Consider the following 72,089-nt stretch of genomic DNA (forward strand, 5'->3'; position numbering starts at 1 on the left):
AGATCTTTAAAATCAAACATCCAATATTACAAAGATCCACCCATTTCTGAATAGAATCCAAATCGGGTATGTCCAAAATAGTGCCAAAAACTTCACAACTTCACAAATTATTAATAAGTCTGAAAATGGACATTTTTACAGAAATTTCAGCAGCATAACAGCCTAAAAAATGACATTTCCAAATCTATATAGCCTTTACACAATAGTTTACAAATGTAGGACAAAAACTATGCTCATTGGGCTCCCGAAATTAACACAAAAATGCCTAGAAACACCACACAAACACTAATAATCTATCTCAGAAGTTTAATCACATCCCAATACATATGTTCAGCTCTATTTTAACATCTTAAAGTCTGAAATATAGAAGCAACCCAAACTGATATGAAATACTCAACTAAAAACACCAAACTCATACAAAAAACACATCTGAAAACTCACAAATCTGCACTGTTTAGCACAAAGGAAAACTCTATATGAGCATGCACATGGAATGGCTTCAAACTCCCATCATTATCCTTCCTAGAAATCTACAAAATCTTGTTCTTTGGTCTCCTTCTCCACAAGTTTGGCAGCCTATGAAGAACAACAAAGAAATGAGCAAAAAATCAAATTCTGGAATGAGCCCAAAATGCCTCCAAACCCCTTAAAAGAGGTAATAACCCTAACTCACATCCAAGAGGGGTTAATAAAATATAATTTAATAATAATTTTTATGTATTAGTCCATTGGTTTCCAAATATTGGCCCCTTTTGCCGAAACTTCACCTTTTTTGAAGCCTGTCCGCCTTAGCCAAGTTTATTATTTTTTAATTATTTGAAAAGGGGACATGACAAGTCCTCCCCTCCCAAATATTGCTTGTCCTCAAGCAATAAAGGTTGGAATTCTCAAGAATATGTGCTCCTTCCCAAGTTGCATCCTCTAGTGGTAATCCTTTTCATTTGACCAAATGCTCTATGGCGCTCCTGTTTCTCAATCTTTTCTCTCTTGTATCCAAAATCTCTTCTGGTATCAAAATTAATTTCCCTTCATCATCAAGAGGTGGTAATTCTATAGATACTATGGTTTTCTGGCCTAGAACCTTCTTTAGGCAAGATACATGAAAAATATTATGTATTTTGCTGTTTGGTGGGAGCTCCAATTCATAAGCTACCTCTCCTACCTTCTTGATGATTTTATAAGGCCCATAGAACCTTGGCTTGAGTTTCCCTACCCCACTCCTCTTCAAGGTGCTTTGCTTATATGGCTGCAACCTAAAAAATACCAAATCTCCCACCTGAAAAGATCTTTGAATCCTTTTCCTGTCATCATATATCTTTTGTTGGTTCTGTGCATGTTGTAGATTATCCTTGAGGGACCTTATTATGTCTTGGCTTTGCTTGATGAAATCACTTGCTGTGGGTACTCTGCTATCAGAAAGTATTAGATCAACAAAGGAAAGGGCATCATAACCATAAAGAGCATGAAAAGGAGGCATACCAATAGACATGTGATGAGATGTATTGTAACAATACTCCCCTAGGTGTAACCATTTCACCCAAGCATGTTGTTGATTTGAAACACAGTTCCTCAAATATCCATCTATCCATTTATTAACTATCTCTGTTTGTCCATGTGTTTGAGGGTAATAGCTAGTACTGGGAGTGAGTTCAATTCCTGCCAAATGAAAGAGCTCCTTCCAAAAAGAGCTGAGGAATCTACTGTCTCGGTCACTAACAATGTTTCTAGGCAAACCATGTAATCTAAAAATTTCTTTGAAGAACAATTCGGCCACTTGTGATGCCTTGAAATCAGATGTGATAGGAAAGAAATGTGCATACTTAGTTAGTCTATCTGCCACCACATATATGCAATGCTTACCTTGAACCTTGGGCAACCCAGTGATGAAGTCCATGGAAATACTTTCCCATTTTTGTTCGGGAATAGGAAGTGGCTGCAACAACCCTGCAGGAAAATTTTGCTCACTCTTGCTTTGTTGGCATACCATACATTCCTTAGTGTGTTTAAGGACATCCTCCTTCATACCCTTCCATGAAAACCGCTCTCAAATTTTCCTGTATGTCTTGAAGTATCCCTAATGACCAGCCAAAGGTGTTTCATGAAAGGCCCTCAATATCCTCTCATTAGTTTTTGACCCTGGCACTAAGAAGATCCTATTCTTGTAATAAATCAATTCATCAACAACCTTGTACCTGTTATCATCCACTAACTTATCAAAAATCTTGGTGGCAAAGGAATCTTTAGCATACTCTAAAATTATGGAGACTTTCCAATCAGCAGAGATAGATGATAAGGAACACAAAGTGGGCTTTCTTGAGAGAGCATCAGCAACCACATTATTCTTTCCTTTCGTGTATTCAATATCAAAATCATAAGCTTGCAATTTGCTTACCCATTTTTGTTGATGATCATTCAAATACCTTTGGTTCAAGAAGAACCTGAGGCTATTATGGTCTGTCTTTATAATGAATCTCCCACATACCAAATATTGTCTAAACTTATGAAGTGCATGCATGATTGCCAACATTTCCTTATCATAGATGGAGTAACCTTTCTCTAATTGATTTAATTTTCTACTCTCAAATGATATTGGATGTCCCCTTTGAGTTATGACAGCCCCTATACCTTCTCTAGAAGCATCACATTCAACAACAAAAGGTAAAGAGAAATCTGGAATTGCAAGCATAGGGCATGAACTCATTACCTCCTTAAGCTTATCAAATGTTTTTTGTGCCTTTTCTATCCAAACAAAAGATCCTTTCTTTGTCAAATTAGTCAAGGGGGCAGCAAGATGAGAAAATATCTTGGCAAATCTCCTATAGTAGCTACACAATCCGAAGAAACCTCTCAACTGTGTAAGATTAGTGGGTGGAGCCCAATCCAAAATTGCCTAGATTTTTTGTTGATCAAGCTGTACTCCTTTAGAACTTATAATATGTCCCAAATATAGGATCTCTATCAAACCAAACTCACATTTACATAGCTTGGCATAGAAGGATTGCTGCTCCAAGATTCCCAAAACAGTGTCTATGTGCTTTAGATGCTCTTCCCATGTTTTACTATAAATCAAGATATCATCAAAAAATACCAAAACAAATTTTTGAAGATGTTGGCTGAATACCTTATTCATACAAGATTGGAATGTTGTAGGTGCATTAGTGAGGCCAAATGGCATAACAAGAAATTCAAAGTGCCCATAGTGACATCTGAAAGCAGTCTTTTCCACATCTTCACTCCTCATTCGAATTTGATGGTACCTTGATCTTAAGTCAATTTTTGAGAAGTCTACAGCACCATGTCACTCATCAATGAGTTCATCTATGCGTGGTATGGGATACCTATTTTTTATAGTCTTCTTGTTTAAAGCCCTGTAGTCTATACACATTCTCATTGTACCATCCTTTTTCTTGACAAGTACCACAAATGATGCAAATGGACTAGAGCTAGGCCTTATGAATCCCATGTTCAGGAGTTCTTTAATAGTTTTTTCAATTTCTTCCTTATAACCTCTTGGATGGCGGTAGGGGGTTGTTATAACTGGTTTGGCACCCTGTTCTAACTCTATAACATGCTCAAAACCTCTATCTGGTGGTAATCCTGGAGGAAAATTATTGAAAACTATACTATGCTTATCAAGAATATTTTGAATTTCAAAATGGAAATTACTTTGATTCTTTGGAGAGCTTGTTGGATGGATTATGACTCTTGCTGCCCATGTTACTTGTCCTCTTCGAAAAGTCCTCTCCATCCTCTTTGCAGAGACCGCCTTAGGTGCTCCATTCGATAAACCTCTCAATATGACTTCTTTCCCATTGGAATGAAATTTAAACTCCATAATTTGATGGTTCATGTAATAGCCTCCAATAGAGTGCAACCATTGAACACGCAATACAAGATCTGTCTCCCCAATACCAACCACATAGAAGTTATCACATAACTCATAATCTCCTAAAGTTATCTTGAGTTGTTTCACCTGTGTGTAAGGCATAGTGAATCCATCAGCTACCATAACATTGAATCCCTCAAAATCTTCTACTTTAAGCCCTCTTTTCATGACAAATCCCTCATCAATAAAATTGTGAGTTGCCCCACTATCAAGAAGAACTATCAACCTTTGCCCTGCTAGTACCCCTCGAATTCGAAAGGGATGGTATCTTGGGACTCCCGATAATGCTGCTAAAGTGCCATCCTTGCTGATTTCTTTTTCTTTCTCTTCTTCTATCTCCTCCTTAGTATCATGAAATTCCTCATGCTCATCTAAATCAGATTCTGAAACAACTTCAATATAGTGCACTTGACCTTTTCCCAAACATCTATGTCCTGGAACCCATGGTTCTCTACAAGTAAAACAAAGCTTTTTTCCTTCGTAATTCACTCCTAGTCTCTTCATCTACCTTCTTTTTTGCCACATTTATCACATCTTTTGGTGGTAGTGTTGTAAAAGTCTTTTTCTGAAAATTTCCCTTATGTTGCCAAAGATTTGGGGGTTTTTGATTAGTGATTGATTTCATAGGCATGCAAGTTTCAAGTTGCAAGCTTCTTTTGATAGCTTCCTGTAAGGTTGAGGGTGAGAAAGCCTTAACCAAACCCTTAACAGAATCTTCTAAACCATCAAGAAAAAGATAAAAAATCCTCTTTTCACTCATATCAGGTACCATAACAGCCACTTTTTATAAACTCTTCTATATACTCATTAACTGATTTGGTTTGCTTCAACTTTGACAATTCTTTAAAGTACTCTTTGTCATCCTTGAGGTCAAATCTATCTATCACTCTTTGACTAAAATCATCAAATGTAGTTACCTGATCATGACCTTGAGTATTCATTCCATGATACCACCAATCATAGGTTGCATCTTCCAAATGTAGACTTACAAATTGAACAACATCACTCTCCTTCATGGGGTTAAGTGTGAAGAAAGTCTGTAATTTTTGTAGCCATGCTCTAGCTAAAATTTTATTTGTTCCATCAAAAGTAGGTGCTGTAAACTTGCTTATTTTATTTTTGAGCTCTCTTCCACTTATGTCATGCTCCCTCCTATTCTCTTTCTTGGGCATCAAAGTTTTCATCATATCCACATATTCTCTAAAAGGAACCGAACTACGAAAGTCATCATCTAAGCCATTATAAGTAGCTGTTAATGCAATCAAGTTACCTGTAACTCTTCCACAGGATTAATGGTTGGATTTGGTACTACTGGCTCATCTGCAGGCAAGAAAATAGTTTTGGTTGATTTAGATAGTGTGGATTTCAGATTTCTTGGCTCCTCTAAAGTGCTCCCTTTCTCATTAATAGATGCAACTCCTTGTAGTTTTTCTGTCAATATTCACAAAGCCTCTCTAGTTTCTGCCAAACTATCCGCTGTTTTCTTTTGAATATTTTTGATCTCTTGGCAGAATTTCTTTGCCATCTCATCTAGATCATCCATACTTTTCCCTTCCTTGGATTTTGTACTTTTACTTTCAACTGGAGGTTTGATCAAAATTTCTTTATTCTTTTCTCGCTGCAAATATCTTTTTTCTCTTTCACTTAGTTGCATGTGACCATAAATTTTGACATGCAACTGATTAGAAGCAACATGCAACCATAAAATATGACATGCAAGATTTGCGTAGTTGTCAAAACTAACATGCAAGATCTGGGTAGTTGTCAAAATTGACATGCAAGATCTGGGTAGTTGTTAAAACTGACATGCAAACTTCTACAAACCCCCAGGTTGGAAAGATCATGGATCTGATACCACTGAAATTTCCTTTTACTGATTTTGTATGATATTTCAAGCCTAAAATCAGATCTTTCAAATCAAACATCCAATATTACAAAGATCCACCCATTTCTGAATAAAACCCAAATCGGGTATGTCCAAAATAATGCCAAAAATTTTACAATTTCACAAATTATTAATAAGTCTGAAAATGGAAAGTTTTATATAAATTTAAGCAGCATAACAGCCTACAAAATGACATTTTTAGATCTATATAGCCTTTACACAACAGCTCACAAATGTAGGACAAAAACTATGCTCATTGGGCTCCCGAAATTAACACAAAAATGCTCAGAAACACCACAAAAAAATTAATAATCTATCTCAGAAGTTTAATCATGTCCCAATACATATTTTCAGCTCTATTTTAACATCTTAAAGTCTGAAATGCAATAGCAACCCAAACTGATATGAAATACTCAACTGAAAACACCAAACTCATACAAAAAACACATCTGAAAACCCACAAGTTTGCACTGTTTAGCACAAAGGAAAAATCTGTATGAGCATGCACATGGAATGGCTTCAAACTCCCATCCTTAGCCTTCCTATAAACCTACAAAATTCCATTCTTGAGTCTCCTTCTCCACAGGTTTGGTAGCCTTTGAAGAACAACAACGAAATGAGCAAAAAATCAAGTTCTGGAATGAGCCCAAAATGCCTCCAAACCCCTTAAAAGAGGGAATAACCCTTACTCACATCCAAGAGGGGTTAATAAAATATAATTTAATAATAATTTTTATTTATTAGTCCATTGGTTTCCAAAGATTAGCCCCTTTTGCCGAAACTTCACCTTTTTTTAAGCTTGCCTGCCTTAGCAAAGTTTATTATTTTTTAATTATTTGAAAAGGGGACATGAAATTTTTTGTTTAAGTAAATAAATCCATACTTCTCTAGTTGCATCATCAATAAATGTAACATGATAATGAGAGCCACCAAGGGAAGATACTTGAGCTGGTCCCCATACATCTATATTCGCAAGCTCTAGTCTCTCACTTTTCTTTTCCTTCCCAGTCTTTAGAAAAATCACTCTCTTTTGTTTTCCATACACACATCTTTTAAAAAAATCCATATTAACACATTTAAGACTTGTTAAAACTTGTTTTGAATGAAGTACTTTTGTACCTTTCTCACTTATGTGCCCAAGTCTCTTGTACCATAGCATTGTATCAAAATATATAGCAACTATATGTTCTCCTTGTTCAACTTCAACCACTGTTCTTGAACATTCATTTTTCTCTAAACCAGTTAAAGTATAAGGGACAATATGACATGTATGAAGATAAAAACTGCCTACTTTCACACCTTTTGAAACCTTCCAATTTTTGTCATTAAAAGTAACTACACAACCCTCATCACCGAGTTTCTCTACTAAAATTAGGTTCCTACTCAGTCTTGGAATGTGTCTTACCTCATGTAGTAGCCAATGATTCCCATTCTACAACTTAATCTTAACTTTTCCTTTTCCAACAATTTGACAGGGTTCAGTATCCCCCAAATAAACAAGCCCAAAATCCCCTTCGATATAATCAATAAAATAACCTCTATGAGGTGTAACATGAAATGAAGCACCAGAATATAAAACCCATGAATCTTTAGCACTTTATAAAGACATGCAAAGCATCCTCTTCAGATTTTTTACATACCACATTTGCCTCCTTATTCCCTTTTGGTTTATCTCCTTCATTTTTCTTTTGAGTCTAAAAATCTTTCTTTTTATGCCCTAGTTTCCCATAGTACCAACAATTGATTGGTACTCTCGATTGAGACCTATTTCCCTTTGACTTTTCTCTTGATTTTTCATGATTTCTAGAATTATTTCCTCTCTCAGTAATTCTACCTTTTCTTTATGTGTTTAAAGCACTTTTTGATGTTGATCCACCTGAGGTTTTCATATGTGTTTCCTCACTCAAAATATCATCAATAACATTATCATATTTTATGTTATTAGATCTAGAAACAAAATTACTCATAGCCATTACCAAGCCATTCTAGTGTTTAGGAGAAGAAAACAAAATCAAAAGTGCACTAATTTCTTCATCAAAATTAATACCCACAGAAGATAACTAACTAGTAATAGTATTAAACTCATTTAAATGATCTGCAACAGATCCACCTTCTACCATCTTCATATTAAATAAATGTTTCATGAGAAATACCTTATTTGAAGTAGAGGGTTTTTCATACAATTTTTCTAGGGTTTCCATCAACTCTTCTATCATCTTAGTAGAAGTTGAGAAAAACAACTCTACAATTCACCAAGAACACCCACATGCAAAATAACCTATTGCTAAAAAGAAACCAAAGAGGGAAAAAATGAAGCTTGGGAATCTCAACAGAGTGAGAGAAAAATGTATTTAAAGATGTTTAAAAATAATTACAAGAGTTCAACCTTAAAGATGAATGAAACCCTAAAGCCTAAGAAATCTAGGTAGGCGAGTTGACATTGTCATCAAAGAGGAGATGAATGTCCTCTATAGAATCCTCAACAAATGCACCTGGAGGCTCGATAAATGGAGTTGGATGGTTAGGTAGAGTTGAAGAAGAATCCTACTAAAGAGAAAAGACCGCAATTAGATGTGGTGTGGTAGTCAAAACAATGATCTCAAGAACAATACAAAGTTTCAAGTGTCCTAACTACACCACATGATGCTCTCATGAAAGAGAAGAGCTATGCTTGGACAATGGAGATGATGGACCAAACTGTGAGAAGGTGTAGAGACAAGTGGTATGATCAATTGTCCCCTTAGTAATAAGGCATCCTATTGTACTATCCCAAATGAAGAGTAAGCCTATAGTGAACTCAACCTCCTATTGTACTATCCCAAATGAAGACTCAATCTATAGTAAACTCAATTATCTTCCCTGATCCACTACATGTAATCTGATAAATTGAGAGAAGGTTTTCAGATAGAGATAGAATATGCAATACATCATTGAATGTGCCATCCTAAAAGCCAACTAAACCTTTCCTAAAGATTGTTAGGGTAGTTTTATTCCCCATGAGAATATGAGGAATGTGAGAAGCCTCAATAGTGGTGTAGACCCCTTGGTGAGAAGCACCTGAATCCAGTATCCAAGGGACCTAGGAAGGGGATGCAATGGATGCCTGTAATGCATGACCAAATTCAAAATTTGGTCTAGATGCTGAAGATATGGAAGAAGATTGAAAAGTAGACCCCTATGGGGTAGAAGAGGATGGAGAGGAAATAATGCTCGCTAGTTTCTCATAGCCATTAAATCTCTTTTGAAAATAATGTGACTCATCATGAGGTCCCTTTTGAAAATAGAAACATGTAGGAATCTTAGTCTTCTATTTCTCTTTCTTAGAAGAAGATGATTGGCTAGAAGAGTGCTGAGAATAGGAATATGATATCTACTTTAGCTTTTGCTTCTATGTACCCTGAAGTGACTTGGCATGTAGTGCCTGTGACTGTGAACCTGTAAGTAAATCCATCAGAGTGAGCTTGGACTACTCACGAGTTAACCTATCACAAAATGCCTTAAAAGAGGGCATAACATGTCATGCACCTAGTATATCCATAGTGCAGTAGAAGGTAGAAGTGAAAATCTAATGAGGATCTTGAAACTTTGAGAGTATCAAAAAGATACACTCATTGTCTGACTTTGTCTTTCTAGCAACCTATAAAATAGGTTGAAGAGACTTGAACTTCATCAAGAAGTCCTCAATGCTGGTGAATGATTTAGGTACCAAGAAGGTGAACTCTACATCTATCTGTAGAACCCTAAACTGATTCATTGTGCCAAACAAGGTTGAAAACTTGTCCCACATAGCCGTGGGTATAGTCAAACCATCAAGGTGAAATAGTAACCTATCTAAAATATTCAATGCAATAAGGCCCATTGCTCATCCATCTTATTTCACTACATAAGAACCTCATAAGGCCTTTGTAGAACTAGTAGAGCCGCATTGAGGCATGACCACAACCCTTTTTCCATAAGGAATCTAGTCATCTGTCCTTTCCAAGTATGGTAGTTGTCAGGTTTAAGGTAGGTGACAAAAGAGTCCACCATTAAAAGTAGATAGAAGTAGAAGGGTCATTTCTAAATTAAATTATAGAAAGGAAAATGCACCCCCCCAACAATGTATAAATTTATCCCTCATATACCAAATAAACAACTAAGGAAAGCACAAAAAACTAGAGGAAAACTTGGATGCCAGATGCAAAGAGGTAGGAAATTGAAGCCTCTACTTCAATCCCAAAAATAGGAGAGAAAATAAAACTCGCATCATCATCTCCATCTTGAAAATAGCTTTTTGATGATATTTCATTTTTTGAAAACAAACACCATATGCAAAAGATACGATCAAAAAGCTAACTACTCCAACAAATAAGCCCTCTAGAAAAATACAGAGACAGGAAAAAATTTGACGGTAGTATGACTATCGAGTGGCTGTGTGCTAAAAAAAAATGGTCGCCAAAAAAAAAATTTAGTCATCAAAAATCCTTGCTAGAAAAATGACCTTGCCGAAAAAAATATTCTAGCGATAGAATGGTGATGTCGCCATCAGGTTGCTGCCATTAGCACCTATGGTGGTGACAGGCCGATGCAATTGAGTAGTACAAGAGCAACAATGATGACAACTGAGTGGTTGTACTGTGGTGATGGCTGGACGATGGCACATTGGTGGGGGTGGGGCGCAGGCTAAATGCAAGCAGTGTGTACATAACGCGATCTACCTCTGCTGGAGAACACATATTTAATGCTTTTTTTTTATATTTTTTATTTTTCTTGCTTTATTTTGAGTCATACAGCTTGGGAGGGGGAAAAAATTTTCCCAGAGGCTATTGTGGCCAAAAATGACAAATTTTATATAGATTTTGACTATACTAGGCCTTCTGAGTGTAATGGTGGCATCCATTTTTTCTCAAAGTGCACCGAATCAAAGGTGCCTCCTCTAGATTGAAGAAAAACAACCACAAAAGCTTGTTTTTTCATCTTTGAATCATGGTTTCATGATCTCTAGACTAGATAGTAGTAGGTAAGCTCTTTTACCATATAGAAGTTAAGAAAACCAACTTCATAGTTCGCCAAGAACACCTGCATATAAAATAACCTATTGTTGAAAAGAGACCAAAGTGAAAAAAAATGAAGCTTGGGAATCTCTGCAGAGTGAGAGAAAAATGTATTCTAAGATGTTAAACAATAATTACAAGAGTTCAACCTCAGAGGTGAACGAAACCCTAAAGCCTAAGAAAGCTAGGTTGCACATTAATAATTAATAAAAGAATTAATTATTAATGCACCTAAGAGAAAGCTTAAGCACTAAAGAGTAATAACTTAACTAATTAAACCAAAATGATTTAAGTTGTAAGAAAACAAAATATTACTCTAATGGTCTTCACTTTTGTAATGTTAAATGTCACTGATGGTGCTAGGAATAATCAAATGCTTCCAAGTGCCTTTATGTCTAAAATCTTTCAATCCTCATTTGTCATAGTTCCCTAGTTCTTAGTTTTTCCTTCCAATGGCTTCCATATATCCTTTTGATAAAGATAGTACTCCATTTGCATCTTCCATAACTAAAAGTTCTACCCATTAAACTTGTCAACCCTCAGTTTACCCTTCTTTGCTATTGCTCCCACTCAACTGTAAGACTTTCCTATAGAGGATAACTGAAAAAAAAACAACATCACTTTGATACCACTTGTTAGAATAAAACCATGGATAGAAATAAGAATTACATGCAAATATAAACAATATCAAAAAATGATAGATCACACAAAAGAGAACACAAGACATCAAGATTTAACATGATTCACCCAAACCCTGGGCTATATCCACCAAACATCAAATCCAATATTATAATTATGATCTAGTGGTTACAACTTGATTACAATCCGTAAATCCTTATAGCTCAATACCACCACAAGAAGCAATTTTGCATTACACATACTAAAACAATCCCTAACCCTAAGCCCTTTTATACAAACTTATTTTTTTCGCTTTAGGATTAAAATTATTTACAAGATGTTGAACATAAATTGGTGAATAATAGCCAAAAAATAATTTCGGGGTGATGCTCTGAACACCAAAGAATTGATGAAGTATGTAAAATACTTCCTTGATTAGCCACTACAAACTAACACATTTTAAATCATCTCAATTACGTTTAAGGTCATGCACATTGCCCATTTCTATCATGGACAGTCCCTAAACCCTATTCATGCATTAAAACCACAGAGCATTAACATACATGAGTCCAATCATATGAGTGTACATAAATATGACATAATTGTTCCCCATAGAAGAAATAAGTTGTGATTAAATAGAGTACAAAATAACCTTAATGTGTGTATACACCAAAATCATAAACATATAAAATATGACAAAACACACAAGTTGCTAACTACTAGATTAAGAAATCAAGAACAACTAATCTAGCTTTTTATTGAGGAATTATTGGTTTTTTTTTAATATATAATTATTATTATTTTAAATACAAAGAAAAGAAATCAAAAGAAAATATTTATAGGTTATAGAGGTTTTTGAGTTAGTCTTATCTTGTAAAAGTATTTCTTATATTAGGGGTGCCAAAGGGCTAAACTATAGTTTCTCTAGGTTTCTTATGTAGAAATTCTAAGGATTATATAGCTTAACCAAATAAAAATACAACAAAAGCTTGTGTACAAAAAGGAAATAAAAACATAAGTCCATAAAGGAAAACTTTTAAGAAGAGATTGCTCATTGAAAGCTTTCTTGTATTTACATTATTTTTCTTCACAAGGACCTCTAAGGTTTTGGTTTGGGTTTAAAATTTTGAAGAGAGATAAGGAGGTGAGTTAGCAACACATGAATTGTGAGTATGTAAATATTAATCATTAAGCTCTCTCTTTAGAATAGGAGTTGGGAAAATATTGAAAATTTTAAAATCTATTTATGTATTCTAGGTTATCTCCATCCCATCTTTATAAATAAAGCTATAGATGAAAGAGTTTGAAAGCAAAAGGAGTATAGTTTGAAGTAACTAAGGAATAATCAATGCAATTCAAATGGCCATTACTGGACTATGAATGCACTTGTTTCTTATAAGTGATGGGGACCATTTTGTTTTTTCAACTTATTGTTTACTATTTCCTTTTAACAAATTACAATTTTTTAATTTGATATTTTTTATCTACAATCTTTTATACCTTTCAAAATATTATTAATTATAAAACATTTCTCTCATAAATATATGAAAATTAAATGATAAATTTAAATAAAAATAATATGAAAAAAATAATTATTAAATTACCATTCTAGTAAAATTCTAATTTTATAAAATCATAGATAATAATACAAACTTAAATATTGAGCTTAAAGAATTGTTAAATAAAAAATAACATTAAATGACTTGTGGGAATAAAATTAGATGAGAAAGTAAACTTGATATTCTCAAAGAAAGAACTATATCATAGGAAACACATTATAGTAATATAATTTATAAATTTTAATTATTTTGAAATAAAAAAAGTGATTTATTATTAGTCTATTGCTAAGTAGCTGGAATCCATTATATCTTTTATTGGAGATTAGCAAAACAAAACAAAAAAAGACAAGATGACTATCATGGCACCATAGTTGAGAGATGGAGCAGATGTGAACGATGGAGAAGTGTTTCTAACATTTAGATGGTTGTTTCTTCATTATTTTTGATGTTTAGAAATGTTGGCTTTGTGGGAGTTTGTAATTCGGTGATGTCACAAGTTTTTGAAAGCATTGAGTAGATAATAACCATTGAAAGAAATGTCTCTTCTTGTGTACAAAGCAAACCAACATGAATGCATCTAAAATATTCTTCCCTAGGACAATTCTCAACTATAGTTTTATCAATTATATCCACACCATTTCCTCAACTATAACATTTCCATGCCTGCATAATTGTCCTAAGATAGTGAGAAGCTTTAAATAATCCCTTTAAACATAAAATGAAAATTGACTATATGATCTATAAATAGATAATGGCATAGAAAATACCTATAGAATATAATATCTTACCAAATCTAAAAGGCTCTGGACTCCACTAGAAAGTTGAGAATTGGTGTTCTTTCTTCCACTTACAATTTCCAAAAGTACAACACCAAAGTTGTAAACATCTGCTTTGCTAGATAATTTTCCATGCATAGCGTACTTTGGTGCTCAATAACCATTGCATATGACCAAAAGGGAGACACTATGTTAGACCACCTTACAATAAAATTTACGAAAATAATTTAATTTATAATCAGAGGAATCAAACTAGAATGTGATTCACTGTGAAAAGATAAACACATGAGGTTAAAATCATTGTTTTGAGATTGAAAAAATAAAAATGATAATTGAAATTCTTACTACGTTCTAGCAACTCGTGTGCTAACATGACTCTTGTCTTCTGGAAATAATCTTGTTATTCCAAAATCCGCTATTTTGGGATTCATTTGTTCATCCAAAAAAATGTTTCTTTCTTTGAGATCCTGATGAATGATTTGTGGATAGGAAGCATCATGTAAGAACAAAATCCCACGACCTACTCCAACTATGATGTTGAAATGCTGCTACCAATTTAGCTCTCTGCTCCATTGTGAATCTAAAAATTCAATTCAATTTATCTTATCATTATGAATGACCATCCTTAAACATCACACACTAATGAGAAAATTAAGTTTGGAAAAAAAAGTCAACTTTGATTATTTAACACTTTTAGCCTTCGAATGAAGCTTAATGTGTGATGTTTAAGTCATTTGTTACAAAATGTAGAATAAAAATTTCTATGTAATTGTTTGAATTTGTGTTGTAAATAAAATGGAGTTACCCACCAAATAGTATTTTGTCTAGACTCTTGTTGATTAAGTATTCGTAAACAAGAAAAACTTTTTGATCCTTCTGTGTAACACCTAAGAAGATTCATAGGATTTTGATGTTGAATCTTGGCCAATAGCTTGACTTCATTTTCAAATTCTTGCTTCCCTTGTGGAGATTGTAAAGACAACTTCTTGACTGCTATCTCTCTTCCATCTAGCATGGTGCCCTAAGATTAACACATAGCCTATTAGCCAATTTCTATCACACAATTTGACTTAGTAAATATGGGCTATACAGATAATTGTCTTAGTATGAAGAGATTTCATTCTCAGATCATAAGCATATGCAAGAAGAATGAAGCATATCTACTTCAATTAATTATATAAAACCTAGTTGATATATAATTGAACCAAAAAAAAATTGGGAAGTTGAACCTTGTATACAATGCCAAATCCATCGTCTCCAAGCTTGTTATCCTCGTGAAAATCTCTAGTTGTAGCTCTTAATGTTTCCAAACTAAATTTTATTTGACTATCTTGACTAAAAGGCCAGCCTTCTCCGCCTATACATTGAAGTCCACATGTACATGAGATTAGAATAATTACAAAGAAAATGAAGGAAATTTTATCAAACTTGGAAGAGACAATTTTGTTATTGGAAATTTGTAAATAAATAAATAAATGGTATGGGTTTGATGATCCAAAGAGAAACCTCAAGTTTGAATATAAAAGTGATACATTGGCCTTAGAAAAGCTTGATAAGGTTCTTACTAAGAATGGTCATTTTTAAGCTAATTAAAAAAAAATGAGTCTAGTTGTCTCCAATTTGCAAAGAATAAGATCTTAGTTAAACACCTTTTGGTCGATCTCTACCATTAATTTCCTTTGAATTAGCCTTTAATTTTCTTTACACAATAAACAACAATCCCAACAATAACATGAGGGCTATCAAGCCACCAAGAGAACCTAAAACTATGGGCATCTTGTTTGAAGACTCTTCTACATGCGACATAAATCATGAAGCCGTTATTCTTAAACATCGTGTATTAACAATAAATCTAGAAAAATAAATTATTTAATAGTTCTGACTAGAAAGAAAAACAGAGCTCTGTTAGAGCAGAAGTCCCTGCCTATTGTGAAAAGCCTAAGAAAATAGTATAGCTAAAGACATGTATATTAGTTAGAGATATAAAATGTATATTTGATATTGGTTCTATATATTTTATATGTTTAATACATGATATTTTAAAAAAGATTAACATTTATGTATAATGAAATATATTTGAAATTATAATTATTTAAAAATATTAAATTAATTTTTATAAATTTATAAATATATTAAAATTAAGTTTATAACAAAATTATATTTATACTACATTAAGTTTATTTATTTTTGAAACAATGTAATATAATTAAGTTTATAATTTGTAATTTCTTAAATAATATTTTTAATAAATCTAAAAAATAATAAAAAGTGATTTAATTTGAAATAATTTATTGAAAATCTCTTTATATATAATTTAATATTTTGAAAAATAATAAAGTTAAGATTTTGAAAAATTATTAATCTTTAAAAAATAATAAGAACTATTATTTGTTTGTTACTTCTCTAAAACATTTTAGAATTTTAAAATACAGTTATGACATTTAAAAACTTTCCAATAGTTAAGAAAAAGTAGATTTAGTATTTTTTATAAATCATTTTTTTTAAAATAATAATAAAAATAAATTATTAAAATAAAATAAACATAATAAAAAATAAATAAATTAAGTCCCACTATATGTCTATATTTGTAATGTCTTTATTAATATTAGCTAAAATATTTTATTAATAAAATATTATCTACTATTTGTATTAATCTATTTATTTATTTCTTTAATTAAACTAAAAACAAAACAATTTTTTTTAATGTTAAATCCTTAACAATTTTTACTTATAAAACAAGAATGTCCTTGCATGTATCTTATAAGCTTGAAAGGCTTGAAAAGTAGGAAAAACTCTCAACTTATGTTCAAGAGCTCAGAATAATTATAATCAGATTATCCCACTGACATGTGCATTTAATTTGTTCCTATTTTTTAGTGTAGGTTTGCCAAACACATTAAATATACACATCTACATTTTCCTTGGATGACATTTTTCCATTTTTAAATTTCAATAATAATTGACCAAAACCCTGAAAAAATTCTTACAGACCAATAAAAAATTAAGAAAACCAACAACAAAATTAATTATTAAATAATTGCAACTTAAACCTTAGATTTCAGAATTAGTTTGATTCCCCCAAATTAATTGGAAATATTAGTTCCCTACATTATTTAAGGCAGGAACTAACAAACTATTTAACATTTCTAATTTAGAATCAAACCCCTAGTATATGATGTTTAAACCTTCCTAACTATAACCCATATCAATTAAAAACAAAATCCAAAAACAAGTCAGTACTTGATGAAGGCAACAATTTTGAAGATGGGGACATTGTTGGAGGCACGACATAGTTAGACGCATAACCAGGCAACTTCCAAACCAACCCACACCTCCACTACGATGCCCATTTTCACTCGTATTCAACAGAGATCTAATTCCTCTTCCCATACAACCTCTGCAATCCTCGCCATTAATATCTCTCCTACACTGAAGGAGCCCATAAATCTTAGTAATCTCAGAATACTCAGAAGTGAAGCCAGATGCAAACATAGTTGGCGACTCCTCCACTTTGGCAGACAAATTGGAGAAAAGCCGCTTAACAGCAGAGCTAAAAGCAGCAGGATTTGTGGCGTTGTCGCCATTTATACGGTACAACTCAGTGGTGTTATCAAGTTGTCCGATAAAATTAGAAGGAGCGTAGGTCAGATAACAATTGTCATTCCAAAGAATAAGTGTAGCGGCAGCATTGGCACACAACTGTCGAATGGTAGAATTGATGTCCAACGAACAAGTGGAGCATTTTTCAGTTATGACATCTCCCCTGCATTGAAGAAGGCCGTAAATCTGATTTGGGCGAGATGAGGCCGCGTGGCGAACAAGATTGTTAACTACTGTGTTTCTGTTTTGCTCCATATTACTTCCTTTTGTGTGAAGTTGGATCCAGTGCTGCAATATGTGTCCGCCGCCTTGCATGGAATAATGAGCAGAATAGAAATGAAGAAACAGAGGAGAACATTTTCGCTCATGATCTGTCTGTAAAGAGATATGCAATGGGTGCTGGTTAATCTCTAGATAGAATGTATGAAAAATAAATGTTGAAAATTTTCAACAAAAATCCATTTAGAGATGAACCTTTCAACTTCGTTATCTTGTAATAAGAGACTGGTTTTTTTTTTCTCTTGAAAAGTGTTTTAATGTCTTGGTTGGAACAAGTGGAACCGGATCTTGAATTTGATGGCATTATTGGCCCTTTTTCTATTTTTTAGGCTGTGTTTGATAAGCTTAAATTATATTGGACATTATGAATTGACAATTTTTTTTTAAAATAATGGATCAAGTCTTGTTGAGTGTGTGGCAACCACATTGACAACTTAATTCTTTTATAAAATTGTCAAAAGTAATTTTTGTTTTTTTAAACAAAAAATAAGAGATCCATGCACATATATAACAAATATATGAATTATAAAAATTCTGCTCTGCAACATTTTTGCTGGTGCTCTGCAACTTTTTCACTAGTTTCTCACTCTTTTGGTATTTTGAATTTGGATAAGTGGGAATGGCCCCCAAGGGCTGGGCCAGGTCCTGGAATCCTGCCCGAACCTACAACTTGTTCTAACCTCATCTGGCGTTGCCCAAGGGAATGTAGATGTTGATTGTCCTACTTGTTGGGTGCCGATGGAGCCAACGGTGGCCTCTATGGAGTGTTAGGAGGATAAAATGAATCCTACAATGGCTCAAGGATGGAAGGATGTGGTCCTTGGAGAGAAGACAACTCATGTCCCACTGGAAGCTCCCAAGCTGATTAGTGGAGATAAGGGAGTGAAAATTGTTGTCGCGGACAACTTAGTTGACAGTGTGTCTGCTAGCTTGAAACTTTGCTTGATTGGCAAGTTCATAGCCTTTCACCCACTGATTGAGATGGTTAGGAAGTGGGTAAGCTAGAGATGAAAGTTAAAGGGGAGTGTGACTATTTTGGTGATGTGGGAGGGTCTTTTCTGCTTTAAATTCATGGCTACTAAAGACATGATAATGGTGTTGGTGGGGTCTTGGTCCTATAGAAAGCATAGTCTAACGGTGGCCAAGTGGCACCCTATGCTGGACCTGGTGAAAGAACTAAATATGATGGCTCTGATTTGGGTTAGGCTTCTAGGACTCCTTCTAGAGTTTTGGGATGAGAGGATCTTGAAATCTATTGGGAACTCCTTTGGACATTTTTTTTGTGGTAGACACAGTTACCTTACAAAAGTCTAGGTTGGTGTTTGCAAGATTTAGTGTGAATGTTGTAGTGGGTGCTTCTTTACCTGAGTCCATTATTCTAAGCTCAAAGTGGGGTAAGAAGATACAACCCATTATTTATGAAAAAGTGGGGCTTTTCAACCAGAAATGCTTGTCATTTGTAAACTTGGTTATTGATTGCAATAAGAATAATAAGTCAGCTGAGGGGATATTAGTAGGGGAGGTTGTGCTTGTTTCTTTGGAAATAGGAGAGGAGGGAGTTGTATCTTTGGATAAAGGTGAAGGAGAGTTGGAAGGGAAATTGAAAATAGTTACTTTACCTAGGAAGGGGATAGAAGAGAAGGCAATAACCCATTAAGGAGAAGTGGAGATTAATATGACAAAAGAGAAGGAAACTACCCACCAAGGAGAGGGGGGATTAATATGACAAAGGCTTTTGAGAAGACCTGTGAACCGGATGGGCCTCCTAGGGGGTTAGAGGAAGGTGAAATTGAGAATTTCAATGGAGAGAGACCTTCCCCTTTCTACAAGGCATAGAGGATCTCCTTAGCACCCCTTCAAGAAACATGGTGATTGAGGAGGTATTTGAGGTTAAGGTGGATAAAAGTAAAGCTTCTAAGAGAGGAAAAGGGAAAGACTCAGAAGATGTGGAGGTAGCTAGAGTACTTTATTGGAGTGAAGATGTTCTCCCAATTTCTAACAGGGTGGAACTGCTAGCCACGTTGGAGGATGTGGAAGGGAAATGGAAAACCCAAAGAAGGCAGACAAGAGTATCAAAGAAATTTGAGGTGGAGATAGAGTTAAAGATGGATGTGGGGAAATCTGGGAAATAGAGTAGAAGAACAAAGTAGATGGCAAGGGAGGTGGCTAGTGGCAGGAAACCTACTTTGGAGTCCTTTACAAAAGGTAGAAAATGATCATTCTATCTTGGAATATGAGGGGGCTGAATAGCCCTCAAAAATAATTTTCCCTCAATCAACAACTGTCTAACCTGAAAATTGATATCCTTCTAATCCAAGAAGTTAAAATGACTATGTCTAACTTGGAATGTATTGCTAGTTATATTTGGCCAAGTGCTAATTTTTGTTATAGTGAAGTGGAGGGAGCGTCAAGAGGTGTGGCCACTTTCTAGAACCCAAGTGCTGGTAAAGGAAGTTAATACATTGTTCTAGAAACTATCTTATTACTGAACATAGGAAAGATGACAAGATCTGGAATATTGTTAATGTGTATGCCCCAAATTCAAGACAAGGAAGAAGCTATCTATGGGAGGAGTTGTTTGTCTTTCTCTCTCGTAACAAAAATACTTTTTGTATGGGAGATTTTAACTCCCCTCTATACCCCTTGAAGAAGGTTGGAGGAACAGTGGATTTTAATGACAATATGAAGGATTTGGCTAAATTCATTAATAAAAATGACTTAATGGATATGGATATGCATGGAGTGAAGTTCACTTGGTCGAACAATAGGAAGCGAGTTGACCTTATCCAAGTCAAACTAGATAGACTTTTAGTCCCGATTGGCTAGGAGGGTCTGATTTACTCCTCTCTCATGGGATTACCTAGGATGGTCTTGGATCATGCTCCCATCTTTTTTAATTGGAAAGAAGTGTCCCAAGGGGGCCAATAGGAAGGGAGTTGACCTTATCCAAGCTAAACTGGATAGACTTTTAGTCTCGACTCGCTAGGAGGATCTGACTTCCTCCTCTCTCACAGGATTACCTAGGACAGTCTTAGATCATGCTTGCATCTTTTTTAATTGGAAAGAAGTGTCCCAGTGGGGCCCAAGACCCTTTAGATATCAAATAATGTGGCAATCTCGTCCTAATTTTAGTACTCAAGTGGTAGAATGGTGGGGGATTAGTGTGGAAGGAACTGCTATGTACAAACTTTCTACTAAACTACAGAATGTTAGAAGGAATGTGCAACCTTGGTAGAAAAGATTTTTTGGGGATATCTTTAAGACTAAGTTGGAGGTGGAAAAGAAGTTAGAGGAGCTCCAGAAAGCAATAAGGGAAGGGTTGGCCTTTGGAGATATGATTTTGGAAGACGATAACTGTAGGAAGGTTCAGAAAGGTACGATGATCAGAGAGGAGACCTTCTAGAAGCAAAGAACAATGGTGTTGTGGCTCAAGTTGGAGGATAGGATTATTTCTTTTCTTCATAAGTTGAAATCCATCCATAAACAGAGAAACATGATTGACATTGTCAAAGATGATAATAAAATGAAGCTCACTAAGACTAAAGAAATAGGTAACTAGGCTATTGCTTACTTCAAGAACTCTTATAAAGAGGAGCACAGAAATATCAAGGAGGAGGATAGATGATGGTTGATTAATTCCATGCCCACAGTGATCTCGATGGAAGAGAACGAGGAACTAACACAGTTGGTTATTGAGGAGGAAGTTTGTAAAATTTTCTTCTCTATGAAAGCCTAAAAATCCTTGGGCCCTGATGGTTTCCCCCCTGCTTTCCTCCAACACTTTTGGGAAGAGGTTAAATTGGATCTACTCTAGGCTACTTGTGACTTTTTTAGAACTAGGAAGCTTCTCAAGCAACTCAAAAAAAAAATTATTGCCCTGATCCCTAAGGTCAAAGACCTAGGGGCCCTCTCTGATTCCAGGTTGATTAACCTCTGTAACACTACTTATAAGATCTTTTCTAAAATTATGACGAATAGGTTAAAACTATTGCTACAAAAATTCACAACGAAAACCCAAAATGGGTTTGTTTTGGGGACATCAAATCCTTAATGCGCCCATAACCATGCAGGAGGTGCTTCACTCTACGGAGAAGAGTGGTAATGCAGGTATGGCTTTGAAAATTGATATTCCTAAAGCTTATGATAGGATCAAGTGGACCTTCTTGTATGAAGTTATGGTTAAAATTGGTTTTAGTCAAAAGGTTATAAGGATTGTTAAATCAATGATAGAAAATGTTAATTACTCAGTGCTGGTGAATGGTTTTCCTTGGGGGAACTTTGGAGGGGAGAGGGGACTAAGATAGGGTGACCCTATCTCTCCCTAGTTGTTTATCATGGTGGCAGAAGTGCTGGGAAAGGTGTTCCTAAGAAAGATGGAAGGGGGGAGATCAAAGGTATTAAGCCTACCTCCATGCTTCCACCGGAGGTGATTCAACAGTTTGTGGATGACATCTTCCTAAGTGGGGAATCCTCTTTAGGTGAAGCTAGCACATGGAAATTTTTCCTAGAGGTTTATGTGGTCAATACAGGACAAAAAATTAATTTGGATAAAAGTAAGGTGTTCTTCTTCAACACTCCTCTTGATATTCATTGGAGGATCTTAAATATTTTGGGGTGTAATACTATTGTGCTCCCTAATACATATATAGGCCTTCCTTTGATGGTGAAAGATGTAAGTAACAACTTTTAAAATACCATCCTGGAAAAAATGGAAAAGAAGTTGATTGGGTGGAAAGGTAAAACCTTTTGCAGTGCGGGTAAGCTTCAGCTTCTAATTTCATCCCTTCAAGTCTTACCCATGTACTTCCTATCACTATTCAAAATTACTCAAAGTATGGGGGGAAAATTGGAGAAAATAAAATGAAACTTCCTTTGGTTTGGAGGAAGTGAGAAGAATAGGTTAAGCTTGGTAAGCTAGGACATAGTTTGTAAACCTAAGAGTAGATGGGGCTTGGGAGTTAGAAGGATCTCTAATTTGAATAATATGCTTCTCACTAACGTGTGGTGGAACCTGATGAAGGAGGAGGCCAATTGGTGTAAAAATTTTAAAGCCAAGTATCTGGGAAATTTGAAATTCTCTCACTGCACCTGGAGAAATGATCTTCGTATGGGATCTAAGATTTGGGGTAATATAGTGAGAAATAGAACTCTCTTGAAAAAAAGGTGTGAGATGGCTAGTGGGTGATGGAAATTAGATTAATTTTTGGGAGGATCTGTGGCTTACTGAAAAACCTCTAACAAGAACGTAGTATGGGCCCCTTCAGGATCACCTTTAGGAGTAGGTGGGGAATAAGGTTGTTGATTTTATTGGCCTAAGGAGGAAGTGGAAAAAGGTTGAATTGCAATAGAATGCTTTAGATGGTGGGTAGCTGATTGAAGAGCTAAATGGTTTGCTTGAAGGGTACAAAATCCTCGGAGTGGACCAAAGTGATACATTCTTTTGGAAGGCTACTTCAATAGGGGAGTTCTCTATTTGATTTGCTTACAAGTTAATGCTTAATAAAGCCTTAGAGCCTAATTACTGGGGGAATATATGGTTTAACCATTTTATCCCAAAGATTAAGATTTTCAAGTGGACCACCATTCATAGGAAAATACTCACTATTGATAATCTTATAAAAAGGGGATTCCAATAATCAAATAGATGCTATTTGTGCAAGAAAGTGGAGGATAATACTACCTACATGTTCCCTGATTGTAATTATGCTTCTAATGTTTGGGGGAGGCTATTATAGAAACTCGATGTAACTCGGGTGTTTCATAAGTGAATCAAGCAATTTGTTGAGTATTGACAAGGTCCTTTTACCCACCCCCTCCTTGTTATCATGTGGAAGGTAACACAACCCCCACCCCCACCCACCCAACCCCCCCCGTCCCCCCCCATCCCCCCCCACCATGTCTACTGAGGTATTTGGAAGGAGAGAAACAATAGGGCATTTAGGAATGAAGAGAGAAGTGAGGAGGTTGTTGTGGACAAGATTTGCAAACTTATGGTCAAGAATATGAAATGCAATAGGTGGAGGAAGACAAAATTCCCCCTAATCAGTTGGATATCAGGATTTCCAAGTGCTAGAATCTAGAGGAGGGGATAATGAGGACTAATAATTCCAATCTATTGGCAAGTTAAAAGACATGATGGAAACTCGAGAGAGAGAAGTGGGTTAAGCTCAACTTTGACGATGCTGCTAGAAAGGAGGGACTGGTGGGTGGATGTATAGTTAGAGATAGCAAGGGTAGGATGCTCTTGGCTTATACTAGACATCTAGGGAAAGTGTCCAACAATATTGTGGAAGCAATGGCAATTTTTTGGGGTCTAAAATTGGTGATTAGTGTTGGATGGTAAAATGTGGAGATTGAAGGTGTCTCAAAAATCATTATAGAGACTATAAAAGGCATCATGAAGGAAGGGTGGGCTATCAAATGTATTGTAGAAGACATTAGATACTTACTAATTATTTTAAACAGATTTGAAATGCATCATACTTTTTTGGGAGGGAAATGGAGTAGCTGATGGAATGGCAACTTTAGGCCTAAATGTGAAGGGACTACGATGTTGGAGGGAATTTAATGTCTTGCCAAACTTGGTAAGAGACTTAGTGAATAAAGAAATCAAGCATGATAGAATCTAGCTAGAGGATCCTTTTAAATTATAGTGACTTATTGCTGAGTAGGTGGATAGGATAGAGTCATTATGGACAAATGGCAAGGAGTGGCAAAAAAGGCACTTCTGATAATAAATTTGTATGGCTTGAAAAAGAAAGAATTTTGAAGTTTGAGATGAAATAATTTTTAATGATTTTTTTGTGCATGTCTTCATATGCTATGATGAGTAAAATTTTTAATTTTAAATGGTTTGGGAGTATTGGGAATGATGGAAAATATTGGAGAAGAGATAGAGGTAGTTGACACGTGACATGTATGTCTAGATGGGACACAACTATTATTAACAATAAAGGCCTTTATATTTTCTTAAGGGCCATTATTTTTGTGCCTAAGTGTGATTGCATTCTTAGTAATTATCTCTAGGTTTTAGAGAAGGAGAGAATTATAGGGAAAATTGCAGAGATAGGAGGAGATCTTTTGCAAATTGAGCCATCCATGATAGAGGAGAATGCTAGGAAGCCGATGGTGTGGTACATGCTGAAGGAGGGAGGATTCATCCCATTTATGGAGGCATTGAATGGGTATGATGAGAATTGTTCCCTACAATTTGTCAATTCTTGGGAGGATCGAAGAGTCACAATTAATGGCATCTCGTTTCATATCTTGAAGGAAGTTATCTCTCTAGTGATGGGACTTGCTATGAGAGGAAGGAAATGGAAAAAAGTTACAAGGGTGGTTGACAAAGCAAGTTTGCATCTCTTCTTCTTGGAAGGGGAGGAACCTATTCAACACAGAGGAGGGCTTATGCAGGGAGGAAGTGGATGTTTTTGATTCCTCAAGGTCTAGCTCAGGAGGTGGGAGTAAAGGGAGGAAAGAGATGATGCATGTTTCGGCCACCATTAGGTTGGGATGTGTGGACTTAACTTGAGACCAGTTCCATGAAACTATGGATAGAGTGCCCTCCCCTATTATGATATCCTCTTCTGTAAGGGTTTCTTCCAAAGCTAATGTTATACCTAACCCCTTGATTGTGTAGGATGTCACTAAGGTGCAGGTAGATTGCTACCATTGTGACAAGTAGGAGGTCATCGAGGAGGTCTAGAAGATGGTTGGCAATGAACTGTGGAAAAGAATCCATGCTTTGGAGGAAAGAATGTGTCCCTTGACTAAATTTTCTGTCAAGGTGACATATGTTGCTACTACCACACTACATCTGCTAAAAGACGAGGAGGGTGATTTGACTAATGAGGACTCCAGGATGCTATTTGACTTCCTTGTGGAAGATTGGGCTAAAATCCTCCTAGGGAAGAAGGATGACAAAAAGCCTTAGGGCTCTTTCCTCTTGGTTTTTTATTTAGTTTTTCTGTTAGTTGCTGAACTTTGCTAGGTTTAAGGCGGTAGTGCCTTTGTTTTCTTTATTTCTTAGTTTTATAAGTTCTAGTATAGGAAACAATTGTGTTATGGCTATTGATACTTTTTCAGTTGTGATTTTGAACAATATTTTTGAGTTAAAAGTGGTAGGGGCTAATTTTGGTTGGTGGTAATCTATTGGTGGTTCACCAGTTTGACTGATTAATGGGCCAGCCCCCTTGTTTTGGCTACTTTTTAATTCAAAAACAAATATACGATTTTTTTACTAAAATATTTCTCTTTTTTAATTAAACATTCGATTAATTTAGAATATTTTTATTATGCAATACATAAATTTAAAAATATTTAGAAATATTATTTATTTATATTTATATAATAATAATAAAATATTTATATTACAAAGAACTATTAAATTATTCTTATATTAGAAAATTTGACAATTAATATATGTCTTAAAACTAAAATAAAAGACATTAAAATGATCAATCTATATGTTTATAATAACAATGAAATAGTTAAATTACAAAGAACTATTAAATTATTTTCATATTAGAAAATTTGACAATTAATATTTGTCTTAAAACTAAAATCTACAATTCTATTGTTCCATAAAATTTATAATGTTGAAAAGAAATATATATAAAAATTAAGGCTCTTATTTTATAATTATTATGAGTAGCCCAAATAATAATATCACTGTTATTTCAAAGATAGGGAATTGATTATGAATGCATATTGTTAGTACTTTCCATAGGTTAAGTACTATTGTGATACTTTTTGAATTATATACTTTAACCATTGATTACAATTCTTAGTTTCTAAGTGTTCGAATTAATCATTTTTAAAATTTCTTTATCAAACTATTATAATTGATATTATAGATGCAAGATTTTTAACTTTACAATTTTTAGAAACTATTTTTCTACAACTTGATTGGATGAACTCATTTATCTCTTATATTGGCCCGATACATTTCAAAACTAATACTTTTTAAGAGTGGTTTTTTATTAAGCAAAATATGATTCATATTTGTTTAATAATTTTTTGATTGTAAGTACGTAGATTTAGGTTTTTATATTTTAATATTGTATTTTCTTATAATATAATTTGTTTTTGTTCAAAAATACTAAAAAATAATATTATTTATATTATATATTTTTGTAAGAAATATCATTTCATATTATTATTATGAAAATATTACTATTTTCATATTATAATTTATCTAGAATATATCAATAATTATATTTATTAATAAATTTTTTAACATACTGTAATAAACTTATTAAACTAAAATTAGATTTATATAAAATCTAAAGGCAAGTACTAAGCCACTATGTAGCACTTGTTAATAATTGGTACAATGGAAATGGTCTTTTGAAGTAATAGGTTTCGAATCCAATCCTCAAATTTAATGAAAATCACAACCTCTCACATTGTACTTCTAACAACTTTAATAAGTACCAAAAAAAAGTTTCAACAATATTATATCTGAATATATCAAATTTATGCAAGAATTCTATACAAAATATATATTAAATAATAAAATCATTTGAAATAATATACCAAATTGACATTTGGAGGAAAGTGACATGTACAAACTTAGAATGTGCTTGGAGACCGTTGACTTCAAATACACATGATTTGTGTTCTAGAATCTCTACCAACCGAAGAAAATAATAGAGATTGAGGAAAGTTGATTCCAATATAGATGATTTAATTAATGAGCTGGCTTGGATGTTATAAGATGCCAAAAGATTAAATTTGAGCTTTGATTTCTTCCCTATATTTTCATTTCTTTTTCTAATTTACTATTATTGTTTATTTTAAGACTGCACCTTTTAAAGGTATAAGTAAGATTTTTTTTTTAAAAATATAACTAGTAGTTGTATACATATGTGCAATGATTAGTCAATAGGAATGATTTGCCTAATTAAATGCAAGTCAAGTAAAGGTTCTTAATTTGCATTTTTTTGAAATTATTCAGTAATTGATATCATATCCTTTTTATTTTTGGTTTTCCATAAGAGTTAGGGCTAGGGTGAGAGTCAAGATTTAGAGTCAATATTACAAGTTACATAATCATGATAATTTGTGTTCAACTTTCAGTTTTGGTTACTAATATAGTTAGTTTTAGTATCATTCATACGATATAGTTAGGGTAGAGTTTTAGGAATGGGATTTAGGGTATGTTAGGATTAGGGTTTAAAGCTCAAGTTACAACTTACATAATGGTTAGGGTTTGAGTTAGTGATATAATTAGGTTTAACATCATTTGTAGGCTACATAAATAATTAGGCTAAGAGATAATATTATGGTTAGGATTTAGGTTATGTTTGAATTAGAGTTAGGTTTCTGGTTCTAGGTTAGAGTTTACTATTATGGTTATAATTATGGTTACAACATGATTAGGGTTTTGATTAGGTTATAATTAATATTATGGTTAGGGTTTAGAGTTATCATAGAGATTATGTTTAAATTAAGATTTGTGTTGGATTTGGGGTAGGGTTTATATTATGGATATAGCTATAAGGGTTAAGACTACACTTAGGATAATTGTGAGGATTATGGTGGGTAGAATTTACGGTGAGTGTTTGTATTTATATAATATTTAGTCTTAGTTCTACGATTAGGGTTAGGGTTTAGATTTATGTTAGATTTAGCATTAGAGTCAGCATTAGAATTGTGATTATAGTTAAAATTGGAATAAGTTTAAATCTAACAAAACAAGATATAATAAAAATAAAAAATAGAAATTTTCTATCATGCCTATGAAATATCTTATAAAATACAAATAGATTATTATTATTGTTAAAAATATATAAAAAATAAATATTTAAGAATTTAAAATAATATGTTACTATTGTGTATGTAAAATAAAATCTAAACAATTGATTTTAATAGGATTCAAAATCTTTAAAATATAGAAAATAAATAATAGCTCTTAAAAATTGAGTAAGTTTTTTTTCTTTTTAATAATTTTTCTGTTGACAATTCACTTTTTCTTTTCATTTTCTATTTTTTTTATAAAATAAATGATATTGTTAAAACTAAATTAAAAATTATAAGTTTAAACTTAGAAGTTAATTTTATCTTAAATTTTCTTACCAACATTTAATCAAATAATTGATTAAATTATAAGTCAAACTTCAAGATAAATCCTTCCATAATTTTTTTACCAACTTTTTTCATGATTTTTATAAGACTATCAAATAAATAATTATTTTATTTTATATAGTCCACCCTAAACTAAATAGAAAGGCAAAACTATAAAAATCCCTAGTTTTATGTACTAAATATTTAGCATCTGGTGCAATTTTCCAAGAAATTAGTCAACTAATTTATTTAACATTTAAAAACAAAGATCTTTCATCCTTCTAAATATTAAAAAAATTATAAGTAATTTTTTTAATGCAAGCAATCACTTAAAACATCATAAGGAGATCAAACATCCAATTCAAAATTTAAAAAATCAATGGACATATATAATGATTGTTAAAATTTCCTTATCTAAAAATTGAAGAAAATAAATTACAAGATTATGTTGCAATCTTGCTTAGAAATATTAATTATAATCAAAGAAAACCAAGGTGATGATATTTATTCATCGAGAGAGGCCTGAATTTTCCATAACAACTATTAAAATATTGTAACACCAAAACTTTTGGTAAAATACAAGATCAAGCGTCATCTTTTCCTTGGTGTACAAAACGATCACCTTCCCCCTCTCTTGAATCACCTTTCTGCATTGCTTTAGAATCCTTACATAGTCATCTTCTTGCCAATCCTACATTATCCATTACATAATTTCAAGAAAACAACACAATCACATGAAGAAATTTCAAAAAAACCTCTCCTAGATTAAAAAAATAAAAGGAAGGTGTGACGGGATTCAAACCACCAACCTTCATGAATATAGTGTCTATGGATGACACCTCTTTGAGCATGTTCATAAATGTCACCTCGCCTGCAAGTTAAACAATAATCAAACTAAGTTTACTCAAAGCCATAGTCATTATTTCCATCAAATCAAGGGAAATCAAGGTTCAAACTCACACAATATGAACATAACAAAACATGAAGAAATCCCTTTCTATTTTAAGCAAAACCAGAGGAAAGACAATACAAAATTAAAATTTCAAAATATTTGAGAACTTTCTCAAAATATGAATATGCTGCCAAAATGCATGTCATGATCACTTATAGTGTTATTCACACCTCAAAATCTACTCCAACAAGAGCAACTGGAGTTGCAAACCATCATGCATGCATTTTTCTTGTTGGATCTTTCTAAGTCAAATAAAAGCTTCACACAATTTTAAAAAAATCTAATTCTTCATAGATCCACCAAAAGGTCCATTATTCATATTTGCTGATGAGTATAGAATAGAATTTTAATAAGAATAGAAAGATTTTTAAAGAAAGTATACAAAAAGAATACAAATAAATAAGAATAGAAACAAGTTTACAGGAAAAAAATTTAAGAAAAAAAATAAAATAATGAGAAAACTGTAACTCAAAATAGTTAAAGTGATTAGAATTTTTTTAATGATTGGGGCTAAGAATTTTTTGGCAGAAAATTGTAAAAATTGGGAGCAAAGCCTCCACATATAAGCCTATCAGCTTAAAAATGTTAAATATAATTAATTATTATGTAGGAGACAAAAATTAACCAAGGATATCTTGTTGTCAATTTGAAATTCAAACAAATCATATTGCAATATATATATATATATATATAGCCAATAGGCTATTTGTGGGAACTTTGTTCCCAGAAATTAAATTTTTGATGGAAAATTTTTTAGTTGGTTGGGAAAATTGTCAATTTGGTTGGAAAAGTGAAAATAATTCCCGTTAATTATTTACCAACCAAATTTTATCTCACTCCACTTTTAACTCTTGTTTTGACATTTATTAGTTGTTATGTCCACTTTTAACTATTGTTTTTCTTTTTCTATTTATTAGTTGTGATCTCCACATTAGCTCATGTTGTGATCTGTTCATTTAATTTTTTATTTTTAGAATTTATTTAGATTTTCAGTTTAAATTTTTAAATTTTTATATTAGTTTAATTTTTTCTTTAAATATTATTTTTTAGTTTCTATAATTTATTTAGTCAATAAAATATTTGTTAGACATTATTTTTTTGTATTTCTTTTATTAATTTTTCATAATAGATTTTTTTGAAATTTCTAAGGATGTTGATAAACTTATTTAGTCGATAGGCTATTTGTGGGAACTTTGTTCCCAGAAATTAAATTTTTGATGTAAAATTTGTTAGTTGGCTAGGAAATTTGTTAGTTTGACTGGAAAAATGAAAATCTTTTGTATTAATTATTTCCCAGCCAATTTTTATGTCACTCCACTTTTAACTCTTATTTTGATATTTATTAGTTGTTATCGCCACTTTTAACTATTGTTTTTGTTTTTCTATTTATTAGTTGTGATCTCCACATTAGCTCATGTTGTGATCTATTCATCTAACTTTTGATTTTTAAAATTGTTTTAGATTTTACAATTTAAGTTATTTTTATTTTTATTTTTTATGTTAGTTTAATTTTTTCTTTAAATATTAGTTTTTGGTTTCTATAATTTATTTAGTCAAAAGAATATTTGTAAGACATATTACTTTTTTGTATTTCTCTTATTAATTTTTCATACTAGATTTTTTGATAGGCTTTTTTAAATGATTATTTTTTCATATTTGATAAATTTAATTTAAATAAATAATATTTATTAATCTATTTTAATTTTTTTTTTTTTTTATTGATAGATGGCCAAGGCCTTGATTATATTGATTAAACAAAATGAAGTTTGGATACAATAGAACAACTCCATTCAAACAAGCACTGGTAGGAAATAACATAAAAGAAAACCTCTAGTCTTGCCCGAGACCATGGTCCTATATTATTACATCTTAAAAGGGGTATACCCCAGTTGAACTTACTACATATTTGTCAAAGGTACATAAATGAAACTTAGAATGTTGAAGATGCTTGTAATAGCTAGAATCCCATAGCAAGCGAAGATCATGTCAATCAATCTTTTAGATCTTAATATGCTTCCAACCCATGCTTTGAGTGAGATTCATACTTGACACTATCTTAAAGATCAGAAATGCAACTTTAAATATAAGCCAACTGAATAGTTATTAGTAGCACATGGATAATTCATAAATTAGTCTATAAGAATTAACTTGACCTGGATAGATCTAAAAGCACAACATCTATCCTAATTAAACATATTATTCCTTCAACCTACCTTATTTAATCCATTCCATGCTCTTCATCATACCAAAAATTTCTAATAATACTTTAACTTTGGAATCCATTAAATCTACAACAATTAATTAGAGGAAGTGCCCTCCCAAATTGAATCAATATTACCTACCTTTTACGAGTTTATGTTAAAACCAATTTCTACTTACCTAATCATAATTCAATTTTTTGGAAAGATCCTACAATAGCATTCTATCACTTCAAATCCTTCACTTTCCAAGGAAGAGATAAAAACCATAAATAATAATGACCATATGCTAAATTTCCTTAGAAAGCTGTCTTACAAACAAATTGACGTTTCCAGTAAAATTGAAGATAATTTTACTATGGAGAGAGAGCTGAAAAAAATATTGTAAAGGAAATTAATTAGAATAAGAAGGCATCATACTTGCTCTACACATCTCTTCCAATTACAACCTCGAATCCTCTATCATGAGTCTTGATCATCTAAATAATTCAGACTACGAAAGGCTAAGTGATGAATTGAGATGAAGAAAGAGTATCATAACCAGACAAAAGATTACCAATCTATTCATATTACAATATTAATTAATAGTAGGGACTTCACATTGTTGGAAGTGTTCGAGATGGTCCTAAATCTAAAAATGACAACTACATTTACCATTAACAAGTCTAATCATTCAATAAGAAAACATTCTACAGAACCAAATCAACAAACAAAATAATCTTACTATTATCCATACCATATGAGTCAAGACAAATTTAAGAGTACCACCAATCATAATAGAAGTCAATAGTAGAAACCATTAATATTTTATTAAAGTAATGTAAGAGGATTACATATGAAGCAATATACATCTTCACTCACCCACCTCTACCTAGGGAGCCAAGATAATGATTAATACAAGGAAAAAAAAACAAAAACCATAAAAGGGCTAGAAATGGTGCTATGACAACCAAAGTGAATCACTAAAAAAGAACTGCCATAACTGAGGTTTGAAGATCAACAAATATAGACTTAGACAACATAGTAGATGCAGAGAAAACTAGTGCTACAACCAAAAACCAAAAGGGACACACCTTGAACCTATAGGGCCCAGTTTCTTCTAGAAGACCATAATCACCTCAGATATGTCATTAGGACTATTTGACCAAAAATGGGGAGGGAATTCAAAAGAGGATCATTCCCTACTGGATCTCTCGATATTAGGTGTACAAAAGTCAAGAGCCTCCAAGTTTCCCAACTCCACCCCTGGGTGTATGTAAGCATTAAACAAACTGAGGTAACCTCTCAACCATTTCTTTTTGTCATCTATCACTATCCCTCTCCATCTAAGAAGGAAGTGGATGCAAGATTCCATTTTTGGCCAAATATGATTAAAGGTAGTGAGGTCCCAAATAACCAATTCTAGTTGTCTTGGTACAATGGCCAAGTCAAAGCCACCCACTGGATGATTCATATATAGTTTAGGAGGGGGAACTTTGAGCTTATTATCTAGGCTCATGATAGCTTCAACCATCCCTTTACACCAAATGAGATCAATGATATTCAAGCAAAGTCTCACCATATCCCATTTTTCTATCCCAGCTCTAGCCATACACCCAATAAAGGTACCTATGATGTCACTACTCATCCTCCATGTGAAGTCATACTTGAAGATACCTTCCCCTAATGCCTTGGTAACCACAATGTGTGTCATTTCATCCACTAGCCTGAGCACACGACTCCATCTTTTAGGATTAATATCACCTCGAAAGGCCATCATACATTCCTCCTTCATATGAAAAATGCATATAAATGTATCCATGGGTAGAAAATTAGAACTAGAATGATAGAGATAAGGCATGGTACAAAAACTAGATAAAGGAAAAATGCGAAGACTCCAGAAAGATCTTGATTATTTCCATCATCAAAATAACTTAGTCATATGGCATCATATTGAGGCTATCATGAAGTGAAAAACACCACCCGGAAAGGAGAGGAAATCCCACCAAAAGGAACTATGAAGGAAACACCTAATAACCAACTGGGAAAGCAGAGGAATCATACTGAAGACATTGACCTCTGATTTCATTTACAAAGCTAACATCAACTTGAAGTGTTCTAACATCTTATAATAACTGAGGATGAGAACAAAAACATCATACTTTTTAATTTTTCCTGCTAGCCTAACTCTAATCCAACCATTATAGACTAAAACAAAGGCTATACTATAAACTATTACCTTAGCATGTTACAATCTTCCTTAAAGAAAACTTACTTAATATACCTACACTAAATTGAATCTAAAACATTCTTGAAATAAATCACTCCTAATAGAATTTGGTGCAAAAGAAATTAAATTAGATAAAAACTAAAGTTTGGATAATTTTAAGACCCTTCTCTATATATTAAGAGGTTTTCACCATCAGCTCCCAGATTTTCCAATTGGTCTACCTTCCGGTTGCTTTTCTAAAAGATGTGACAGATCCGAGTCTCTACAAACTGATCTAGATATGTGAGGATTTCTTCTAATTTTGAATTAAGGACCCAGTTAGGAGTGACTCTTTTTCTTCTAGTGTTTAACACAATTTGAGAGTCACCTTCAATGATTCTTTTAGTTAATCCTAATTTCAGACATAGTTGAATTCCTTCTTCCAATGCTTCTAGCTCTACCAAATTGTTAGAAGTAGGATTTATAGTTTTAGCTTTTTTGGCAATCCACTTACCTGAATCATCATTAATGATGCACCCAATACCTGCTATCCCTAGGTTGCCTCTTGTTGCCCCATCGAAGGTTAGTTTTTCCCATGGGGGGGGAGGGGAGGGGTTGGGGGACCCATTTACAATATTCTCTGGCCTCCTTACTCTTCTTGAAATAGGTCAAAGGAGGGTTAATCAAAATTTGCCACTTGTTTTTAATATATCCACCCCAAAAAGAAAAGGAACCTTCTTCTAACCTAGAATTTCAAAGGTAGGAATTGACTATTTCGATTATGCTACATTCTATTTTAATAACTATCTCTTCCAACTACATCCATTTGTCATAGAAAATTCTTTGATTCCTTTCTTTCCAGATCTTTGACATGAGTATCAATGGACAAATGTTCCACAATTTACTATAGATGCCTTTACAAAGATTGGTAGGCCAACTTTTAAGATGATCAATTAAGGATTTCAGCATCAGAGTGGATCGGCCTAACTTGTGTCTGAGCCACTCCAAGAAAGCTTGAGAATATGGACAACTAAAAAGGATATAGTCAAAATCTTCACTATTTTATTTACAAAGCACACATCGAGATGGACCTTCAAAACCCAATTTATGAAATTTGTTTGTCGTCAAATACTATTTTGAAATGCTAGCTACAGGAAGAACCCTTGCTTTAGGTAGATAGGAGGGATCCCAACAAAGGTTAAGTGGGATTTCTACTTCATTCCAACTTTGTGAATTGATAATATCTTTATATTCACTTTCGATGCTATACTTACCATCATTAGAAGCCACCCAAATGAGCTTATCATGCCTCTCGAGCTACTTAACTTGTTTATCTTGTAGTATCATTTCATAAGCCTTTATCACTACATGGGCTACTTCTATGTCCTCCAGAGGCTTCTATATCCATCTTGAACTACCTTCATGGAGCTCTTTATTTTAGTTACTAACATTATTGCCCTAGAGATTGACTAATTTCTCTTTGAGTTCTCCAAGAATCTTACATCTATCTATTGAGGGATGCCCATCCCAGGAATCTTCCCAAAATAAGGCTTCATCACCCTTGTCCACATCCCAAGTTAAAAATTTACTAATTAGAGGGTGATGTTTAACCATGAAGTTTCAACTTTCTAAACCTTTAGGGAGGTTCTTCATTCTAAAAATTGATAGGGGGTCTTCTATGTTTAGATACTTGTTATATATAACCTTGGCCCACTTGTTTTCTCTTTCCATAAAAAGGCACCATATTAATTTGGCAACTAATGCTTCATTTTTCCAATGTAAATTCTTGATCCGTAAACCTCCAACATCCTTTGGTTTACATATATTCTCCCATTTAACGAGGGTCAATTTTTAAGATTCTTCACAATCATTCCATAAGAAATTTCTAAGTTTTGACTTGAACTTCTAATTAAGAAACTTTGGAAGAGGAAGAAAAGATAGAGGATAAGTCAGAATAGCCAAAAGAACTAAGCTAATCTTAACAATTTTCCCAACTTTTGATAGCCATTGATCTTTGCAGTTCCCTATCCTAGCCTCTAGTCTCTCTAGAATACTTAACCACACCTTATTGGATTTTACACCTTTTTCTAACTCAATGTCAAGGTATTTGCATGGAAATAAACCTTTTTGGTATGCCATAATATGGAAAATATGCTTTTTCAACATCAGTTCCATATTGATAAAATAAATCTCAGACTTTGATTCGTTCGCTTTTTGACCTGATGCCATCATGTACTACTTAATGATGGCCTTAATACTAAGCACTTCTTTAACTCTATTTTTGCCTGATAAGATAGTATCATCTGCATATTGTTGATGAGTAATATTGGGAATATTCCTCATAACAGTAATACCATTAATTTCCTTTTTATTAAGAGCCTTGGTAAAATATCTCCTAAAGGCTTCAGCCATGATGATGAAAAGAGATGGGGATAGAGGATCTCCCAGTCTAATACCTCTAGATGTTTCAAAAAAACCTTTGGGAGTCCTATTAATTAGAACTAAAATTTTTGTACTAGAAATAGACTTATAAATATGGTTGATCCATTGGTGGGAAAAACCAAAGGCTTCTAGGGTTTTACATAGGAACCTCCAATCCACCATGTCATAGGCTTTTTGAATATCTAGTTTCAAAAACATGCTTGCCTCTTTGTTCTTATAGGCAGAATGAATAGTTTCTTTGATAATAAGTATACCATCAAGAATGGATCTCCCAAGAATGAAACTTGTTTGTTCTTTAGATGTAATTTTGGGGAGTATAATCTTTAATCTATTTGCTAAAATCTTTGATAAAATTGTATAAATGGTATTGCACAACGCAATGGATATAAAATTTCCTAGACTTTTAGGATCCTCCTTTTTTGGTATCAAAGTAAGAAAGGAATAATTGATTTTGGATAATAATGATCCACCATTCCTAGAAGCTTCAATAGCTTTCCACAAGTTAGATTCTATAATATCCCAACATTTTTGATAAAAAAAAGGCCTAAAATTCATCTAGACTTGACAACTTATCTGGATTCATATCAAATACCACCGATCTGACTTCTTCCAAGGTGATGGGTTTATTTAAAGCTTTATTGTCTTCAACTAAGACTATTTTTGGGATCACTCCAAGCATATTGGATTGTGCTACTCTATTTGAACCTTCATAATTATTTAATAAATTTTGAAAATGATTCATAAAAGTCTCTAAAATCTCTTTTGGGTTTTCAGTTGGAATACCTATATGGTTTTTAATTCTACTTATCTTATTTTTTGTTCTATTTTGAAGGGTGGAATTATGGAAGAATTTAATGCCTTTCTCGCTCGTCTAACCATTTCTCTCTAGACTTTTGCCTCCAAAAAATTTCTTCTTTGGATAAAATATCTTCTTGTTTAGCAAGTAGTTCTTTTTCTAAAAGATAGCTTTCATTATTCATACCTTTATTAATTATTTCAAGATTTAATTCCTTTAATCTTTCTTCAATGTCTAGTTTCTCTTTGAAAATATTAATGAAGTGATCCTTATTCCATCTAAGAATGTTTTCTTTCTACATTTTCATTTTTGACACAAATATAAATATTCTAGAACATTTAAACTTACCTTGAGACCGCCACTCTTTAATACAGTCTAAAAAGTTTGCATTTAAAAACCAAATTTTTTGCATTTAAATGGCTTTCTTGTTGGTTTACATATGCATTAGCAAATTTGATCCTAGCTGGGAAATGATTAGATCCTATAATCAGCAAGATAGATGATTGGATGTTCAAATTATTCTTGTCCAAATCTCCTTTAAGGAGAAACCTATCTAATTTTTTTGCTATAAAATCAATGTCCTTCCTTTTGTTATTCCATGCAAACTTCCCATTAATGAGAGGGATATCAATCAGGCTATGTACTTCGCACCAATTTTTGAAATCTTTAGAATATTGAGATATATGATTTAGTCCTCTTACTTTTTCATTCAAATTTAGTATAAAATTGAAATCTCCACCTAATAAGATGAGATTGTTCTTATGACTATTAATGAGTACACTAATTTCAACCTAGATCCATTTTTTTGTCAAGATTATTTGTGGGACCATAAATGTTAACTAAGATAACTTAAGATTGGATTTAAGGCTTCTGACTAAACAACACATCAAATTATTATTCGTATTTAGGGTATCTGAGGTTACGATCTTGGGATTCCAAATGAAGCCTAAACCCTTATATGCAAGTTTAGACTCTTGCAAAGTGATATTCCATTTTCCTATGTACTTACCTAGTTTAATACCTTCTATCTTATTAAGTTTTGTTTCTTGTAGTAGGATGATTTCTGACTCAAATGATTTTAATTTCTTTTTTAATGATCCTTTTTTGCTAGGGGTGTTTAAAATCGTAGCATTCCACGTAGTAATCCTCATATTTTTTTGGGAAGGCTCTTCCCCTTCCCATTATTAAATAATTGATCTATCTTTTGTTATTCTCTGACCTGACTATCTACTTTTTTGATTTCTTTGAGAGATTTTCTTCCTCTTTTTGTTTTTGCTTTGCTGAACTTGGTGAATTTATACCTTCACAATTCATCTGAATCCCAAGCTACTCCATGTTCTTATGCACATTTTGAGAGACATCCAATCCACTTTCGACTTTGCCCTCTATTTCTTCACTTTCCAATTCTCTTAAAATTGATTTATTATGCTTCACTGATTTTGAAATGTATTCTCTTTTGAATCTGAGAATTCTTTGTTGTCCTTTCCCATATGATCCTTACTTTGTTCTATATGTGTTCTATTTTTAATTATCTGTGAGCCTTTCTTATCTTTATCCACATTCTCAATGTTCATTAGATCTCCTTTTAAATCTTCACATGTGTAATTGTCTCTTCCTAATTTGAGTACTCTCTGTATTAGGATTTCTTTTTGTGCATCATAATTTTTATCTATATTCTCAAAACTAAACACTTGGATTAATTCCTCAGTTAATAAATCTAGGTTATCTTCTTTCATCTTGGTCATGTTCATGCTCTCCAATTCTTCTTCCCATATCAAATTCCTATGTAAAAAATCATGAAACTCTTGTATCAAATGTTTTCCTACTCTATTTAGTTCACTACTCTTTCCATTTTGATTAATAGCAGGGAAAAAGGGTGAACTAATTATTATTGATGGTGTCTACCAAAATTTGGAAAGCCTGATAGTTGTCTCTTTGTTGGGAGTATTAGTTGTATCCTCTATGTCTTTTGAGTGATGTAGATGAGAGCTAGCATCTTCAACTGGAGTTCTACCTTCCCCTTTTCCTAATACTTCCCATTTAAATAAAAGAGAATTCTCAATCCCTTCCAACTTGTCTTCCCCATTGACAAATATCTTCTGAGTATGTTGTATTCCAGTGGTGTCTAGAGCTTTAACTTCTACACATGTAAGGTTTAAGGTATTAAATCCAATGTCTTTATTGTTAATCTTGTTTAACCCCTATGAATATGTATTAGAGATGCTGGATTTATACTTTTCCATGCCTTTGGATTTTAATTTTACATTAGAAAACTATAATTTTGAGCCCTCACTAATTTCTATGCCCTTACCTTCCTCTGATAGCTCAACCTTTCCATTACTATTATTAGATACTATCTACTTCTCTTTTACATTCCTCTGAGTATCTATTGACTTGTCTTCTTATTCGATTCTTGGACTTTTCCTTTGATCAATCTTTGTGTCTAAAGTAGGAGTAAATCTGTCTGCTGAAGACAAATCCACCTTCCAACTTTTATCTACCTGATCTAAACAAATTGGTTCTGGATGAACCTTAGTGTCCTTATGAGAATGTGTGGGAGACTTATTGTCAGAAATCATTTGAAGAATTTTTTTTTTTCTAATTCTCAACATCGGGAACTTACTATTGAAATCTGAGGTAAGTTGCAATGTCTTGAATATGATTTTCCTATTATCATCTAATCTTTTTATTTCTACTATTTTTCCTTTGTAACTATGAAAATTTAGATTATAGATCACTTTGTTCATAATCATTTTCCTTTGCATAGAAACCAGGTTATTAATCTTACTTTTGATCAGCAATTTCACATTATTACAGAACCAAAAAGAAGACTCTATACCTATTATCTCTCCCATAGATGATCCTAATTTCCTAAGTATCTCTATTTGTAATAATTTTGGAGGGAGAGATTGAATGGTAAGCCATGTTGGCACATGATATCTAGCATTCCTTCCCTACAATCTGGGAACCATTCTAAAAATTTAATAGCATAACCCTTGAAAAAGTAGTTAGAAGCAAAGAGAAAGTCTTTTTTAACATATTCATCAATGCAATGTAAATAAGGTAATCTATTTGAATAATGGGATATACTTACCGAATCATCGCAATGTTCCTATAACTAGTTAGTGAGATTGAGCAATTCACTTGTTGGACCATTCTAAAATGCGAATACTCCAACCTTTTGGTATTCTTGTCATCCATCTTCACTTTCCTGATTGCTAATAATGATGATATTTTCATCAATACTTAGAGGGATATTGGTGGTGGAAGGCCTAGAAGGCGGCAATGGACCAGGGAAATTGACACCCAAGGATCTTCGATGTGGGGGGATATATGTTCTTGGAAAGGTTCCTGGAGATGGAGGACTTGGATATACTAACCTGCTAGGGCGAGGCTAAGGATGGAGGGGATGAACTATAGACATGTCTATGAGGAACCCTATTTATTTATAGAACATTCATTGTTGTTTGAAAAAGCATATTTAGTAAGGTTAAATACCCTAATTTGGTTGTCCAAGCTTGTTGTGGAGAAAATGATTGGCTTAGGTCTCAAAAATCCTAACAAATCTATAGACCCGACTGGGTACCTATGCTTGGATTGATTATGTAATATTGATTATCCTCTACCTCTCTTTTCTCCTAATGTGGAATATTGCCCATGGTGTTCCTAGTCCTTTATTCCTTTATTTATAATTATATATATTTTAGAAATTTGTTATCTTATATTATATGATAGTTTGATTTGATTTGATGTTATCAGAGCCTTTTTTTGTGGCAAAATATTAGGTCTAAAGTTAATTAAAGTGCATAGAATTTAATCTAAAATTTATCAAAGTGCATTTGGAATTTAAAGATTAAAAAAATATCAACTTTTGATTTTTTAACATATTTCTTCTATTTTTGTAAATTCAATTTTTTTTTATTAAATTAATGTGCATGCATTTTATTATTAATAATAATAATGTAAATAAAATATTTAATAATATATAAAAAGACATAGTAGAAAATCTAACATAAAAATAAGATGTTAATGCTTATTTATAATTTTAAATAAAAATAAAAATATTTATTTTAACAATGATGAATGTTATAATTTAGACTAAATACCAATTTTAAGTTTAAATTAAAATTCAACTAAATAGATAATTCAAATCAAAATATTTAAGTAATACCTTATATATATATCAAAAAACTATAATAAAAATGTTAAATCAAACTTTACTTTTCAAAGAATGAAGTAAAATATTAATATAAAGGCAACATGGTAATTATCTCATGATAATTAATATTTCAAAATTAATTATAACTTGTAGATCTTTCATTCAGTTTATCAATTAATAATTATTATAATCTTTAAGTTCCGTAATTATATCTAATTTCTAATTTCTAATTATATTATATAAATTATTTATCATAGTCATGATTGGTACAACTCATTTCATCTCATTCGCTTCGTCCATATTGATTATTTTTGCAAAGATATGGAAACAATATTTGGCTTACTCTTATTAACATTATTTTTGTGGTATCTAACAAGCTCATGATAATATTAACTATTATAGAAGATATGAACTATAACTATAGCTATAATGACAAGTACATGTCACTATGTGACACTTGTTGTTGTTTGATGTTGGAAAACAATTAAATGGAGTATTTTAGTAGACATGTTTAAATAACAAACATTTTCCCCTTCTTGATATGCTTTAAAACTAGTTAGATTTTTTAAATTTTTTATATAATACAAAACATCCTATCCTTAAAAATAGGACCAAGAATTATATGTGCGTGTGTGTGTGTGCGTGCGCACATATAAATATATAGACACACACACACACACACACACACACACACATACACATATATATACATATTATATATATGTAAATATGTGTGTATATATATGTGTGTGTGTGTGTATATATATATATATATATATATATGTATGTATGTATATCTATGTATATATATATGTATGTATGTATATCTGTGTGTGTGCGTGCGTGTGTGTGTGTGTGTATATATATATGAATGTGTGTATGTATATCTATGTACATATATATATATGTGTGTGTGTGTGTGTGTGTGTGTGTGTGTGTGTGTGTGTGTGTGTATCTATATATATGTATGTATGTATGCATATGTAACGCCCCGCCAAGGGATCCAAAAGAATTAACCTAAAGTTTCACTAAGTTTGCTAAACATTTTTTTATTTTTTTTAAAGTAAGAAAGTATGAAAAACACATCAAACACATAGTAGCGGAAGCAACAACATGAAATCATCAACAAACATACATTGTAAGTTACATTTCTTAAAGATCCCAAGACATTGAGTCACGTTTAAATTTAATTAATTCTAAGTCTAACAACTATCACATACATATGAAAGAATAATCAAAAACTCCAATGTCCATAATATACATTTGTTCCGAATGCTCCTTGGCAAATTAATTCGGAATGCTCAATCATCCACTGTACATGTCATAGGGTATGAAAGGCTTAAAAGAATATACATATGTAAAGATCAAGATACAACATCCTCAAATCCATGATACAAAGTACAGTAAAAATATATGAAACTATTCACCATACATGATACATCCATACATCCATAATGATAAAACATCTATCATAAAATCTAACCATCCATCATAATAATCCAAGAACATAGTGAAGGTAAATGCCAATCACGAAATCTCCAGCCACGATGCCCATGGAATGGATCTCAATGCTAAGAGTAAAAGCACTACCACCTAACCGCGTGGAACCTAATTGGTCCACTCCCACCGCGCTGAGGAGATAGTCTCAAGTCCCAAATAGGATAACAAAACCTATAATCATAAATACTCTCTAAGTCCGGGAAATCCTATAAGTATGCTAACTCAAGGGTTCCTAAAAAGATCGACATCTAAATCCCAGAGGTACTACAAGACACGTAGGAAACCTAATATGCAAGTGGGAAAGTGTCATCGCAAAAGTCATGTAGAAGTTACCCGAGCAATCCCTTAGGAATCCCGGGTCCCTACTGATCCTGCGGCCACTAGTATCCTCTCGTACTGACGAGGCATACTATGGAATGCAAGGTCATAACCAAGCGTTCTCTCTACCCCATCCTAGTCTGTACTAGCACTCATGGCATGGGAGAGAACATACAATTATCTTGTTAGGTTCATTTTCTCTCATTTAGTGTAAATGTTTTCACTTATTAAAAATGACTTACAATGGGTTCCTCAAGGCAGCCTCTTAGGGCTCCGACCCCCATTGCAAGCCACTTCCCGACTCTACACATAGATAACCTACCCTAGCTCATGAACTCGTAAATCAAAGAATCATAATAAAACCACCTCAGTCCTATACGAGCAACTAAAAAACATCATAAAAAGATAATCCACAAAATTACATCAGTTCTTCATGAGCAACAGATAACATCAAATAGTAATCATGTAATCACGACAGTTCTCTATCAGCAACTAAAGGCATCAATGATAAGTCACAAAATCCAATGGTTCTCTAATGAGCAACCAGAAAGTAATACAAGTATAACTGATCGAGACTCAGAAATGGTTAAGTTAGGTATTCTCAAATACATACACCTCAGCTTCACACAAGGAAACTGGAAAGCAACAACAAACAGTAACACAATCATGTCATAGAGCACTTCATCACATTACCATGGTCAGGTTAAGAAAGATCAAGACCAAATCATCATGACATCACATTCACAACCCCCGAGCCTCTGGTAACAACCTAAACTGGTCAACGCTAAACCAACCCCAAAACATTCAAAGTACAAAGACAACATCAAAGTCTTAGGGATTGGATCTGAAAGTATATTGTTTGAGTTAAGGTAAGGTTTATGTTTTAGTTTAATGTCAAATTCAAGTAACTAGGTTTTCTCAACTACCCTTTACGATTATCCCTTTCTATAATAACTTTCATTAAATCAATATCCAAATTTATAATTTAGTCAAATAAAATTCATTATTAATTAACTTAATTAAACTAATTTTTAATTAAATTAATCAATAATCATTTGATCTAATTACTTATTTTAATCTAACCATTAATTGTTAATTTATTAATATTTAAGCAAAATTATTAATAAATTAAAATTTGCAAACTATATCTATGCATTTAATATTTATTTATTAAATATTAATAAAGTTTAAACTATTATAAAATTAAATATATTATAATTTTATTATTTAAAAATTTTAAATAAATAAAATTTGTTTTTAATAAATTATAAAAGAAATTATAAAAAAAATAAAAAATGAAATCAAAGTTTTTATATATATTTTTTTATCACACAACGTTTATAGCGCGTCGGCTTGGCCGTAGGCCTGCGGTCGTAGGGCCTGTGGCGGCAGGTACTCTGTACCTGCCGTCACAGTACCTGTGACGCAGGTACTATCAGCCTTCGACAGTGGGGGGCGGGTACGGGGTGATTCCCTCCCCCCCCACTATATATTATTATTATTTTTTTATATATATATTTTTTATATTTTATTTTATTTTATTTTAATATAAATAAAATAAGTTTTATTTTAAAAATTAATTTTGTTTAATTTTTAATAAAAACAATTTCTTCCAAAGGATAAATATGTAGTATATAAATATATATATTTATATATATATATATTTTTTTTAAATTTTTTTTATCTAGAACTTTTCAATTTAAAAAAAATCAAAACCCCTACTAAATTAAATGTTAATTTCTAAATCAAGAAAACAAGGCTTCTAATAATTCATCCAATCTCCATGGATACAGAAATTATTGTAGAGCAATTAATAAATTCACTATATTGAACTGTTAAAACTTTCATCACAGAGAATTTAGATCTACAAACCCCAGACACGAAGAAGACAGGAAGGGATAATTGCATATTTAACGGATAGTCAAAACACAAGACCCTACCTGATCCTGATGCTATTGTGCAATCTCCAGGAACTGTATGCGAATTTGCTCCTCTCAATAACCTTCCCCTTGAAGACTTTCTTCGTATCATCCTTCTAAAATTTGCTTCCATAAATTGTCTCCCAAAAATTTTCGTCCAGATTCGTCTCTCCCAAAAAATGAACCCCCAAAGTTGTGATAAGCAATTTCTCCTCAATTTAGGGCACTAATTGTGCGTTTTCCCAAGAAGACTCTTTGCACAACTCAGTTAACTCCAATTTAACTTTTATTATCTTTTCTTATTCTTTTGCATTCAACTTTCATGCACATTAAGTTCAATTATTAAATAACTTTATTTAAAATTTCACTTGACTTCTATTCTTAATTGATTTATTACTTTAAATCTTATGTGTACTTTTAAGAAATTAAAATAACATTATTAATTTTTATAATTTAATCTTTTAATTTAATTCTTAAATTTTAACTCATGTTTAGATCATGCGATCTAGAATTCTTAATAAATTAATATCTTTCAACTTTTAATTTATTTTAAAACTTAATTGATAACATATTTAATTAATTTAAATAACAATAATATTTAGCATTTATTTAAAAATGAACTCCAAATATATTATTATTAAATTAAATAAATATTATCCTGTTCTAAATATATCTTGAATTTTAACCTCCAACTTTAATTCTTTTATTTAATTAATTAGTTAATTAAATATAAATATATCATAATAATTCTTTATTAAATTAAATCATTAATTAGTCTTTTTAATTAGACTTAATTAATAGAAAATACACCAAGCACTCATAAAGCAACATACGAAAACTCATCATAGAAAAATACATACCAAATCAAACAACAGGGTTATAATCACCAAATTATATCATTTGATGCATTCGGAGGGTACTTAACTCAGATACTTGTCCTAATTATCAATTAGGACAATTGGCTAAAGGGTTTAGGATTTGGACTTAAGAGTTTATCTCCCCTCTCTTACCATTGAGACAGTGCGATAGGGTACGCTCATCCTGACAATTCAGGGAAGTCGATACCCGTTACCTGCAACCTGCATAAAATCCACGCATGTACAAACACAATATTCTAAGCTAAACAGACAATGGCAGGAAGTGGTGCATCGTGTAGATCCCGACTAGCAGGTGACTATGACTCCCTTCCTTAACCATATCAGAAACACCATACATAAATAAAACAACACGCACACCATACACATGCAGTATGGGGTAAGTATCCATAAGAAGCACATGAAATATTAAGCCATCTAACTAATCATCATCGATAACTGAAACCATTGAATAATCATCATACATGCATGAAATATAGAGTACCAAGTAATCTCATCATATAATAAACTGAGTGTAAACATCATCTAATAATCTCTAAAATAATAATACTACTCATCGAACATAAATTGGCCTAAAAGAGTTTGGCAATCATATCATAAATGTAGCTCGAAAATGTAAACTAGGGGCAGGCACTACATCCACCCCCCCTAGACTTAGACTTACTCCTGGAAGCCTATATACAAATAGGGATATAAATCCCGTAATCTAGATGCATCCTCCCATGTAGCTGAAGAGTCATCAGTAGGGTCCCATTGGACCCTTACCTGCTCTATGGTTCGACCCCTGAGGGTCAACTCCCGCTGCTCCAGAATACGTATTGGCTCCAAAGCCAGCTGCCCATCCTCTACCTGCAATGCATTCCAATCAAGAATATGTACAACATCAGGAATATACTGTCTAAGTACTGAAACATGGAAAACATCGTGAATGTGAGCAAGGCTGGGTGGTAAAGCAAGACGATAGGCAACTGGGCCAATCCTCTCAAGAATATCAAATGGTCCCACAAAGCGAGGTGCTAGCTTTGAGCCCTTTCCATAACGGATCAAACTCTTCTGCGAACGCACTCTCAAGAAAACCTTCTCTCCCATAGAAAACTGCTTATCTATCCTATGTGCATCAGCATACTTCTTCTGCCTATCCTGTGCCGTTGTCAAGTGCTCTCGGATACGCACCACCTGTTGCTCCATGTCACGAAGCATCTCTGGGCCCAACAGGATGCGATCCTTCAGGCTATCCCAACTCAAAGGTGTACGACAAGGGCGTCCATATAAGGCTTGGAAAGGTGCCATGCCAATAGAACTGTGATACCCGTTGTTGTAAGCAAACTCCACTAGGTAGAGATAGTCCTCCCAATGAGTCTGCCTATCCATCACGTACATCGTCAACATATCTTCGAGAACCTGATTCACTCTCTTCATCTGCCCATCTATCTCTGGGTGATATGCTGAACTGAAATTCAGCTGCGCTCCAAGATCATGCTGTAGTGATGTCCAAAATGCGGAAGTGAAAACATGATCCCTATCAGAAATGATCTTTCGGGGAATACCATGTAGTCTCACAATGTCACGCATGAAGACATTAGCTACTGAAGCTGCAGTGTAGGAAGACCTAATTGGTGCAAAATGTGCCACCTTGGTCAACCGGTCAACGGTGACCATGATAGCATCATGACGACGAAGGGTCATAGGTAATCCTACTATGAAATCCATAGAGATGATGTCCCACTTCCATGAAGGAACAAGATTCGGTTGCAAAAGTCCTGGTGGATGTTGGTGTTCTGCCTTGACTCTCTGACACTCAAGACATCCAGCCACAAAATCAGCAATGTCGTGCTTCATCCCGGACCAATAGAATAAACGTCGCAAATCTGCATGCATCTTCTTGACACCTGGATGTGCCGAGTAAGGTGCATGATGGGCTTCTGATAGGATCAATATGCGAAGCTCATCCAGTAGCGGCACATAGATCCTTCCTGAATGTCTCAAAAGGCCATCTGACTCTAGGACATAGCCTGAAAACTTACCCTCCAAGGGTCTCCCTAAATTGATCTCACTGCACACCTCCAAATACCATGAATCAGTGGGGAATGCCTGAAGTATCTGACACATCAAATTGACATTAAGAGTCATAGATGATATCACATGTTTCCTGCGACTCAAAGCATCAGCTACAACATTCTCCTTCCCCTGGATATACTTTACCTCAAAGTCACACTCGCACAAAAAATCCATCCAACGCCTTTGCCTAGCATTTAGATTAGGCTGCGTGAATATATACTGAAGACTACGATGATCGCTATGTAGTTCAAATCTGTGTCCCAACAAGAAATGTCTCCATCTCACTAAGGCATGAACTACTGCTGCTAACTCAAGGTCATGTGTAGGATAATTCAACTCATGATCCTTGAGTTTGCGTGACTCATATGCAATCACTCGACCATTCTGCATTAGAACTGCTCCAATACCCTCAAGGGAAGCATCTGTACACACCATGAAATCACCTTCTGGATTAGGTACTGCTAAGATCGGTGCACTAGTCAGAAGCTCTTTGAGTTTCTGAAATGCTTCTACACACTTTTCTGTCCAAAGAAACTTCTTTCCTTTCATCTGAAGGGAGGTAATAGGGTGTGCTATTCTGGAGAAGTTTTGAATAAATCTGTGATAATACCCAGCTAGACCCATGAAACTACAAATCTCCGACACAGTAGTGGGTGCAGGCCAATTTACTATTGCCTGGATCTTCACAGGATCTACAGAGATACCTTCGCCTAAAATAACGTGTCCCAAATACTGTATCTCTGATTGAAAGAAATCACACTTTGCCGCATTGGCATAAAGTTGATTATCTCTCAAGCACTACAAAACTAAACTCAAATGTTCCTCATGTTCCTTTTGGGACCTAGAATATATCAGAATATCATCGAGGAACACAAGAACAAATCTATCAAGATAGGAACGAAACACCCCATTCATTAAGCACATGAAAACTGATGGAGCGTTTGTTAGCCCAAAGGGTACCACTGTGAACTCATAATGCCCGTAGCGAGTTCGGAAGGCGGTCTTATGAATATCAGCCTCCTTGATGCGAAGTTGATGGTATCCTGACTTAAGATCAATCTTAGAGAACATTGTAGCCCCCTTGATCTGATCAAATAAATCATCAATCCTTGGTAAAGGATACCTATTCTTTATTGTCACCTTATTCAGCTGTCTGTAATCAATGCAAAGGCACAAAGAACCATCCTTCTTCTTCACGAAGAGCACTGGAGCTCCCCATGGTGATACACTAGGTCGAATACTACCCTTGGCCAAAAGTTTCTCTAATTGCAAACGCAACTCACTTAGCTCTTGAGTGGTCATACGGTAAGGAGCTCTAGAGATAGGTTCCGCTCCTGGAGTGAGCTGAATGCTTAAATCAATGTCTCTCTTCGGAGGCATGCCTGGAATCTCACTCGGAAAGACATCAGCATACTCCTATAAAATAGGGTGATCTAGGGTCTTCCTTGTAGATTCTTCCTCATCTAGCTCATTTACCATAACGGCAAATACCTGACATCCCTTACGAAAGCTTCACTTTAGTTGCATAGCAGAGATCATCCGTAGGGATATAGGCCTCGGTATCCCCACAATCTCAACATCCTTCCCTTGGTCATCCTGACACATAATGGTCTTCTTTCTGTAGTCTATACTAGCCCTATGAGAGCCAAGCCAATCCATACCTAAGACCACATCGTAGGAGCCAAGAGGAATAACTCGAAAATTGACTGAAGTCTCAAACCCTCCTATGCTAAGTCCACACTTATGAACTACAGAATCTGTGGAAACTTTAGCACCTGAGGCTAGTTCCACTTGCCAACCATGATCTTGCTTAATCGACTCCAGCTTACACTTGTCAACTAGAGATGGAGAAATGAAAGAATCTGTAGCACTTGAATCAAATAATACAGAGAGAGGTGTACTTCGGATAGCTCCTGTAGTCTCAACTACTATCCCCTGATGGTCTGCCTGACGGTGGTCCACCGCTGCAAATACTCTATGAGAACCACCTGCATTTTCGACTGTAGGCTCAGATGCTGCTGGCCTGGGTCCTGAATACTGAGATGCTCGCTGTGGGCAGTATGCTGCAATATGACCAATCTGTCCACACGAATAACATCCCGTGCCTCTGCCAGATCCTCTCCCTATAGGTGGTGCATTCGACCGCTGGTGGCTACCCCTGCTAGCAAAAGACTGGTTGCTCTGTGCAGGCTGAGATTGCTGATTCTGTCTATTACGTTGAGCATTGCGATTGATCCTAGAGTTGGATCCACCGCCACCACTCTGAGCCTAAGGGTAAAATCCCTTATGTTGCTGAGGCTACTGCTGAGAATACTGATTCCTCCTAGGGAAGGGAGGCTTCCTGATTCCACCAGAATTGTGGTTGCCCTTAGATCCTGCTATAGTAGGCGCTCCCACAAATCCTCCTTGCCCAAAGTTGACACTCTTCTCTACCAGGATAGCTCGATGTACCGCATCCTTGAGGGTCTTAGGCTCAAATACCTTAACACCCCCAATATAACGGTTGTTCAAGCCTCGGATGAAATGTTGTGCCAATTGTGCTGGGTTGTCACTGAATCCCGAAAAAGGGATGAGCTCATAGAACTTTCGCTCATACTCTACAACGGTCATAGTGAACTGTCTCAGGTTATGGAACTCATCTGCTCTATGCTGCTTCCATTCCTCTGGTAGGAATCGCTCATGAAAACTCTCCAAGAAAATCTCCCAAGTGACACTACCCATGTCAATGCCCAACTTCTTCTCCTCAATAGTCCACTAGGTGGCCCCAAATAACTCTAGATTGGTAATGGCAAACCTCGCTTTGACATTACTGTCAAAGTCCTGCATAGCAAAAATCCTGTCAAGGGCAATAAGCCACTGCTCAGCTACATACCCAGAACCTTGCCCATTAAAGGGCTTGATCTTGGACCTCTGAAGATCCTTCATCTGAGAAGATACTATGAATCTATGTCGATCCCTCTGAGGAATCCTAGATCTGCGTCTATGCTCATGTCCAACCTGGTGTGCTCTATCCTGCTCAAGAATAGGAGGTAAGCGATCAATAAGGGTTCGCATCATTTGCCTCAGATCAACCTCCTCAGAGTCGGCATGTCCCTCTTCGTGGTTCTCTTCCTGAATGGGGCTCTCATGGATAGACTCATGAACACTAACATCTCTGCCTCGTCCACGGCCTCTGCCACGACCAAGGCTACGACCCCTAACGGAAGATCTCATCCCAGATACCATCCTACAATAATATCCAAGACACAAGATGCTAAAATAACCATGAAACATACTATTGAAATACATAGATAAAAGACACATGTTTTGCAACCAAGATATTTTCAGTTTTCAGTTTACCTATAATTTCAGTTTAAGTATAATTTCAATTTTGAAGTTTTGAGTGTTGAAGTATGAAAAAAATAGGTAACTAATAGTTTATATACTGTTTCAGTTCAACTAGCTTCAAGTTTTAGTTTAAGGTTTGGATTTTTATTCAACTAGTTAACACTAGTGGCATTCCAATATACCCAGAGCTCCCAATGTAGAAACTTGGGCTCTGATACCAGATGTAATGCCCCGCCAAGGGATCCAAAAGAATTAAACTAAAGTTTCACTAAGTTTGCTAAACATTTTTCTTTTTTTTTTAAAGTAAGAAAGTATGACAAACACATCAAACACATAGTAGCGGAAGCAACAACATGAAATCATCGACAAACATACATTGTAAGTTACATTTCTTAAAGATCCCAAGACGTTGAGTCACGTTTAAATTTAATTAATTCTAAGTCTAACAACTATCACATACATATGAAAGAATAATCAAAAACTCCAATGTCCATAATATACATTTGTTCCGAATGCTCCTTGGCAAATTAATTCGAAATGCTCAATCATCCACTGTACATGTCATAGGGTATGAAAGGTTTAAAAGAATATACATATGTAAAGATCAAGATACAACATCCTCAAATCCATGATACAAAGTACAGTAAAAATATATGAAACTATTCAACATACATGATACATCCATACATCCATAATGATAAAACATCTATCATAAAATCTAACCATCCATCATAATAATCCAAGAACATAGTGAAGGTAAATGCCAATCACGAAATCTCCAGCCACGGTGCCCACGGAATGGATCTCAATGGTAAGAGTAAAAGCACTACCACCCGACCGCGTCGAACCTAATTGGTCCACTCCCACCGCGCTGAGGAGATAGCCTCAAGTTCCAAATAGGATAACAAAACCTATAATCATAAATACTCTCTAAGTCCAGGAAATCCTATAAGTATGCTAACTCAAGGGTTCTTAAAAAGATCAACATCTAAATCCCAGAGGTACTACAAGACACGTAGGAAACGTAATATGCAAGCGGGAAAGTGTCATCGCAAAAGTCATGTAGAAGTTATCCGAGCAATCCCTTAGGAATCTCGGGTCCCTACTGATCCTGCGGCCACTAGTATCCTCTCGTACTGATGAGGCATACTATGGAATGCAAGGTCATAACCAAGCATTCTCTCTACCCCATCCTAGTCTGTACTAGCACTCATGGCATGGGAGACAACATACAATTATCTTGTTAGGTTCATTTTCTCTCATTTAGTGTAAATGTTTTCACTTATTAAAAATGACTTACAATGGGTTCCTCAAGGCAGCCTCTTAGGGCTCCGACCCCCATTGCAAGCCACTTCTCGACTCTACACATAGATAACCTACCCTAGCTCATGAACTCGTAAATCAAAGAATCATAATAAAACCACCTCAGTCCTATACGAGCAACTAAAAAACATCATAAAAAGATAATCCACAAAATTACATCAGTTCTTCATGAGCAACAGATAACATCAAATAGTAATCATGTAATCATGACAGTTCTCTATCAGCAACTGAAGGCATCAATGATAAGTCACAAAATCTAATGGTTCTCTAATGAGCAACCAGAAAGTAATACAAGTATAACTGATCGAGACTCAGAAATGGTTAAGTTAGGTATTCTCAAATACATACACCTCAGCTTCACAAAAGGAAACTGGAAAGCAACAACAAACAGTAACACAATCATGTCATAGAGCACTTCATCACATTACCATGGTCAAGTTAAGAAAGATCGAGACCAAATCATCATGACATCACATTCACAACCCCCGAGCCTCTGGTAACAACCTAAACTGGTCAACGCTAAACCAACCCCAAAACATTCAAAGTACAAAGACAACATCAAAGTCTCAGGGATTGGATCTGAAAGTATATTGTTTGAGTTAAGGTAAGGTTTATGTTTCAGTTTAATGTCAAATTCAAGTAACTAGGTTTTCTCAACTACCCTTTACGATTATCCCTTTCTATAATAACTTTCATTAAATCAATATCCAAATTTATAATTTAGTCAAATAAAATTCATTATTAATTAACTTAATTAAACTAAATTTTAATTAAATTAATCATTAATTGTTAATTTACCATTAATTGTTAATTTATTAATATTTAAGCAAAATTATTAATAAATTAAAATTTACAAACTATATCTATGCATTTAATATTTACTTATTAAATATTAATAAAGTTTAAACTATTATAAAATTAAATATATTATAATTTTATTATTTAAAAATTTTAAATAAATAAAATTTGTTTTTAATAAATTAAAAAAAAATTATAAAAAAAATAAAAAACGAAATCAAAGTTTTTATATATTTTTTTTTATCACACAACGTTTATAGCCCATCGGCTTGGCCGCAGGCCTGCGGTCGCAGGGCCTGCGGTGGCAGGTACTCTGTACCTGTCGTTGTAGTACCTATGACGCAGGTACTGTCGGCCTCCGATAGTGGGGGGCGGGTACGGGGTGATTCCCTCCCCCCCCACTATATGTTATTATATTTCTTTTTTAATATATTTTTTTTATATTTTAGTTTATTTTATTTTAATATAAATAAAATAAGTTTTATTTTAAAAATTAATTTTGTTTAATTTTTAATAAAAACAATTTCTTCCAAAGGATAAATATGTAATATATATATATATATATATATATATATATAATTTATCTAGAACTTTTCAATTTAAAAAAAATCAAAACCCCTACTAAATTAAATGTTAATTTCTAAATCAATAAAACAAGGCTTCTAATAATTCATCCAGTCTCCATGGATACAGAAATTATTGAAGAGCAATTAATAAATTCACAATATTGAACTGTTAAAACTTTCATCACAGAGAATTTAGATCTACAAACCCCAGACACGAAGAAGACAGGAAGGGATAATTGCATATTTAATGGATAGTCAAAACACAAGACCCTACCTGATCCTGATGCTATTGTGCAATCTCCAGGAACTGTATGCGAATTCGCTCCTCTCAATAACCTTCCCCTCGAAGACTTTCTTCGTATCAGCCTTCTAAAATTTGCTTCCATAAATTGTCTCCCAAAAATTTCCGTCCAAATTCGTCTCTCCCAAAAAATGAACCCCCAAAGTTGTGATAAGCAATTTCTCCTCAATTCGGGGCACTAATTGTGCATTTACCCGAGAAGACTTTTTGCACAACTCAGTTAACTCCAATTTAACTTTTATTATCTTTTCTTATTCTTTTGTATTCAACTTTCATGCACATTAAGTTGAATTATTAAATAACTTTATTTAAAATTTCACTTGACTTCTATTCTTAATTGATTTATTACTTTAAATCTTATGTGTACTTTTAAGAAATGAAAATAACATTATTAATTTTTATAATTTAATCTTTTAATTTAATTCTTAAATTTTAACTCATGTTTAGATCATGCGATCTAGAATTCTTAATAAATTAATATCTTTTAACTTTTAATTTATTTTAGAACTTAATTGATAACATATTTAATTAATTTAAATAACAATAATATTTAGCATTTATTTAAAAATGAACTCCAAATATATTATTATTAAATTAAATAAATATTATCCTATTCTAAATATATCTTGAACTTTAACCTCCAACTTTAATTCTTTTACTTAATTAATTAAATATAAAGATATCATAATAATTCTTTATTAAATTAAATCATTAATTAGTCTTTTTAATTAGACTTAATTAATAGAAAATACACCAAGGACTCATAAAGCAACATACAAAAACCCATCATAGAAAAATACATACCAAATCAAACAACAGGGTTATAATCACAAAATTACATCATTTGATGCATTCGGAGGGTACTTAACTCAGATACTTATCCTAATTATCAATTAGGACAATTGGCTAAAGGGTTTAGGATTTGGACTTAAGAGTTTATCTCCCCTCTCTTACCATTGAGACGGTGCAATAGGGTACGCTCATCCTGACAATTCAGGGAAGTCGATACCCGGTACCTGCAACCTGCATAAAATCCACGCATGTACAAACACAATATTCTAAGCTAAACAGACAATGGCAGGAAGTGGTGCATCGTGTAGATCCCGACTAGCAGGTGACTACGACTCCCTTCCTTAACCATATCAGAAACACCATACATAAATAAAACAACACGCACACCATACACATGCAGTATGGGGTAAGTATCCATAAGAAGCACATGAAATATTAAGCCATCTAACTAATCATCATCGATAACTGAAACCATTGAATAATCATCATACATGCATGAAATATAGAGTACCAAGTAATCTCATCATATAATAAACTGAGTGTAAACATCATCTGATAATCTCTAAAATAATAATACTACTCATCGAACATAAATTGGCCTAAAAGAGTTTGGCAATCATATCATAAATGTAGCTCGAAAATGTGAACTAGGGGCAGGCACTACATTTCTATGTACATATATATATGTATATCTATATATATATATATATATATATATATATATATATATATATATATATATATATATATATATATATATATATATATATATATATATCTGTGTGTGTGTGTGTGTGTGTGTGTACATAGATATATATATATGTACATAGATATACATATATATGTACATAGATATACATATATATATGTACATAGATATACATATATATATGTACATAGATATACATTTATATATGTACATAGATATGAATATATATGTATATGTACATATATATGTAGATATATATATACATATATATATATGGGTATGTGTAGGATCATGGTGTACCAAACTATGGCCTTAAGTGGCAGTGAAAAATCAGCAAATCAGGATTATGTCAACTTGACACATAATTTTAAAGTGGTTCTGGTCTTTATATCAAAAAGTTGTAAGAAAATAATCTGTAGGAAATTGAATCTAGTTTCTAAAATACAAGGCCTTATCTAGAGAAAAAATTATTTGATTGGTCAAAAGTTTGAATTTTAATGTAGTACTACAAAAATTTTAGGGCAAAAACAAAAAGTAGGTGTATGTCTGACCACCTTAATCATAATCAAATGATCATATTTTTAAATATAATTTTAGATATAATATGTAGACTCATGCCTGGATATGACGCATATTTTTGGCAATTTTTATTCCAAATAAATAATTAATTATGAGTTTTCTACTATACTATTTTCATAATTAAAAAACTCTTGTGTCTGACCACCTTAACTAGTTCAAAAAAAATCAAAATTAAATTTTTCTTTTTTTTTTTCTTATACTAGTCAAAGCATAGAATGTGACGCATCTTTTGGATTTCACAAATCTTATACGGTTTGAAAGTTATAGCTATTTTTCAACCAGTATGTCAATCAGCACTTTGTAGCTAACTCCATTAGAAAATAAGTAATAATTACTTACTGAACTCGTAATTTGACAAAACTTACATTTATGAAAAGCTAAGAACATTCTTAAGAAACCCTTTTCATTACATCAAATTTTGGTTAAAAAAAAGTCATCAGCTACATGCTTGAAGTAAAAAACACATAACAACATGCCAAAAACACATTTTCGAGATATTTTAAAGATGACCATATAAGGTTGGTATTGAAAGATATAGTAGGAATTATAAAGGTATTAATTGTTTTCATTTAGTATCAGGATGGGTGGGAAAAAAGTGGGAATAGATTTTGAAATTCTTTGAGGCATTTCAGAACTACATATTTTTCAGATCGCCACTTTTTGGCACATCATGATCCTGCACATACCCATATGTACATATATATGTACACACACACACACACACACACACACACACACACACACACACACACACACACACACACACACACACACACACATATATATATATATATGTATGTATATGTATATATATATATATATGTATGTATATGTACATATATACATATATAATGTATATGTACATATATATACTTATATATCTTTATACACACACACACACACACACACACACACATAGATATATGTGTTTGTGTGTGTGTGTGTGTGTGTGTGTGTGTGTGTTAATCAATTGTATCAGTATGTCATGTTAATGAATGTTATGTGATTATAATGATTCAATGATATAATTCTAAAATAAATGAATGAAATATTTATTTAGTTTTTAATGGGGAATTTAGAGTGATTATGGGGGGGACAAATGAACTTCCACCTTCACGTGGTTGTCATTGTTAAGTAGAGAATATAAAAGGATTTTTGAAATCAAGTGAAGCTCAAACTTAACCTATCGAGTTGGGAGAAAACAAGACTTTTAGCTTAGAGGCAAGTGGCATCCTATAGTGGACTGGGCTAAAAGTGAACTAGATGCTTTTTGTTTTGTGTTAACTTTTATCTTCACTGACTTTTGTATAAATCACCAAATTGTGACTGAGGAATTCCACCAATAATCCATTGTATCAGAAAAAATGGGGATTACAATGGAAAGTGGTAGTTGCATTGTAGTCATAATGTTATTGGTTTTTGCTATCATAGCAAAAGCCAACTATTACAATAATATGCACTATTTTTATGCTAGGAAAGGCTCTTCTTTGTCTCATGACTATAGAGATGCTCTCACTAAATCTCTTCTTTTCTTCGAAGGCCAATGTTTTGGGAAATTTCTAGCTAATGAGAGAATGAGACAGTAAGGATATTTTGGCCTTTCTGATGGGTTTGCTAAAAAGGTATATTCAAATTCTTTGAAAGATTAAGTATACTAAGTTTTGATAGTTTTTGTTCAATAATAGTGAAGTGGGCAAGCCTTTTAAGTGATACTAGCCTAATACTACATCCAATACCTTGTCTCTTTAGCTCAAGGTGCTCTATTCTATTAAAAATAAAGAATTTTTGATTTTTTTATATAGTTTATTTCCATTTTTGTTGTTACAGGTGGATTTGATAGGAGGATGTTATGATGTAGGAGACAATGTGAAATTTGGGCTGCCAATAGCATTCACCACCACAATGCTATCATGGAGTGTTTTGGAGTTTGGAGGATGAATGGGAGATGATCTCCCACATGCAAGTAATGTCATTTGATGAGCAGCTGATTACTTGCTCAAAGCCACTACTCATTAGAGACTATTTTAATCAACCATTTTTTCAACACCTTGCTTATTGTTGGAAGATGACCTTAATGCAACTCATTGTTCCACTACAATATTGTAAGTAATGAGGTGAGAATCGTTATTATTCCTAATTTTGAGATGCTTAAATGTCTTGTTGGAATTAAAATTAACAATGATATAAATATCATTGTATTCCATTTATTAGGGATATCATAATTTGAATTGCTTTCTTATGAATCTTGTTTAATTGTCAACCTTACTTTTTAAATCCACATTTTTTCAATACAAGATAGTAAACCATCTGTAATAATTTGTACTTATTTGATTCCTTCCTATAATGAAGCTAAATCTGTAATCAAGAATCCATGAAATCAACCATTGTTATAAATTTGAAGAGTACATTTTAAAAAAATTATCGTTATTAAAAAGGAAAAACAACTCAATAGCATATTACTTCCTTCTCATTCTCAAATTTTGAGCTCCACCCATAAATTCCAAAATCATTCTTGGCTCCACTTTCAACAAACTTGCAAATAATTGTACGTGTTTCAAGAATTTTAGGACAATAGATTTGCTCATATTTAAAAGGCCTTTCCTTCTACTGACTTTTATTCTTTTCATATCTCTCCTTTTTAGAAATTTTCATATCTTAATATAAATTTGGTAGATTTTGCATCATGTGGCTTTTATTGTACCAATTCTTTACGTTTTCTGAATCAGATGCATATTCATGTAGCTAGTCAACATCTCTAATATTTGGTGAATTCCAATCAATTCCATCAATAAATGCATCTGGATTAGCTTCTGGTATGTCACAAGGAGTGCCATTAATCTTTGCAAAATGCCTCCTCTTGGCTTTATGAAAAGCCTCTTCTACTACTGAATCATTCCACTTTTCTATTTTTTGGAAGAAAATTATGCATTTTTTTCCCTCACAAAATTCTTTCCATAGAAGTAAGATAGTAAAACATAAATAAAAAATCATAATTGTATACATGGTTATCTACAGATTATATGCTTTCAACATATGTTCATACAATGTATGTGTGTGATGATGAAGTCCAACTAACTATTCTTCATTGACTTTTCTTTTGTTTTAGATTATGGTAAAAATAGGTTTTGAAGGGACCTCGAAACCCTTTAACATAAGCAGAAAAGATAAAGCATTAAAGTCCACCAGGTTTTACAAGGACCTAAAACATGCTAAGAGACAATATCAAAATCAGGTTTTATAAGGACCTAAAACCACAAAAAAATCCAATAAAAGTACCCAAGTTTTACAATGACCTGGAACCTAGTTTAAAGACCAGACAAAAACCAATAAAAAGGACAAAAAACAACAACCATTAACCACAACCAGCAAAAAGGACCAAAAGCTAGGACAAAAACTAGAGATCAAAACCTAGTGAGAGTTGCTACTGCAACTCATTGATCATTTTGACAACCTCTTTTCCAATCTCTGCAATGTCTTGAATGGAGTTAGAACCAATAGCATTTTGAGCCCGCTTCCTAGAACTCTGATTCCTTCTCTTGCTTGGACCCCCTGGTGATATGATCTCTTCATTTGTGCATTTTCCAAGACTGGCAGCAGTAGCGTAGATACTGGAGATTATCTTTTAAATCAATGGCATGTTTCATGCCTTTCGATCAAGTTTTCAATCAACATTTTTGATGTTGGCTACTTTCTAATAATTATACTAAGTGTAATAGGAAACATCCATAATACTAGTATCATTTTTATTAATAAGAATTTGTGTAAGGTGATAGATATGATTATTACAACAAATTTTCTTTATACCCTAGTATTTATTTATTTGTTTTATATATATAGGTCTTTTTAATATTTTCTACAAAAACCATTATATATTATACTTGTCCATGTAAAAATCTCCTAAATAAATTATATATAGTTGATTTCTAAAGAAACCATCTCAATACTGTTTAATTCTCTTAATTCTTACTATGGCAATGAGATGGTCTATGTGGGTGGCCAGGTTTTCAAGTTTGCTGACAAATATAGAGGTGTATATAGTGATTCATTATAGTTTGATGTTTTCGCATTTTATTGCTCTTATTCTAGATATCATGTAAGTATATCCTAATATAAACCTTCTAAATCAACTAATAGAAAAAAAAAGTTGGAATATGCTTGATATATATTCATTAAATTTATGTAGGACAAATTGCTTTGGGGAGCAGCATGGTTACATAGAGAGCCACTGCAAATGAATCTTACCTAAACTACATTCAAGTAAATGGCCATATGCTAGGTGCCGAGGAAAATGTGAATATATTTAGCTGGGATTATAAACATGTAGGAACTTGAGTCCTTCTAGAATAGGTAATGAAGCTAAAGAAATCTGCCATATTTTGACAAGCCCTCTCTTCTAAATGGTTTGTTGTTGAATGGGTATCATCTATTTTGAAATAGGACCTTGATAAATCAATGAAAGAACTTGATGGCAAAACTATTGCTGATTAAGGTCCTAAGTTCAAGATACAGGGTATTTTTAATATTGTCATTCAAAGAATTTTGTTCTTGTGCACCCTTCCATTGAATATCACTTTTACTATTTGTACATGATAGTTTTTTTTTCTATTTTAAAGATCCTATATTTGTAGTATTGACCTGACATTAAAATATAGTTTATAAAGTCCATTAGAATTCTCATTTTCTTCATTGAATATTAACTCAAGTATGAAATCCTAGGCTTGAAGATTCAGACAAGTCGTGATGTTGTATGCTTTCATGACAGAGAAACACATTATGATTGGTGATGAGTGTTGCAACAAAATTGTATGCTTGAATTGATTGCTTCATGATTGTAGAAATGTGCTCAATTGATTTGAATATGCTTAATTGGATTTTCTTATAAGAGCTAATAGCGATAGGACTTTGAAATAAGATGGGGAGTTGTATTTATATGCAACTTGCATCTTTGCAACTTTGTTTTTTAGAGAAGGGTGACACTAGAGACAAACTATTTGTATCTTTGTTCACTGTCTCACCAATTATTTTGATGTTGAAGGATCATCTAGACCCATATCTTGTATTTATTATGATCTACTGATCCACTTTGAAGAAAATTATTAACTCCATTAGGCCTTTGATGAGTCCCTTCACCATTTCTAGATCTTCACTCTTGACCATCATGCCCAACTGAAAAAATGAGCAAATTTTATAAAAATGTAAATTCTTCCACTATTAAATGGAATTTGAACTTGAGGACAACAAAAATTGAACATTTTGAAGACATGGGGTGAAAATATTTCAACAAATTTTGGAAATTAGTAGAATAAAATTAAAAGAGAATTGAGTAATTAATATATGAGAAGAGAAAATTCAAGCTAATCTCAAGAGGTCATGATAGATTCAATTTGAAAAGTATTTAGTAATATTTGATCATCAAAACACAACTTATTCATGTGGAAAAGAAGAAAATGGATATGGAAGAAAGATTATTTACTCTGAGAAAATCATTTTTTTTTAAATTTCAAATCATATGCTGTAATTCTAAAATTAGTAGAATACATAATATAGTCTACAAACTTGAAAAATGAATATCTCATAAAGTTCTACATTTGTCTTCTAGATTAAAATCGTGTATATCTTTTTGGATTGAACTCCATGATCCATCATAATGATTGTAAGCACGTAATTTTTATCTAGAAGCCTAACAATGTTACAAACTATAATGATCTCTATCCTAGCTATAATCTTCAACAATAACATCTATATGCTTTTTACTCCATTTTGAGAAGGGTGTGCAAATATTTATGGGTCTCTCAACTATGATGAGTGTGTTTGATGCCTTTCATTAGATATTGACTATTACTACTTGCATAATACAATATCATTTGAAGCTCTTGTAGCATTGTATCTAAGACTATTGTTTTCAAGGAGCAATGGATTGAAAGCTGGAAACTAATAGATTAGGTTTTAATTTATTTTTAAAAACTATGATAGTCATTGATATTTCGATGTAGCTCGTTTTTGAGGATTTGAGAAGATCATTGAATCATCTCTAGGAGTCGATATTTTGATGTAGCCTTCCATCAATAGTATGAAAAGCCCATCAAATATTCTCTAGCATGAGTTAATATTTCAACATGGCCCACTGTCGACAATATGAAAAACCCATCAAATCATATATGAATGTCGCCGATATTTTGATGTTTCAAACTAGTACTCTGACGTTGCCATGTTTCATTAATGGGGATGCATTTTGATGGAGTATCTTGTCAATAAATTGACAACCATGGAGTGCGCCAAAATTTCAACAAAGTTCTAGTGACATTATTTTTTGACATGGAAGTGTCAAACTTTTGACCTCAAAGTGTTAAAAATTAGGTCCAAATTTACTAGTGAGTTATCCCTAGCTCTGAAGCTTGATTAAGCCTAAGCGTTTGTTCTTTTTTGATAATCTATTCTACGCTTTAACATAACTATCTTCACCACTTAGTGTTACGTTATTAAGAAGCACATTGTCTTTCCAAAGTCTAACCAATCAAGTGCCCATTATAATTCCTCATAAATCAACCTTTCCACTAGGTTCTCTTGTTATCTCTTCTTCTCAAATCCTCTTCATCAATAATCTTGATATGACACTCTACTCAATTAGCAACTATCTCACCAATAATGTTTGACATCAATGACAACACAACAATTATTCCAAATGTAGTTCCAACAATGACCTCTTGATCAAACAATCTAAATCTATTAAAACAGTCATGCTTTCTAGGATCTTTTGTTTCATTATGCATACACTTTAAGCTTTACTAGCTAAGATCATTCTCACCTACCAATCTGAATGAATACGGTATCTTTCATGACCATAAATATGAATATTGATAATTTATTAATATTTATGTGAATATAAGTGATTTCCCTCACACTGAATGGGGCACATGGAACACATCATGTTTTCTTGTGTTGAATATGATGGCAATGCTAGTAGTGAGTTGGTAACATATTTCACATTTCAATAATATGGGTACACATACTTTGGGAGTTCATGTGCCCTTTTGAGTCCTCCTTATTTAAGTTACTATGGTAATATATGATGAAAATCCATTAGGTAGAAAAGGTCTTAATTTATTTAATGGAGCTTTATGGCATTTCATTTAGGGATTATAAAATTATATGAAGCTATTTCAAGCTAGGGAAGCATGGATATTTTTTCAATATGGAGTGCTTTTGGACTTTTTTAGGAGAAAGTATAGATAACTATTAGAAAATAGATAACATTTAATAATATAGAGAAATTTGAAATGTTCATATTATAATATTATTAAAGAATTTCCCAAAGACATTATAAAAGCTTAATACATAACATTAGGTATGAATTGATATTTGACTAGTATTGATAGAAGTCACCTATTTTTTATTGTCAATGTGCATACATATTATATAAGAATTGTATAAAATTTCTCAAATGTTCAAAGTTTTAATTATAAAATGACAAATAACTTAAAATATATGACTATCCCTAATCAAGAGATGCAATTGATAGGTCTGTATCTAAATGTCACTGCTAGTATCAGGAACTATTTTAGATAATAGAACCCCAAATCCAAAGCCCCATGTTCCCAAAAAAATTCAAAGATGAAGACATGGGTACCAAAAATAGAGGAGTATAGATCCATACCTATTATCTTGAAGCCTCTTGAAAACCATATTCATTGGTCTATGCTATTTCAAAATTGATTCAGTTGACCAAAACATGTTTTAGAATGTGTATAAAGTAAAATGTGAAGCAATTGTAAAATATCTCAATTACTCCACATTTTGGGTTAGAGGTTGACCTTATACCTCAAATGAAAGTTAAGGAGATTAATCCTTTCAATTTCAACTCTAAGGTAATTAGATTTAAGAATATTAATACAATCTAAATGATGAAGGAGCACTCATGAAAACAAAGATATAATAATTATATAATTAGAGAAAGAATTGAAGACCCTTAAATCCTTAATGTATCAAGGAGCTATGATATGCAAATAAAGAGTATGGATCTAGAAATTGGATTTGTTGGAATGACTAAGGCAAAAAAGTGACTAACTTTGAAAAAGTGAGTGGAGAATTGGGTTTGAATTTTGGCACTCTATACCACTTCAAATAATGAATAGACCTAGTTTCGAACTGAAAACTATGAGATCTACAAACCCCAAAAATTGTTCAACCCTTAGTAATAGTCAACCTACAAGGGCACTGTCAATCTAGGATAAGGTCAATCTACAAGGTTAGGGATGAAATATGACCCTCACCTTCATTTCCTAATTATGAAACTAATATTAGAACTCTGAAGTTCAATGAAAAGGGTGTCCAAATCTACACTCTATTCTTCCTTCTAAGATATGTAACCTATAAGAAAATGGTTTTGTTTTGTTGATGGGGGGTTCAACCTTGGCCGAGCCCCAGTTTAGAAATTAACTTTCAAATTAAAATAGCAACGCTATAAATGTAAACTAAATGAAAAAGTTCACCATACAATAGTAGGATGTCTCAATAAAATGCAATGATAACACTTTACAAAGTTAGTTAGGATCAAGAAGGTGAGAATGTAAAAGAAGGATGAATATTGAAAGGTTCTATTTTGATGAAAAGCTCCAATATCACCAACATGGAGGAAGCTAGATGATGAAATTTTGTGTTTATGAGCATGAAAGATAGATGATGAAGCCCCCAAATGAACTCCTTTGAAGCTTCTTGAATGTAAGAGATATCCCCTTTAATGAATTGCAAAGGGATCTCCTTGAGTGTCTCTAAAGCTAGCTTGAATGGTTGAGTGCTTGGATCCTCTCCTTGATTTTTTCTTGTGTACTTGTGATGAAAAATAAAGAAAATGAGTGGTCTTATAAAGGATTTGGATTAAAATTTATCCCACTAATTGACTAAGAAACAAAATGATGTACCAGATCAACCCTAACACAAGAATCAAGAAGTGGACCCAAAATAGGTCTTGGGTTAGGGCCATAATATATCCTTGACCTAGGGTAGGGTTGTAATACATCCTTGACCTAGGGTAGGGTTTTAATACATCCAAACCTAGGGTATAGTTGTATGCATCCTTGAACCAAGGCCTAGAAAGCTCCAAGATTCCCTTGGGGTCCTGGAACAAGCACCGATTTTGAGAAATGATGTGCAAACTTTGAGAAAAGAAACATTTCAAATTTGAAGGTCAATACTTCTCTTCTTAATTCAAGGTGAATTTATGATATCTATTTTTTTTGCCTCATTCCTTATTTTGGTGATTTTATCTATGTTGTTCCTTATCTTGGCAGTACTAGATGACAAAGTTTAGTATTTTTTCACCCTCTTCAAGCAAAGTTTCTCCTAAATTTTTCCTCCAAACGGTTTCCTCTGTAGAACCCATATCATCATGTTTTTTAAGCAATTCTATTTTTTTGAGACAACTATTTTGACCCATTCATTTTTAATTACTTCTTCATTTAATTTCCACATTCTTTACTTTTTTATGTTTGGTTTCAAACATGTTGCCCAATTATTCCCTTTTTCAATGCAATTAATCTCCTTTAAATATCTTTAAGCTTGGTGATAAAATAGTAGAGTTTGGAATCTTTAACTTTAGATCCTATTTCCACCAATTTTCGACTATTTTAAAAAAATCACTACTCAAACAAGTTTTTAAAATATTTGAAGGGACATCTTCTAGATTTTACTCCTCTAATATAATTAGGTGGAATGGAAAATTATTAGAGCCCCAATTGGGAAGGGTCTCTAATTTAAAGTTATAAGTTTTAAATGTACAAAATTGCCTAAAAGAAATCTATCTAATTTTTCTACAATTTTGAGAAAACCTATTCTTCTATTATTCTAGGTATATGTGTCCTTTTCCATTTTTGTGTCCTAGCTAATAAACTATGATTATTTCTCCATTTTCTAAATTAAATTATTAAGAATTCGGGTTCCTTCTTAATGCCCATAGTTTTTTAGATAAGTCTAAAATATCATTAAAGTCTCCTATTATAAAATTTCTATTTGAATTTAAGATTAAAATATTTCCTATATCAACCCATGCTTCTATTTTCTTATTATTAGGAAATAGACATGTATATACATAAAATAATCTAAAAGTAAGATTATTATTTAGGATTTTGACTAAAGAGCATTGCCAATTTTTACCCTTTTATAACTTCTTTAACTAAGGTTTTACTTGGATTCCATAACATAATTGATCCTCTTAATGCCCCTTTTGTTGTTATTTCATCCCATTTCCAACTTCCCCATGCTTTTCTTAAACTATGACGATCTAATATTTTCCAATTTTGTTTCATAAAAAAATATAATCTCCATTTTAATTTAAAAAATTCAATATTTTAATATTTGTTGCTTGTTAGGGAATTCATGCCCCTAACATTCCATGTAGTTATCTTCATGGTGAGATGGGAATGAACTAACCCTTCCCTATATTAAAAAACAATAATATATTTGTTTGATATGTTGTTCAAGACATCCTTATTTCTTATCTCTATGAGAGTCTTCCTCCCTCTTTTCTTGGGCGATTTAACACCATCAATTTTGTTCTTGCTTGTGAGTCTCCAACTGATGTATAATGTAAAATCTACTTTTTCAACTATCATTTCTACTTAATTATCCTCCTTGTTATTTTTTTATTTCCCCCTATTCTAGTTCCTCCATCAAATCCATAATGATTTTATTTTTATTTTTATTTTTCCATATTATCATTTTTTTCTATCGTTATTTTTCTTCTGACATTTGGCCTATGAATTAATCAACCTCTTTTAATGACGAAGACATATCACTTTGTAAGGGACCAAGATTTTTTTGCCTTCATTTATGCCCTTATATTTTCTAGGACTATTTGTGACCTCCTTGTTGAACCTCATGATTCTGTAACAATAATATTTGTTCCCTTCCTTCCTTTTGAAAACTTAATGAATCAGTTGGTAAACATTCTGATATTTCCTTACTAGCTTTTCTCACTTCATAATTTTCTTCATTTTTTATTTCTTCCATTATCTTACCTTTGTTTAGTTCACTGAACATGATCTCAATTACTCCTACTTCTTCATTAAGTTTTATATTAGCATCAATATCTATAATTACTCTTGACCTTTGGTTTATTTTTCTTTGTTGAACCTTGTTTGGTACATATCTTGTTTCTATAGTTATGTCGTTTTCATCTATATTTCTATTATAAAATTAAAACTTTAATAAAAAATTGCCTTTCTCTATTTTTAGCTCTATGGGTTTGAGGTTTGTTGTCCTATGCTCTATGTTAATCATTTTATTTTACTTCCTCTATTAAATCCTTCCCTTGGATATATTCACATCCCATGAAGGATCACATGGTGTTTCTTATTGCTTCAATAATCTCTAAAAAATGATATTTTACTATCATATATTTAGGATGTTTGTCAATTTGGAAAAACTCTCAGGACATATAGGACAATAATGAAATTAGCAATTTAGTGTATACAATGAAAATAATAACCCTCTAAATAGGATAGATAGATACATATGTACCTATAGCACAGACACAAGGTACAACTCAAGTCATTGTCATTGATCAAGATAAGACTAAAGAAGGTGAACAAACACTGAAGGTAAAGGAGTAGGAGGCCATTCAATCATTCATAACTTTACCAACATCAGGCTCCTCACCTACCAAACTTTTTTAGAAGCCAAGCACAAAAGCAATACCCCTGAAAATCTCAGTACCAAGCACAAGCTCTTCTAAAGTTGAAAAGGTAATTCACTATGGTGGTATCACTTTAGATGAAGAGATAGTGATTCCAAAATTTGATTATGACACAATGACAATTGATCAAATAAGCATTTATTAGAGAAGAAGAAACACCAATAAATTCTTAGGAAGGAGTACAGACAAAAGAAAGCATTACAAGAAATAAAAGACATCTTTTAGATGCATTCAGCTTGCCTACTCCTAAAGAAACCAAGCCACTTCTGGAACAATTGTTAGATATTGTGGAGAAGGTTAATAATAATCCTCTAAAAATATAACATTTCCATAGAGTATCTAAATCTTCAAGGGGAGTATATTATGGCTTTCCAAACCCTTCTATGACATTTCTTGAAGGGTCAAATATTGATAACTTTGGTCATTTTATAATCTAGTGATTGATTTCTACCATGTGTCCTCATGTGGTGTACTATTCTATGGGTTAATGTTCTCTTCACAAATTTATGTATTTCTCTTATTACCAGGCCTTCCAAGTTTATAAATTGGTATGCAGCTCACTACCATTCCTTGCCATCATATTATATATATATATATATATATATATATATATATATATATATATATATTTATACATTTCTTATCCCTAGTAGATTTTGGTAGGCCCATGTTTCTAGGGATTTTCTCTCTTGGAATCAAGTTCTTCACCATTTGCATTTTTACTTCTTTTGCAGAGTGCTATTTTTATAATTAAATTATTTTATTTTATAATCAATTTAACTAATTATGTAGGGGTTTGTTTGTGCTTGCATGCATGTGTGTGCATATGTGTTTCATCATGTCTTAAATATGATAATTAAATAAGACTTGGAAAACACAAAAAAATCTTGTTAATTGTAACTATTGTCTAAGCATCACATGAAGAATTTTTGTTCATAAAAAATTAAGAAGGAATGGTGAAAATATAATCTTATAACAAAAAAACAGAAGGTGAGAGATGGAAGAAATTTTGTGGCCATATCCTTCCAAAAAAATTAAACAAAAATTACAAAACTACGTTTTGAATCACAAAAAAATAGTCACAATCAAAATATATTTTGCATTTCTAATAAAAATTTAAAATGCTTCAATGTAGACCCAATTCAACTCCCTGTTAGTTTGAATATAAATTTTACTAATAATTTACATCTAAGATATTAGATATTTTTAAAATATGGATAGCATGTGAGTAGTTTGGTTTGCTTAATCTATCTAATATGTATGTTTGTTTTCCAATCAATTTAAAATCTAGATTCATGTAGCAACTCCAAGAAAGTCATTTTTAACTTCTAAAAGTATACGATTCGAGGATATTTTTTCTTTAATTGGAATAGTTGGGTTTAAAAATCTAAACAAGAGTAGTGACATAGATTATAGGAAATCTACTACTAGTTCTTTTTTATTAATTTTAATTAGGTCTCATTAAATCGACTGGCAAAAAATAGATGACATCATTATCTTCCTGTATAGTATAATACATAGTAAATTAAGTAAGAATATAGTGGAGACAACCCAGTAGTCACCTAGGCTAACTTTGGGCACCTAGAACTCCTAATCCTTGCATCAAAATTCACTAATTTTTTCAATGAACCTTTTTAGGTGAGTGAAGATCGTAAAGCTAACCTTTTGGCTTTTCTACATTTATAGAGCTCTCTATAGAACTCATAGAGTATGCGGTGTTCTAAAAGTGTCATTTTAAAATGTTTACCTAGAGCCTATTATGTTCAACCCCAATAGTTGCTCACCAAAAAAAGGTACTTTTTGCACAAATGGACCAATTAACAACAAACAAAGCTGAAAAAAGATTAACTATTAGTACATGTGTTATCATTTTTTGGGGCTTTTTGTGAGCAATAATTGGAGGGATCTATAATGGTAAACTAAGTAATCATAGGAGCATGGGCAACTACTAAGGTCATCTCCCCTAGTTTGGATTCAAAATATTTTATCAACATTGATTCACACAACATTTCACTTCCACTTTGTATTGTGATGATCAAAGTACAATAAGATTGCAAACAATTAAAATTTCTATGCCAAAATAAAGTGTATTGAAATTGATCTTCAATAAATCCAAGTTGCTAGTAAAGAACACATAGCTAATATATTGAACACAACTATTATGGAAACCAAAATATTCAAAATATTCCCCTTTAACTAAGTTATAAAGGAAATGTTAAGAAAAATAAGACTATCTATATTTTTGTTTAAAATTATTGAGACATTTTAACATTATAGATTTTTTTGAGTTCATACTAAAATTATAAAATTTTAAAAATATAACCTTTTAAATGTTCAATACAATAATTTTCTTTCAATATTAAATATGTTTTATGCCCTTAGGCTCTAGACCATTTTAGGTAAACATCCTTGAGAAATAATTTAGAAATAAGTTGTGGGTCTTTAAATGTTCATGTTTCTGTAGCTCTTATTTTCATGTGATAATGACAAACAATTCTATTTTTCATTCAGACAATCTTAGCCTCTAACATCAAACAACATTGTCATATAGTAAGTTCTTAAGAAATTGTTCAATACAATAACTTGAGAACTTCATAGGAATGTGTTTTTTTTTCCAAACATGATATGTGGAAAACGTAGAACAAAATACCATTTTAGTAAGGAAGGCATGGTTTATAAGGATTGTAAATATATAGGTACAATTAATTAAGTAAAAACTATTATAAAATTGACTAAATTATATTAGATGAATACAAATATTGAATAATATTTGTAGAGATAATACTATACATATAAAATCAAAGATAATACTATCTCAATTGAGCATTACTACATAGCCCAAAAGGCTAATATAATTGCAATAGAACCATAGATGAGAGATGGAGCAGATGAGAACAATGGACAAGAGTTCACAATATCTAGATGTACGACTCTCCATTATGTTTAACGCTTACTAATGCTGGCTTTGAAGGATTTGGTAAGTTGGTGAAAGATTTCGAAAGCATTGAGTAGACATTGAGCATTGGTGGACGAAGCGATGGTTCTTCTTGTGTACAAAGCAAGCCAACATGAATACATCTGAAGCATTCCTCCACAAGACAATTCTCAACTATACCTTTATCAATTACTTCCAAACTATTTCCTTTGCTGTAACATTCCCATGCCTGCATAATTTGCCTTCAAATATTCAGAAGTTTTAAGATATAAAATGGCTAATGATTAATTGATCTAATATTTAAATTAAATGACATAGAATGACATCATAAGATGTAATATCTTACCAATTCTAGAAGGCCTTGGACTCCATCAGAAAGTTGAGTATCTATGTTCTTTCTTCCACTTACAATTTCTAAAAGTACAACACCGAAGCTGTATACATCAGCTTTGTCAGATAATTGGCCATGCATAGCGTACTCTGGTGCCAAGTAACCACTGCATATGACAGAAAAAGAGATACTAAGTCGAAACACTTTACAAAAGAATCAATGAAGGTTCGAACTAAAAATTATTCATAGTAAAAGGCATGAAATAAATAAATTGTTTTTTATTAAGTAGACATGGAGAGGGTTCTTATTCCAAATAAAGAATCACATTACATCACAGCAACTATATCATCAGAACATATAACAATAGTAATTGAAATTCTTACTATGTTCCAGCAACTCGTGTGCTAACATGACTCTCATCTTCTGGAAACAATCTTGCTATCCCAAAATCTGCTATTTTGGGATTCATTTCTTCATCCAACAAAATATTACTTGCTTTGAGATCTCGGTGAATGATTCGTGGATGAGTGTCATCATGTAAGAACAAAAGCCCTCGAGCTATTCCAACTATGATGTTGAAGCGCTTCTGCCAATTCAGCTCGCTGCTTCGTTGTGAATCTGAAAATTCAAT

At 32.8% G+C, this 72,089-nt stretch overlaps 1 protein-coding gene and 1 pseudogene across 2 annotated transcripts in view; both read right to left on the reverse strand.

Moving 5' to 3' along the window:
* Positions 1-13,398: 13,398 nt before the first annotated feature.
* On the reverse strand, positions 13,399-25,139 carry LOC149549670 (cysteine-rich receptor-like protein kinase 15; annotated as a pseudogene).
* Positions 25,140-70,898: 45,759 nt separating this feature from the next.
* Positions 70,899-72,089, reverse strand: part of LOC149549671 (cysteine-rich receptor-like protein kinase 43) — a 4,072-nt gene continuing 2,881 nt past the window's right edge. For both annotated transcript variants that reach the window (XM_089792968.1, XM_089792969.1), the window contains exons 5-7: positions 71,842-72,076; positions 71,474-71,624; positions 70,899-71,356 (exon numbers count right to left, since the gene is read on the reverse strand). In XM_089792968.1, coding sequence (XP_089649094.1) covers positions 71,111-71,356; positions 71,474-71,624; positions 71,842-72,076 — 632 coding nt within the window. In that variant the 3' untranslated portion in view covers positions 70,899-71,110. The remainder of the gene's footprint in view (positions 71,357-71,473; positions 71,625-71,841; positions 72,077-72,089) is intronic.

The sequence above is a fragment of the Cupressus sempervirens genome, chromosome 7 (assembly GCF_028749045.1).
Source record: "Cupressus sempervirens isolate cs-2001-9-10 chromosome 7, ASM2874904v1, whole genome shotgun sequence".
In the NCBI taxonomy this organism is placed as follows: Eukaryota; Viridiplantae; Streptophyta; class Pinopsida; order Cupressales; family Cupressaceae; genus Cupressus; species Cupressus sempervirens.